Source organism: Elaeis guineensis, chromosome 1 (assembly GCF_000442705.2).
Source record: "Elaeis guineensis isolate ETL-2024a chromosome 1, EG11, whole genome shotgun sequence".
Taxonomy (NCBI): Eukaryota; Viridiplantae; Streptophyta; class Magnoliopsida; order Arecales; family Arecaceae; genus Elaeis; species Elaeis guineensis.
This window is the reverse complement of record NC_025993.2, coordinates 158,929,640-159,001,728: the sequence shown is the minus strand read 5'-3', so window position 1 is coordinate 159,001,728 and position 72,089 is coordinate 158,929,640. Positions and strand designations below refer to the sequence as shown.

The following is a 72,089-nucleotide window of genomic DNA, read 5'->3' as shown; positions in this document are numbered from 1 at the left end:
TTTAATTTTGATAAAAATAAAAATTATCATTTCAAATTAGTATCCACATTTCAAATTATCTTTTAAAAAAAATATCTGAAAAAAATTGATGTAAAAAAAATTAAAAATATCATTAAAAAAAGAATCAAAAAGAAATAGAAATTATAATTTTAAAATTATTTAAAAATTAATTTTTTTAAAAAAATATCTCAAAAAAGATCTTAAAAATACCATAAAATTAATTTTTTCAAATTAATTTTTTTAAAATATCATTAAAGAAGGAAAAAATGAAAAAAAAATTAGAAAAAAATAAAAATTATAATTTTGAATGAATTTTAAAAAATAATAATTCTAATTCTAATTCAAATAAAAAAGATAATTTTAAATTATTTTGTTCATTTAAAATTAAGTTTTTAAAAAAATATCTAAAAAACTTAAAAAATTTAAAAAATAAACAATACCATAAAAAAAAGAAGAAATGAGAAAAAAATTAAAATTAAAATTTTGAATTTTAAAAATTAAAATTTTAATTTTAATTCAAATAAAAACCATCATTTCAAATTAGTTTCTCCATTGTAAATTAATTTTTTTAAAAAAATATTCAAAAAAATAAAAAATTAAAAAAATAAAAGTGTCGTAAAAAAGTCAAAAATTTAAAAAATAGATAAAAAATAAAAATTATAATTTTGAATTTAAAAATAAATAAAATTTTTAATTTTAATTAAAATAAAAGACATCATTTCAAATTACTTTCCCCATTTTAAATTAATTTTTCTAAAAAATAATCTAAATAAATAAAAAAATCTCAAAAAAATTTCATAAAAATAAAAAAATGGTAAAAATGAGAAACAAATAAAACTTATAATTTTAAGTTATAAAAAAAATTAAAATTTGAATTTGAATTCAAAAAAATAAAAGAAAAAAATGCCATACGAAAAGTGAAAAAAAAATGTGAAAAAAATAAAAATTTTAAATTAAAATTTTAAATTTAATGAAAATAAAAAATATCATTTCAAATTACTTTTCTCATTTCAAATTATTTTTTTAAAAAAGTATCTAAAGAAAAGAAAAAAGTTGGTGTAAAAAAAATAAAAAACACCATAAAAAAAGAAAAAAGGGAAAAGAATTGAATTGAAAAAAATAAAAATTGTAATTCTAATTTAAAAATAAAAATCATAATTTAAAATTTAAAAAATTAAAAATTATAATTATAATTCAAATAAAAAATGGTAAAAAAATAAAATTTGTAATTATTACTTAAAAAAATTGTAACTTTAATTTAAATAAAAAAATATCATTTCAAATTACTATGTCCATTTTAAATTAATTTTATTTATTAAAAAATCACATAAAAATAAGTAAAGAAAAATAAAAAAATTAAAAAAACCATAAAAAAAGAAAAAAAAATTGGATGAAAATACCAAAGGGAATGGCGTTTTTGAATTCAAGCTTAAATTTCAAAAAAAAACTCCCCTTCTCTCCTTCTTCTCCCTCTTCTCCGGTATTTTCTCCTCTCCGACGGTACGACAGCGACCTCCCGACGGCGGTGAGCTCCCTCTCTCTTTCCTCTTCCTCTCTCTCTCCCTCTTCCTCTCTCTCCCTCTTTTTCCTTGACCGCTGGTGACAGAGGGCCAGTGGCGGGCCCTCCCCTTCCCTTGGCCGGCCCCCTCCTCTCCCTCTTCCTCTCTCTCTCCCTCTTCCTCTCTCTCTCTCCCTCTTTTTCCTTGGCCACCAGCGGCAAAGGGCCGGCGCGCCCCGGTGGTGGCCCCGGCGGTGGGCCCCGGCCCTCCCCTTCCCTTGGCCGGCCCCCTCCTTTCCCTCTTCCTCTCTCTCTCTCCCTCTTCCTCTCTCTCTCCCTCTTTTTCCTTGGCTGCCGGTGATAGTGGGCCGACGGCGGGCCGGCGCGCCCCGGCGGCAGGCCGACGTGCCCCGACGGCAGGCCCCGGCCCTCCCCTTCCCTTGGCTGGCCCCCTGCTCTCCCTCTTCCTCTCTCTCTCTCTCCCTCTCCCTCTCCCTCTTTTTCCTTGGCCCCCGGCAACAAATGGCCAACGGCGGGTGGCGGGCCCCGACAACCCCCCGGTGATGGTAGACCATCATCGTTTGAGATCCAAACAGAAAGGTAAACCAAAGTCAACAAGACTACGAAATAAGATGAATGATAGGCAAATAAGAAGTAAGAACCATTGTGGCATTTGTAAGGAACAGGGTCATAACCGCCGCCGCTGTCCTAAGATACTTCAACACACTTCAACTTCAAACAATGGAAGAAATTAAAGGCTCCGAAGATGTATTTTCGTTATTATTTTATGTATTTCTGTGAGATAAACTGAATTTTATATTTAAATTGTATTGTGTGACAATATTGTGTTTAAAATATATTTCTCATAAAATGAATAGCTATCATATCATATTTCTTATTTTTTAATATACTTATGATAATATCATTATTTTAGATTCATTAGCGTATTACGACTTACAATCCGTGGTATCCCGATCCTCGAGACAGCAGTATTCTTACATTGCAGAAGCACTATTGACCACAGACTATTTTAGATGGCGGCGTAAGCATTCCAATCCTATTTACTATTTAAATTTTTTTTTAAAAGTCATATACATTATCTAATTATTATATTTTATTGCAGGAGCCCAGATACCTTCGTCTACGACGATCTGATGCTGACTTCTGAAAGACAGAGGACATCCCACATAGAGTGCTGGGTTATTTACGATATCTTGGATTCTATGGAGTATATCGGATCGGTCGTATACAGATGGACGTTGGTCTTATTACTGCTTTGCTTGAGAGATGGCGACCAGAGACACACACATTTCATCTTCCATTTGATGAGGCGACCATCACTTTAGAGGATGTCAGCATCCTTACTGGACTACCAGTTGATGGCGATCCAGTTACCGAAGTTGATCCCACGCTTATCATTCCAGAGTGGCAGGCTTTGTGCTTGCGATTGCTAGGGTTTGAGCCCGACGCACACTTTTTCGATCATTCACGACTCATGATTGAGTGTTTGGATGATCGTTATCGACATTTTCATATTGCGGATGATGCACTAGAGGAGATGGTGCAGCAGTATGTTAGAGGTCAGGCGCTGCAATTGTTAGGTGGTGTCCTATTATCCGATACTTCATCGAATAAGATGAAGTTGATGTTTTTGCTATTATTAGAGGATTTAGACTTTGCTCGTAGACTCAGTTGGGGCAGTGCAGTACTAGCTTGCCTGTACAGAGCTATGTGTCGAGGTTCTTATGCTGATTAGAGCGAGATTGATGGTTATCTTGTATTATTACATGTATGTGAATTAAAAACTTTTATTTTTAATATTCAATTATATTCCAAACATTGGGTATATCATGTATAATTTTTTTGAAATTTGCAGATTTGGGTATAGAAGCGTATGCCGACTATCAGTCCATTACGATGACACTTGCTCGAGATGCCATCAGAGCAGCATGATCCTGATGTTCCATTCAGGCTGGACGGACCATTGAGATATAAGTATAAAAATATTATTTTTTTATTTGAAACTTACTGTTTTAAATTCGATAAAATTTATTTAACATGAGTAGATTGTGAAACAGATGGAACGTTGCATTCAATGTTCATCACGTATCGACGAGAGTGGCACGGGTTTATAGGTGTCAGTTGGATACATTAGTTGATACATATAGACGGATAAATTTTAAATTTTTTATAAATATCATTTTACAGTATTCATAATCTATTAAAATTTTAGCTTACTAATTTTTTTTATTTTAACTCTATCAATTTTTGTGGGAGCCATATACATATGAGATATTGGCTATATTGTCGCAGATGTGTACAGTTGGACATGACATATGGACTGCTAGGGTGCCACTTATTTTTTTTGATGTGGTAGAGTGACATCTTTCTAATAGTTTCCTGCGGCAGTTTGATCAGATTCAGGATATCCCAAAGCAGTTTGATACCAGCTAGGGACTTCATCGTATTGATCGACGAGGAAGAGCTCGTATTGACTGGCGTATCAGACATGCAGAGTACATCGATATTTGGGATACACGTCGAGATCACATTGTTCATGGTGATCCTATTTTGAGAGGTCGTTCATATACCGATGACTACATGGCTTGATTTTTTAGCATTACAGTGCGAGTCATTGGACAGCCTCGGTATGTAGTTTTCGGATACGAGGGCGAGAGTTCTGCTATGCGTCTTTTGGTAAGACTACGAAAATTAGTTTATATTATTTATGTTATATTTTTATTTTATATTTTACAATATATTGACTGTTTTATTTTTATTTTGTAGACTGATTCTATGTCGGGTCTTGTGTTGGACGCTCGTCGTGCTTTATCTACGATTGATGAAGACGAACGGATTCGGATACCGCGTGAGATAGAGAGAACAAGTTCCGGAACATTGGTGACGATTGGTGTTGATTCATATAGCTGTGCGCCTTAGTATGGAGCAGCCGATGCGCCAGATATGAGATATACGCCATCACCATATGTTCCACATATATCATCACCGCATATTCCGCAGATGTCATCACTAGATGCTGCACAGATGCCACCGCCTTTTGATCCACAGATGGCAACGTCTTCTTCTTCCTACATCCCCCAGATGACATCACTGGATACCAGTTGGCCACATGAGTATGATACTTTCTTTTCAGGCCCATCCGTGTATCCAAATGAGAGGGTTGAGCGGGTCGCTCAGTCTGTAGATGATTCGACAGCATCCGTTATTCTTGAACAGCATGACCAGCAGACCCCCTTCACTGATATAGGGGAGGAGCCATCACAGCAGGAGCAGGAGCAGTAGTTGAGGACCTTCCTGAGAAGGTCCAAGCGATCACGGGCACCACGACGTCCTTGTGTGACTTAGTCTTTTTTAAATTTATACTTAATATTTTTGAAATTTTTATTGTACTATTTTTTGTATGCTTGATATTTTTATTCTATTTAATATTATTAATTATTGATTTTATTTTATATTATTTAATTTTAAGTGATCGGATATTATGCTTTGTGGATATGGTTACACATACTTTAATATGTCTCAGAATATTAGGAGAAAAAAAGTTATGCTAAAAGAACTATAGAAATTATAATGTAAATAATAATAGTATATCAGATAATTTAATTATGAGATTAATCAGACCGCACTGGTACATCTCGATCTGGTACGGGCACAAAAAGCTACGTACGGTGTGGTATTGAAAAAAATTTTGAATTAAAATTTTTATTTTTTTAAATTCATAATTATAATTTTTATTTTTTTTCTTATTTTTTTGATATTTTTCTTTTTTATGATATTTTTTATTTTTTAACCCCCATAATTTTTTTTGGGATATTTTTTTAAAAAATTAATTTTAAATGAAAAAATAATTTGAATTTATGTTTTTTATTTAAGTTAACATTTGAATTTTTATTTTTTCCTCATTTTTTACTTCTTTGTTTGGAATATTTTTTAAAAAAATAATTTGAAATGAAAAAAAAAATTATTTTAATTAAAATTAAAAAATTTTATTTTTTTAAATTAAAAATTATAATTTTTATTTTTTTTATTTTTAAATATTTTGCTCTTTTATGGCACTTTTTTTATTTTTTATTTTTTTGACATATTTTTTATAAAAAAATAATTTGAAATGGGGAAAGTAATTTGAAATGATGATTTTTATTTGAATTAAAATTAAAATTTTTATTTTTTAAAATTTAAAATTATAATTTTTATTTGGCTCTCATTTTTTCTTTTTTATGATATTTTTTCTTTTTTTAATTTTTTAAGATTTTTTTAAGATATTTTTTTTAAAAAATAAATTTTAAATGGATAAAATTATTTAAAATTATTTTTTAATTTGAATTAAAATTAAAATTTTTATTCTTTAAAATTCATTCAAAATTATAATTTTTATTTTTTCTATTTTTTTATGATATTTTTTTAAAAAATTAATTTGAAAAGGAGATTGTAATTTGAAATGTTGATTTTTATTTGAATTAAAATTAAAATTTTTATTTTTTTAAATTTTAGAATTATAATTTCTATTTCTTAAAATTTTTAATGATATTTTTAAATTTTTTTTTACACCAATTTTTTTAAGATATTTTTTTAAAAAAATAAATTGAAATAGAGATACTAATTTTAAATGATAATTTTTATTTTTATCAAAATTAAAATTTTAATTTTTTATAAATTTATTTTTTTATTTTTTTCATTTTTTATTATTTTTTTTCTTTTTTGTGGAAAAAATGCTAAAAATATGATGTTTTTGAAAACGTCATATTTTTTTTGTGTTTTTATTTTTTATTTTTTTTTTTTGACGTGGTACGTAAAAAATAGGGGATGACATGGTCATGATAAAATATCATTCAAAATGATATTTTACTGATTTTATATTTTTTTTATAAATAAATTTAAAATAAAATTATTTAAATAAATAATATTTTTTTATATTAATTAAGAAAAGAACTCCGTGAATCATGCTTCTACTTTGAAACTTTATTATATTTCAAGTTAGCTGTTGTTTTTTTGCTAGCGGTGGCCATTACTTTTGACTTGTAGCGTTGATAACAAACCACGTAGAACGGACCGGGGATTTGGTTGCTGCTATAGAAATTTCCACGCATAAATCTGGCATCGCTTACTGTACCAAAAAAAAATCTGATCGCTTGCACGTGAGAGGCACGCGTGACGCGTTGGAGGTGCAGGCGCCCTGCAGCCATGGAGGTGGTCCAGCGTGAACGTGGGGGCCGACAGGCCAACCGCCCGGTGGGGGCCACCACGGAGTGCGGGAGGCTACGGAGTTCATGCAATAAATGCTCGAGGTGCCTCCGTATTGCATGCACGCCAAAGCCCACGGTGCATAACACGCCACGTTGCGCTTATATTTCCCCAATTCCCGATTGCGCGCATCCGCCTCCGGCATTTGCTCCGGTTCACTTGGACCTGGTGCATGCAATAATTGATTGAGGTACAGGGTGCACCGACAACACGGCACGGTTTGGGGGTCCCCATTTAATGATCCAAGGACTGGGCCTCCCGATTCCTGCCGTCCGATGAGCTGCGTGCCACCAGCCGATATAGGCTGTCGGATTGACGGGTTGACGCGCATGGACTACGGCGTGCGACAGCATCACGTGACCCACGCCCTGTACGGGTTCTGCTCCTTTGCAGACGCTGTACTCCTGGCTTTCAAATTCGTGAGCCACATCTGATTTAGGCCCGCTGGTTTTAGCGATTGAGCGTGTTGACATCAGCATTCAATTCGCAACATGAAGTAATATGGAAGAGATTTCTTTGGATTGGGTTGGTTAAGGTATGTTAGATTATAAGTTGATTTAACAGTTTCTGAAAATAAAAATAATTATGAAAAAAATAAATTTTATTATATTTTATTGATGAAAAATTATTTTAAAAAATAAAATAAAAATAAATACTATATTCGGATGTAATCTCTATAAAAATATTACTAAGAATAAATAATTCAAATATTAATACTTTTTGCCGATCCATTTTGGTCATTATAGTCTATTTATATAAACTTTGTCAATATATTAATATATTTTTAATATATTAATATATAATTAATATAAGATATGAATATAATTAATATAATATTAATGTAATATAAGTGAGGGCAATTTCTATCAAAACAAATGATAATCTCAAATTATGTTTATTAGTATGAGAAATTGTTCGACGTCGGGATACTGGAGTTGATGATAAGGTGGACCTTTTGGACGTGCGACCTGCAAAAAGATCCAAATCTGAGGTGATTTTAGTGAAGACCTTTCGACGCTCAAATTAAAATTTTGTTCCACAGAAGAAGGTTCATCATAAAATCATTTTTAACAATGATACAAGACGGCCGACCCTTAGTCGTCGGCAACTGGTTCTCATCCCTATAATATTCAGATTGACAACTCTATTCAAAATACGATACTCATTAGATAATAACTGTCACTGAACCGATAAGACAATCACTATCACTATATCCTTAAAATATCAAACGACAATCTCGCACCCAATGAATTATATCTTAATTGTGTGGGATCTCATTAACTTGTCAATCGAAGATCTAATTCTTCGTTATAAAGAAAATAAAAAGAGGATCCTCAAAAATGAAGATCTTCGTTGATGAGTCTGCTGGCCGCAGTCATTTTGAATTTTGAGTCTTTTCATAAATTTAGCCCTTACGAAATTTTTTCTAGCAACTTTCATTCGATAATCCAGTATGAAAAAATAAATGGTATCTTTCTTGTGATATTTATTTTATATTTTTTCTTGAAAAAAAAATATGGAATCTACCGTGTATTTGACTATCTCTTTCATTCTTTTTTTTTTTGTCAATCTGACGTAGAATTTATTTGCCCAAGATTACCCCTCACCGAATGGGTTTGTAAATACTCTAACCAGTAACATTAATAGCCCTAAGTTTTAATGTACATGAGAGATAGCATTGGCTTTATATATGAATACAAGATGTTTTCACCGTATCTTTTGCAACCCTTTGGCCACGCGAGAAATTATTAGATAGAATCATCCTACCATCCAGATGCAGACAAATCTATAAAAAAATCTACAAGTCAGCCATTTCTAGTCCCCAATTAAATGACATCCATGACTAACCATGGTTTAGTAGACAAAAAAAAAAAAGTCATATGTCCTGGTTCCCTCTTAAACGCAAACCATGTTTTTTTTTTTTTTGTTGTGGGGGGGGGGGGGGGGGGGGGGGTTGCTAACGATGGTTCAGTACAGGAAAAAGCCACTAAATGCTTTTTTATGTCCTACTAAATCATGGTTAGCCATGATTAATGTTTTTATTTCAACTAAATCATTGTTAATAATAATTATATTTAATGGAGAATTAGAAATGGCTGATGTAATTATTAGCACTTTTTATTTTTTATTAAATTATGATTAGCTATGATTACTATTTAATGGAGAACTAGGAATCGTCGAAGTATGATTTTTTTGTCTACTAAACTATGGTTATCCATGATTAGTATTTAAGTTTTGTTAACCATTGTCTTTAGGGCACTGATCAAGGAATATTTAATTTTTTTAAAAACCAACAAAATCACGTTGACTCATGTGATATTAAAAATAAATATTTTTTTATAAAAATAATTATACTCTTTATAAAGAATATAAATGCTTTGAATAAAAATTTTGCTGATTTTTAAGAAACATTAAATGTTCCTCAACCAGTACCGTCAGGGCGCTGGTTAGCAAAACTCCTAGTATTTAATGAGGAACTAGGAATGACTGACCTATGACTTTTTTTTCTACTAAACTATGGTTAGCCATGTATAGCATTGAATGGGGAATAATTAGCTTGTAATTAATGGGGGGACTAGGAATAGCTGATTTGTGGACTTTTTATACGCTTGCTTATTTCTGACACAGTAGAATGATTCTATCAAATAATTTCTTTATATACGAGATCTATTGTCTGATAGTCGATGAATACAAAGAAATGAGAATTTTTACTTTTTTTTTTACTATTTACCCCTCTATTTACAAGTTGCAAATGTTGGGATTTTTGAGTAACGTATTCTTGGAGATTTGGCCAACATCAATTTTTATGGATCGAAATTTTTTTTTAGACACAAACGGACAATCATACCACTCTAATATAATACAGTCTATAAAATCAAGATACAAAATATCCTACAAGATCGACGAATAAATATCACCTTGTCTCCGCATCCAATCTTCGAAGGCTTCATCATAAAAAATACAAATCAATCTGTCGTGCTGTTCGCCTCTCGATAAATATATCAGATCGACATCGTAGCAGAATAATGAAGAGCAATCCAAATATCATAAGGAGCATAATATCTCTCAATAAAAATTCTCTCTGTCTATAACTTCTGTCTATATAAATGATACCTATCCAGACAGCATATAGCTCTGCTCCTGGAATCGAAGACTCAAAAAAATAATCAATCCAGATATTCAATATATAGGTCGAGCTCCATGGATTGGACTCCCTCCTAATTAAAAAGGAAAAAAAAAAGTTTTGAGCGAATTTGCATGTCAGTCTATTTTTAAATAATCTGGCATAAACTAAATTGTCAAATCAAAAGATTGGCTATTGTAGTGTTCGCGTGAGAGTGCCTTCTGAATTTTTTTTTTTTTTTTAAAGAAAATCTTATAGAAAGCAGACTGTTTTTGATATCTATATATGTATAGAGAGAGAGAGAGAGGGGCGCACGCGCACACACCAAATTGTGAATCCAAAGATGAGCTACTGAAAAACTCGCATAACAATAATGTTATTAGAGCTCGATATAGCTTCCCAATCCTCAGTTCCCAAGTCTCAAAGGAGTAACGATACGTTCATTACAGATGCGTGTAGTTGCTTTCAGTTTCACTAATTCTAGATTGAAAAAATCAAAGTCAGCTACATGTATTCTACCAACAGAGATACAAAGACGTACGTATGCAGTTAGAGGCTAGATATCCCCTGTGGACAAGGACATTTTCTACGTTTATAACGGTCATATTTTCCCTTAAAATCACCTTATAACATTGGCATCAACCTTAGAAGCAGCTCACATGCTGTCACTCTCTGACTACAATTTTCTTGGAGACGTCATATTATTAGTGATGATTGTCAAAATCTTTAGGTTCAAATTCCATCTTGATCAAAGATATATATAGTTTGAATTCCCTTTCAACCTCTACCACCTCAAAAAATTGCCTGAAAAAGCAATCAAAAAATTGTTCCCATTCCCCTCTAAATTTCTCTGGTTTCTCTTTTCACCCGTGCAAGACCTCAAACTCAAACTGAGTTTTATTTCCACATTTTAAGCCAAAAAATAAAATGAAATTTCAAATTTCAAATGCCTCTCCAGTCTCTGTTTTAAAAAAAAATAATTTTTTTTTTAAAAAAAATCTCAAACGAAAATTTGTCTGAGCTTCACGTGCAACCAAAATCTCCTCCATGTGTAAGGCTGCCCGCCTCTTCCGCGTGGGCAACAACCGAAGCAAAATAAATAAAAATGGTCGCCTCAAGTTCTCCCTTCTTCCTCGGCTCCTCCGCTCCGCCATATAAGAAGCCCCACACCCCCGCGAGATCACCAGCCATCACCCAATCTTATCCGGGATAAAAACCCCCAACCAAACCTATCCGAGATAAAAAGATATTTCACCCAGCGAAGAAGTAGAGAGCGCGAGAGAGAAGGATAACGAGCGATGTGCCTGGTGTTCGTGTGCGACGAGGAGGTGAGAGTGCTGGGAACTCAGCAGGCGCCCGGAAACTGCCCGTACTGCGGAGGAGTGGTGATGGCGACGGACGTGGAGGCCGCTTGGAGGCTCTGCTGCCTTCCTCTCTGTCTCAAGACCAAGAGGAAGTACTCCTGCACTAGTTGTTCCCGCCGTCTCGTCACCTACCCTTAGCTTAGCTTGGATCCTTCTAAGCCACGCCCAAAATCCAAACTTTATTTGCTTCGATCTTTCCGGTGTTTTTTAAGTTTGTAGACAACTGTTGTTAATGCTATCTAGTTGTAGTAATTGTCATTATCTTCCGTTGTTTCTTTCACTGTTCTTGGTAGAGAAGAGAAGCCCAGATTATTCCTTGTGGTTTTCGGTTACCTATCCTTGGAGACAATTCTAAAAACCTCAACAAAATCCCAGCTTCCTTCATGGTTTTAGTTTGGATACTGGTATTATCTATTACCTCACTGTTTCTAGGATAATAGAACAGGGAAACACCCTTTGTCCCCGAGATTGATTGCCTGCCATCAGTTATAATCCCCCAAAATCTTATCTAATTTTCTTTGATCTAGTTATTTTAGCTCGGCTTATGTTTATCTCTGATCATTAAGGTGATCTAGTTGCCGTTTTCTTAGGATGGTAGAAGAACGAAATTCAGAGGGGTTGTTTTCTTAGTTACATATTTCTAAGTTCTTTCGCAATCTCGTCTTTCTTTTATACTTTTTTTTTTTTTTCGTTGAAATTTAGTTTGTACATACCGTGGATCTCTCTTTCAGATGAAAAGGATAAGGCTGAGAGGACATCCAAACCGTTCCCTACGTGGACAGATCATCTACCTTTACTCTAATCCTGCTGAAACTATCATCTTTTTTCGAATCTTTGTTGCTGATCTGTCATTGTTCAGGAAGAGCCAAATGTGTATTGGTGGGGAGGCCAATTTGGATGCTTTCTGATGGAAGGGACGGCGCTTGGGTGGGGATCTCTCAATATGATTCCTAGCTAAAAGGACTTCGAAAGGGGTCCTCATCCGCAGTTCTGGGTACTCAAGTTCCTTCACCAGTCTTCCTTTCTGATGCTAAACCTTTGTAGAACGGTTGGTGTTTCTTGTTCACATTTTGTTTGGTCTCAAATGGTGGTTGTACTAGATGGAATGGAATGGAATGGAATTGCCAATATTTTCTCTCTCTTTATTTGGATTTTTCTTTGGGGGTTGGTGTGGATGACTGATGACATGCGGGTTCTCGGTGCGAGTCTTTGGCATATTTAGACTAGATATTAGCAAAAGGACATGGTGGAGCAAACATAACGGATATCTTTGTCAAAGATGCTTTCAAATAATATATAGTTAGATATTATTTAATATAAATTAAGTAAATTAAGTTTTTTTTGTTAAGTAAGGAAGAAGTCAAAAAGCATGAAGGAACTTGTAGTATATAAAAGGCCGAAAATAAGGAGAGGGCGGCAGATATACGAGAAGGAGAAGCGCTATTGTTCTTGGTGACGGTGGCATTTTTCACGTCGAAGGTGTTGGTGATTCTTTTGCAGTAATTATGAAATTGTCAGCTTTTGGTGCCGGATGAATGATTGAGATCTCCTTGCGTTCCCTTCTATTGGGGGACTCATTTAGTTTTGTGTTTTTTCTAGTCACGTGTGTACGATCTCACACCAACTGCATTAATTATTGTGACCATATATACATATATATATATATATATATATATATATAGAGAGAGAGAGAGAGAGAGAGTAGATAAAAATAAAATTGATTAGATTTGGATTCAGATCAGATTAAAACCCTACATTAGCATATATATTAATGATTTAAATCGTTGGATGTAATGTACTATCTCAAAGCTACTTGTATATCAAAAATTATATGATTTAAAAATTTTTAATCTGTACATTAAATAATCAAAAATTAGACAGTCTAAATAAAATTAAATTAAATATATTTTTTGAACGTTTGATGCGCAGAGCAAGGATCTTTAAATCATATAATTTTTTATCTATAAATAGTTTTAAAGTAACAGATTATATCCAATAATTTAGATTATTGATATAGAATCTCTATTGTTCAGTTTTGTTCTAATTAGATATAAGTTCAAATCTAATCAATCTTATTCAAATCTACTCTTATATATAGAAAAAGGTAGAAGAATACTTCTTTTGAAACATACGTGGTACACGGGGATAGTGGAAAGAAACCGGCTCATGAAACAACAAGGGAAGACTTCATTCATCCCTGTGAGCCTGACTATGAAATTTAACTAAAATCTATAAAACTTTATTGTGAAAGCAATTGGAATCCTTTGACTGTTCCTAGCTTGATACAGGTTCACAATTAATGCTAATAATCGCTTCATCTAATAATTGTAATGCAAGGTAAATAACGATGGAATCTAAGAAATCATTCTCATTGTAGAACTTTATCAGCATTCTTTGACTATTCCTGGCTTGATACAAGTTCGCAATTAATGCTAATAATCTCTTCATGCAAAGTAAACAATGGAATCTAAGAAACCATTCTTATCTTAGCTTGACATATTAAAGGTAGATGTGTTCATCGATCAATGTTTCATGTTTCTTAGTCTTTCAGGTACCAAGGTGGGACGGTGTTTTTGAAAAATATAGTATTTTCTTTACCGTTTTCGATTGAAACTAATTTTCATCTAATACTAGTATGGCCATTTCTTTACTGGCTTATGAGATGACTCATATTTATAGAGAGACAAATGGTGCATTTGATTGGATAGTAATTTATGTAGTTCATCGGAATATCTTTTTGGATTGGTGCTTCAAAACTTTTTTTCGATTTAAGTATATTTTATTTTATATGGATGTATTTTCATTAGATGAGTTTAATATATATGACCTTATAGAAAAAACTACACTCTATTAGAATTATTATTTTCTTGTAGGAGACTATTATGGCACAAGAAAATCCGATAAGAAATCAGGTCCAAATTCCAGTCCACTATTCAAATTCTCTTTATCAATGGCTGTTTAAATTTGTATGGTGTCATGTAGTTGTCGTTTGATCTGCATCCATCACAGGACGGTGGTGCCATTAAATGACATCATGGTTTCCTTGAATTAATGTCCACCAGAAACTGATCTGTATGGGTCCGTCCCTACGCTCCAGGGTGTTCCAATTATTTACATAAATACCATTAAAAAATTAATTAATTTTTTTATTAACTAATTTATTTTTATTTTTATTTTTTTAGAATGGATAGATTATTTTTTCATAAATAATAAGAAAATCTTATCTATTAAAAAAATAACTAAATCATTTTTTCATAATTTTTTTAATTTATTCCTAATATATCTTTAATTTTGTAATAATAATGATGATAATAATAATATAGTATAATATAACATAATATAACAATATAATATATCATAATTATAATATAATATATTATATTATTGTATATAATAATATTATATAATATATTATTATAATATAATTCACTATATTAAATTTTAATATAGTATATTGTATTATAATATCATAATAAATTATTATAATATATTATCATAATATATTATCATAATACAATACTATAATAGTATATTAAAATAATATATTAACATAATATAATGTATTATATTATATTATAACAATATAATAATATAATATAATATTTTATATTATTATATATAATAATATTTATATAATGCTACAATTATATAATAATATAATTTTTTATATATTATAATATAATATAAATTATAATATTTTTTATATATTATATATAATAATATTATATAATCTATATATATATATATTAAAACAGAGATATCAGCTTCTGTTTATCAAGTATGTTTTTTTTTTTAATCCATCATGCCTCGTGTGTCCAAGTTTTTTTTTTTTTTTGGCTTGGACAAGCCAAAGAGCCATGGAGACGGACTGGAATAGTCCATGCCACCCTACTGCTCGAAAATCTTAAAAGGCCCGTCGCGCCCACCGTCATCGTCGATGACCACTCTATCACCGTCGATGACCACTCCACCTATGAGGAGCTCGAGCAGCACCTCCACTACCAAATCAAGGATCTCCAGTCGAAACATCTGATCGTCTGAGAAGAAAAGGAGGCAAGCCTTCTTCTCATGGAAAGCAAAAGTGAGAGAAGTCGGAAGAGAAGGGAAAGAAAAAGAAGGTGAAACTAGAGGAGGGGAGGTAGCGGACGACAGACGGCATGTTTGTCCGTAGCTTCCTTGTTTGTCCGAATAGTGCTCCACCGATAATGTCCGAATAAGTCTTTAGGAATATTTCTTCCGACGACACCTTAATAGCTTCCCCATTCTCTGTTCGCATGAACAAGGCTTTCTCCTGCTCACCCGAACAATCCACTGATGACGGAGATGTGGGAAAGGAGAGAGATAGAGAGAGAGCACATGAGATGTGGCTGAAGTCAAATCGGGAAGCTGATGGAGGTATCACGGTCGGTGGCTAGCAGAGATTGAGACTCGGATAGTACTTTCCATCACCGGTGGTGGCGGCTCTCAGAGATGGGCGGTGGCTGTTGGTAGAGAAGGCGGCGATGGTGGTTGCTGCAGAGGCGGAGGAGGGGTGATAAGGGGTTGGAGGGGATAGCTAGTGGAGGTGGAGGTGTTAAGGATGAGAACGGGGGTGAAAGATGAGGAGGGGGAAGGATAGGTGCCGTCGAATGTTGGGTTGGTCGCATCTACCATCCGATCGACGAGAGTGACCATGGCGGCTTTAATCACCATGCCTATCAAGAAGGAGGACTAAGTTCGCTTAGGCGGACAGTGGACAACCGTGGCAACCTCGATCGCCATGCCTACCAAGGAGGAGAAGGATAGATGCACCGGCTAGAGCCATCCAACTATGGGAGGGACCGCTACGACATCCGTGATGATGGAGGAGAGCTTGACCTCTTTGACGTCAGTAGTCGAAATGCGGATGCCAGCGTCGTCAAGAGCGTGCTCCACGGCAGAGGTGGGGTGGGTGTTGGCAATGATGTCACGGAGGAGACGGATCTTTGGATCTTCTGCCTCTAGTGGGGGTCGGTGGCGACGGCCCCAGCAACTGCAGGGGGGAGCAGGCGTTGGGGCATTTGCTGGGATTGGAGAGAGAGCCGTCATCGTCGATGGGTTGCATCACATTAGGGTTAGAAGTGAGTATATATTATATTATATATTATATTATTATAATATATTATGATATATTATAATATTATATTATATTATATTATTATATATAATAGTATTTATGTAATAAAAGATATTATGAAAAATATAGATAGATTTTAATAATTTATCTAAAAAATTAGTAATAGAAAAGAACATAAATAACAGATTTCTGAATCATTTTTTAATATATAAAAAATATAAATAAATTATTTTTTTATATAAATATTATTTAAAAAGTATTTATTTAAAAAAATATAAATTTTTCGTTTTATCCTCAAAGGACAGGCCCATCAGGTTAAATCCTCGTCAGGTTCATCCAAGGCTAAAGTTTTCGTTCCGGATGAGGGCCCGCTTCATCAGTCATGTCTAAAATAAGACCAAAAAAACAAAAAACAAAAAGGTCCTTTCGACTGTCATCTATTTCAGCTTTTCTTGGGTGAGGTCTTACTCGGCCCGGTCCAACCCAGCATTCTTAAATCAAGATATATCTTCTTCTTTTTTTTTTTTTCCTGGCCCCAGGCCTGACAATTGACACAAGGAGTCCAAACCCAGATGAGGTTGCTTTCTGGCCACGGCAGACACAACTTTCGACAATCCACCATTTCTCGACTCGAAATTTTGACAACTTCAGTCATTTTGTCAGCTTTTCTTTGTCCCTACCAGTTGAAGACTCTGATCAAGTTCCGCTGAGATGCGCTTATACTACACAGTATTGGCGGCATCTTCACTCTATGTATCTAAGAATTCCTTTGTTTAACAATTTGCCAGCTGTGCTTGACTACAAGTTGCAAGTTTTGATAGATAAATGGCAGAGGGTTCTCGCAGTCTATTTGTCGTGACTCTTGTGGACAACTAGAAATGAAAGACTCTTTAATCATACATCATATTTACCGCATCATCCGATTCGTATGACTATAGTCTTAACAACAGAATTGTTTCCTCATGCTTTATAGTTCTTCTCTCATTCTACTTTTATTCAGTTTTCATTTCACACTCTGTTCAAGTAGTGAGTTAACTATCAGCAGCAAGCTTTGCTACCAATAGTATCAAAACTTATGTGGTGATTTTCCCATCCCTTAGGAGTGTTGAAATTGAACTTTGATGCTTCTATATATAAAAGGAAGGCTGCAATTGGATTTGTTATTAGAGACTCTAATGCATACTACTTAAGAGCAGGTGGTCGGCAAATTTTGTTAACCTCTGTTCCATATACAGAATTAAGAGCAGCTTGGTGGATGATGAAAATTGCTGTTAATGAATTGAAAGCAACTCAATTACGGCTTGAAGGAGACTCTGCAATGGTGGTATCATGGATGGCAAATCTTTCATCTCTAAATTCATCCAAAATTCCATTTCTACAAGATATTTATGAATGAAAAAAATAGATTAACTCACTTTCAAAGATTTCATGTTTGTCGGGAAGCTAATCAGCTGGCTGATTATTTGGCAGCAAAAGCTTTGCAGCATGATATTGATTGGTCTGATACTAATATTTTTGATTCCCAATTCTCTTATCTATTGCAGGCTGATGGAAGACACACTTGCTATTCGAGGGAAGAGTAATATACTTAGAAGCACAAGCTTGGACCAATATAAATTAATGGCACAAAGTTTGTTTAGATTGTATATGATCTTGCTTTTCATTGGTATTTTTCACTTCAAGCAGTTACTGTATGTGTGGATGATTTATCCTTGTCAACAAGTATTCCATTCCAGGTTCCGTCTTCAATATCAAAGTCTCATCACTATTCTAGAGTGGTGTTCGAGATTATGCAGTCGATTACTCCCAAATTATTTGCTGGTCTACAGAGTTTTATGCTATAAATATAATCTGCAAGTTCTTTATGAGCAGCTATTCAGGTTCTGCTGTTACTTTACACCTGCATTCAACTTGGAAGACTACGGTATTTCCTGTGGACTATCAATGTTTTCTAAGCTACAAGCTGATGCATCATTACTTTTCTCTTTTGTGCTCTATGACTGCTGTACTCATGTTACTACATGTGTTCTTTTTGTCTGTAAATCTTATAGGCTCTTGCTCCTGTTTGTGTTTGTGTTTGTGTTTGAATGCAGGAGATTTTGGTTTTTTGATATTCATTTGTGTAACTAGCTACACTTACTTGTACCTTTCTCAGCTTCCTTAATATACAGCCACTAGCTCCACTATTTTGCCAAAAAGAACAAAAAAGAAAAGAACGATTTCCGAATCCACCATTGGATCACCCATCGCACATATGGTTAGGTGCTCCAACCTCCATCATTCATCCATGCACAGATTTGAATGCAACCAGTGGCTGGATTCGCTCCAAGAAAGGTGAGAAAGAGACAACCTATTCTGTTGGACTAGATTCTCATCACTTAGCCGGCCATATTTCTTCCTACCTCGTGGGAGACAGGTTGCAATACATTCCACTCCATAGAATCTATCCGGAGAACCGGCTAAAAAATTCAAGCCCAAACTCCACTCCTTCCAGACTTTAGGTGCGGGTCCACCCAGCCCACTTGCATGGCGAATCTAGAATTCGACATAGAAATCATTTGTCGCTGACAAGATGAACAAGCATCAGATGTGGCTTCCACGGATATAAATGACAATATATTTCTTGGTGCGACAAACTCAGAAGTAGCAGGCCTGCAAGCCACCATTTTGGTTCCAATAAAACAAATAAATGGAGACAAATTTGCGTGGCAATCGAGAAGATTGGAATTATCAAGCTCGGATTGATTACCAATTTACCACGACAAACCTTGTGAGAGAACCTGAATTACCAAGATGCTACTTACTACCGACCCTGGACTGGTGGTACCCAACAAGCCATGGTTCCCGAGGAACCCATTTGCCGCCGTGCATATCTAGTAAAATGAAATTTCTTTGAAGTAACATTTAGCCTGGTAGCATGGGTTGAGTCTAGATTGACTATATGCAAGTGTAAGTTCTTGTCCTTTATTGGAAGACTTGCACTAATCAGTTCAGTGCTTTCCTCCCTGCCACTGTACCGCATATCTTTCTTCAAGTTGTCAGGTTAGATGTGCAACAGAATCAACAAAAGGCCTTTTTCTTATGGATAGATTCTTCAAGCTCCGGAAGGATCTTATACAAGATAAATTGATAAATAGTTTGCATGCAAAAGAATAAAGGAGGGCTACGGGGGAAAAGACGTCACTCGACAAATCCTCTCTCTCCTTGTTAGATGGGATTGGAGATTACTCTCTTCTGACATGGGATTATGAAAGTAGCAGATTCAATTTTGTCATTATAAGAAAGTTAAATTTTCTATGAGCTGAAAATCAATGAGAAAGCATACCATCCTCTAGAGAGATGTAGTCCGTGCACTCCCACATTCTAGACAGAGTTTAATTCAGAATCAACAATGATCAAGATACCTTATTTTGGAAAGATAGTTAGATTTGTTGTGGCCCTTTAAATCTTCCCTAACTCATATTTAAAGAGTTGAAAGAAAAATGACGGTAGCAAAATTCTTTAATCAAAAGATAATAAATCAGGTGCCTTCTATGCCTCTTCATCGGCCTTGTCATAGCTCACCCGGTTGTGAAGTCTTCCTTCTCTAATCATTTTGAAATAAGAGGAGGATCATATCAATTGGAAGTCAGGCAGCATTGTCAAATTTTCCACCACTTCTCTATACTAATTCCCTAATTCTAGGGGCATCAAATATAGGTCTGCATCTTTCCTCTGGAGCCTTATATATCTCTTAGGGCCTATTTGAGTGACTGAGCGCAAAATGCTATAAAAATTGTGGATTTAGGCTAATAAAACCATCTAAACGAGGCCTAGCCCGGCTTATCTTTATACATACCTAGAGAACCATTGCAGTGGATTGACCCGAATCTCATAAGAAGAAATAAAGGACCTCAACAAATCCTTTTTTTTTTTTTTGTCCCTATAAGATTCAGGCCAACACATTGCAATGATTCTCTAAATATTTATAAAAAGAACCTATATCTGCCTTATTTAAATGATTGTATTAATACCTGATATTATTTCATAAGCTTCTAGATGGAGAATGATTTCTTCAAAACATTCAAACCATCTTAAACAATATTGACCAACAAATAATTACATCCTTTCTGCACCTCCTGCATAAACATATTCAGAAACAATCTGAACAACTGAAAGTTACACGCTCACTGCTTGACCTGAGCCATCAGGGCTTCATTAATCATGTTGTGCCATAACTTTATATTTCAAAAACACTGAAAACCCGGTATCGATTTCCAATCTTTGATACACAAACTGAAATCAAAACAAAGGGAATCAAAACAACAAAACTATGAAAATCTATGACAGCGAACCTCCTTTACGATGAGTACCTTGCATACATATGGGTTTTGTCAACAAAGTTGCTATATCCGAACAGTCCATAATGAAATCTATGGCACACGCACTACACATCAACCATCTAAAATCCCCAAGTCAATAGCCATCCAATGGTGCTTAACCTTGAGGATGAATCATCGAGCAATCCATGTTCCTATCATGGTTAAGGAGCCTACGGAGAATTTCAGTAGCAGGATTGTCTACATAGATCATATCCGAGTTCCTGCTTGTGTCTGCCAGGAGAATTATTTACATGACAGACTAGCTGGGATCTATCAACGTATATTCAGATGCCAGACAACCGGGTCCTGCAAAGAAATGTATTTTGTACAATTTATATGGGACCGGGACAACCTTATCAGTCTTTTCAACTCTTCACTGTAAATGCCCATACCATCTCAACAGCTCCACATCAATGTGATATTCGATCGGTGCAACAAAATCCTTGGTAATAACCATGTGACATTTGTCCACAACCATCACCACATGGAACTTGGTATAACCGATGCATGCAACAAAATCCTAAGCTGAAACATACAAACTCACAAAACATTCCAGCAAATTGTGAGAACTTCCGTTAAATGCCTGGGCACGTATAAATTACACAAAACCCGAAAAACAACCGTCCAGTTCATCTGCCTACTCTAATTCTTATTAACTATCCTTAAGCACATTTTTTGAAATAAGCACAAGATAGTGAAAAATTACTGGTATTTATCCAGGACGCAGTCCCACTAAAATTGCACTACATAAGCTTTGCTTTAATACTAACTGTTTCTATTATCCAACCTCCATGGCATTCTTTCATAACTCTAACTTCGCAATAAAGACAATGCACTATCTCATCTTAGAGAATATGGCATCAACATATAGATTATCCAATTGGGTAGAAGCATAAACATGCTATCAATAACCAAACAGCATGAAGCCAATCAAAAGTACAGCACAAATAACAACTCAGAGCATTATAAATCACATGGATCCAAACCACCAAGAAATGGAGATAAAACTCCAAAGATTATATGCATACAGAAGAGTGTTACAGGAGATATCATGGAAAGGAAGTAAGGCAAACATAATCTTAATGAAGGTTCAAATAGAAAATTGTGATTAATGACTTCAATCACAAGGTCATGAATTAGCATGACACAAGATGTACGAAAACTATATTTACCGAAGTAAACATCACCACCGAAATTCCAAGCAATTATATTCATAATAGACATAACTGCAGCTGTAATTGGAAACCTCTCGTGAAAAATAAGAATAAGGAAATCATTAAGTAATTAAAACATGTCTAACACTCGCATCTCAAAACACCAAAATTTCAGAGCTTTCATGCTTGTCCAAATCCTAATAAAAGACAAATCTTAAGATCCAATGATTTCTTCCTCCCATAAGATATCTGAAACAACCTCATATATCTAATTCATCCTTCTGATAAGCTCGTTGATGTAATTCTCACGATTTCCAGCATCCCCTCCTTCCACATAGTGCTTCCTCTTCTTCTTCAGGCCACCTAGTGGTGCCTTAAGCTTGAATGGCCACAGGAAGTTGTTTGCCTCCTTAAAGTGTGGTCCAACAGTCATGATCTCATGAACAAGGTCTTCAATGCAGATAATGCCGTACTTCCCCAAGCCCTGACAACCAAACAATAACATCGTATAAATAAAACCACTAATAAAACAAAAAACCAACACCTACAAATATCCTAATAAAAAACCTGCTCAATGATAGAATTGTCTGAGAGGGGAACCCTCTGCTTGTTCAACTTCCCGTATCCTCTCTTGTAAATTAGCTCCTTAACACTCTTCAAATTAGGGTACCTGAAAAAAGATTAATTCCCAATAACAGAACACAATGTCCACGCAAATAACAATCTTAATTAAAGTTAAGCAAAAAAAAAAGATAAGACTTAATACCCATATGTCACGTAAGGCTCAACTCTACGCAACATGTTTATGGTCGCCTTGTTAACTTTCAGAAACACTCCATTAAATATCTGCAGCAAAATTGACATAACTAAACTCAAAGAATTATGAAAACATAAAATAGGATTGAAATGATCATCTTTGGCGAGATAATGAACCAATCAGGATCAAACAGCATTACCTGTCTGAGACGAAGGAGCTGCAAAATCTTTCGCGTTTTTGGGTGCATGGCATTGATACTACACGAGATTAAGAAAAATAAACAAAAACCCATGACTGGTTATTCCTAAACATATACTTAAAAAAAAAAAAAAAAACGGTACACGGCAAGATAACAATTTATTGATTAATAATAAAATGCATTACATTTGGTAAAAACCCAAAAAATCAATAATTACTAACAAAGACAGGTAAATCATCTATAGTTCATAGCCAGTTATAATTTTTTATATAAAGTCAAATATATGGATAGAGGGTTAAATAAGAAGAAAGAGCTTACCCTCGAATTCGGATGATGAAGAGAAGCTTGGCCTCGGGGCTAACATAGAAACCTCCCTTCATCCTCGCCTCTCTCTTCAAACGGATAAGTTCCTTCTCCTGCCCAGCCAGACCAGTTTCTATATTAGATAAAGATCAAATTTTCAAGAAAAATGCATAAAGACGATGGTCAGAAGTAGCGAGTCCCAATCATCACACCTGCTCCTCATACTCCTTGGCATATTGCTGCGCTCTGCTACAGATGAGTTTCCGGTTCGCACGGTCCTTCTTCTTCTTGGCGTCGAGCTGTTTCTTCTTCGCAAGCGCCCACTCCTCCTCCCTCTTCCTCTTCTTCAGCACCGATTCGGGGACGACCACCTTCGCTTCTTCGGTCGCCATCTCTCTCCCTCTCTCTGCGAAACCAGATAACAAAACCTGATCAGCGAACCCCAAACTGCAATCAAAACCCTAAATACCAACAAAAAAAAAAATAGCAGCAAATCTCTGCTCTCCGTCGCTCCCAAAACGCCAGATTCGGATCTATTGAACCGATCAACGTCGTGGGAGAGATCGGATAGCGAATTATTCTCCTCTGGGCGCTTACCCTTTGGAGGTCTTGGATCTGGAAATGGCCGTTCAGCGAGGAGAGAAAGGCAGTCGGCTCGCCGTTAGGTTTTTAAGGGTTTTGTACTCGGCGTTAGGGCGTGGATTAGCGAGAGGACTCTAGCATCCGACGGTTGCTGTTTTGAGAAAAGCTCCTAGAAAAATCTGGGCGGTCCGTTGCATGCGCGAATATAATGATCCGCGGAACAGTGTAAGGAAGTGCTTCTGTTGCGAAGTGCAGGCCCTCGCTACCTGATCCAAGGGTTGCTTGTGTGCAGATCATCGGAGGAGGAGCACGCTATGGGTTTGGTTTAGGGGGATTTTACCCCTTTTTTTTTTTTTGCTTGGCATCATTGGATTATTTTGTTAGAAAGATTTACAGCTTATTAGTTTAGACCTAGGAAAAAAGTTCGGTTTAAAAATTTTTGGATGCTTGCATCAAACTAGCGAATGCACTCTAGTCGTATGCTCAAACAAGAACCAAACGCCACCACTTTTTTAATACTTAATACACGTATTTTGATTTTGATAATGCATAAAAAATGTGTTCAGTGCTGGACATATACGTTGAGCTAGCAATACAATGTAAGAAAAGGCCACGTCTGTTCCAAAATATCCACGATTTCTCAAAATTTCATCACTCTTACAATAAAAAATATCAATAGTCTATATAAAATGGTACATGAGTTGATCATGTGAAACTCTAATTGTGTGCTTTTACAATGGTTAGGCAGAACCAATCATTGTAAAAACAACAAGTACATACTCTGGTTATGCAACTAGTGATGAATCATTTGTTATCTTAATGACAGATAGATGAACTTAGGTAGCCAAATCATCAATGTGTCCCTTCAAGCTAGAAATTTGATCATATGAGAGAGGTAGACCTTGAGTCATGAACAATAATAAGCATGAGTTTGTGTGATGTTTAACAAATGATCGGCGGAGCAAGGATCTAGATTCGCACGCCTATGATGCATAGCTTAAGGCACCAACTTCTGTAAGTCAATGGATCTCACCGCATAGCTCATGTGCTAGATTTATATGAGTGCGATGGCAATGAATCCATGAAGGAAAAGAATAATATATATTTGGCATTGAAGTATCTATTGAACGCTTGTAGTTAATAGATGACTTATATTATATGCAGCATGCACCTTGCACAATCAACTTTGAACTATTCAACTTAGAATCCATGGATTGGTATGATACTTTGAATGCGAAACATTTGGATTATCAGGATTCCAGTTTGCAAGATTGACGCTAATTGATGGTGAAAAATCTATATTTTTAATCTTGTTTACTTTTTTGATCAAAATGATAGATGATCCATCCAGAATATAATTATCCTAGTCTATTTTCTTGAAGATACGCCATCTAGAATCCAAATCTTTGGTTGCTAAGTAAATAGGTGGTATCAAAACTAGCATCGGCTCATATTTTTGTTTTTGATTTTGAAAATATATATTTTTTATAACAAGCTTGCTATTATATAATGTTCGGCTTAATGTATTTTGCCTCTATTTTTTGAAAGAAAGGAAGAGAGGAAACTCTATTGCAACTTAATCTCGCTGATTGTTGCAACGTCCTTACGACCACTGTTCTCATCCACCACTTCACCGCCAATATAACCCTATATACTTAAAGATCTTCCATGTCTCTCTAGTAGTTCGACTATAATTATCTTGAACTCATATTTCACAGAGAAAAAAGGGAGGAATACGAGAATCAATTAAAGAAATGATGGAGATTAGGATTAGGCCTTTTTATTTTTAATGATTAGAACTGGATTTGGAGTTTCCACCAGAAAAATAAAGTTAAAGAGATGGGTCCATTTATAGATCTTTAGCTTTCTAATAACAATATACAACGGCGATTATTGTTGCTGCATGTATCGGACTTAGTTTCAATAAATATATAGGCCACGCTAAGAAATATGGTCTCGTATGATGAAAGTATGCCCAAGAATCAGACTGAGACTCTTGATAGGCAGCACATGCTTAACTGAAATAAAAATATTTTATCAGTTTGTCTAATAATAAGTTGTCTATAGAATTTGTTTATCATGGTCATACAAGGAAAAAGTAATATTTAAGTTGTTCATTCTACAATATATCAATAAATCATATTAATAAACCATATAACACCATGTTTAGCTACTCCCATTTTCTTTGTGTGTGATTCTATGTGCACATTTTAAAAACTTTTTTTGAAAAAATGCATATGTTTCACACCTTCTATATAGTTTGCCTTGTCATAGAGTATTTAAATCAAAATTAAAGATGGTCATAATTTACTATATAAGTATAGATTTCATAAATCATGTTTCAACGGAGGCAGACCTCTAACCTCAAGGAACTGAGGTGAACCTCGACCTCCTACTTAGGATGCCATTATTATGGACAAGGGCTCGACCAGATATATGAGGTATTGTCCGCTCTGGTCCATAGATCTCATGATTTTTTCTTTCAAAAGGTATCTCACGTGGGAAGGATGATCCACTCCTCATAAGCACGAGTCTCCCTTGACTTATAATTGATGTGGGACTATTAGTATTCTCCACATTATTAGAACCACAACATGAATGAAATAATGAGAGAGAGAGCTAGATAATATATTGATGTGGGACTATTAGTATTCTCCACATTATTAGAACCACAACATGAATGAAATAATGAGAGAGAGAGAGCTAGATAATATTGATGGCATTTAAATTCCATCAATTTGAACATGAGCAAAATGTAAAGACTATAGCTATTAGAAAATTAGTCAATGTCCTATAAAAAACTAATATTTCTTTAGCCTCCAACGAATATTTATACAATTGTCCATTTAAATTGATTAGTTTGGTCAAGAAAGCATGAACTAAACAAAAAAAGATTGTAATAAAATGACAACAATATTGCTATGATAAGAGCAAGATGCTAATCCAAAACATGCAATTGAAACTAAGTTGAAATTAGATTATGACAACATCGCTGGCACATACACTACATGTATAAAAAAAATGGATAATTCCACCAATAACTGGGATCAAGGCCATCCATGCATGATATCACATGCATCCCATGTGCCAAAATTTGGCATTGACAAATGATTGGCATATATTTTGCTATCTCTATTAAAATCTCACACTTAGAGTAGAAAAAATTTACATTGATTATAGAACTATAAGCAACTTTTATCTTGACTTCCTCATGTATATAAAAATTTCTCACTAGGGTAGCATTTAGCAAGCCAAATAGAATCTAAGATCACTGATAATCTAAATCATATGGTAATCTGATCATTAGTGATCCGATGATTGGGTAGGATAGGATCACTGATCATCACTGCATTGGGTAGGATACGATTCGATGATTAAAGATCTCTGAGTATCCGCGAGTAACCTGTTTGGTATTCCATGAAAATCTAAAATTATTGATTATATAATATCAAAACTATTGATAGTATATTTCATAATAATATATTTATTAATTATATATAATATATCATAAATAAAAAAAATATTAATATAATTATTAATATATTAATAATTAATAGATTCTATAAAAATATATTAATTATCAGTCTTATAAATTATTAATCCTATAAAAATATATTAGTTATTATTATAGAATTAATATGTTAATTTATGCCTATAACATATTATTTATTAATTTGAATATTTATTTGATTAAAAAATAAAAAAAATAGAAGTAATATATTAAATAATTTTATTATATAAATATAAAATATAATAAGATATTTTTACTCTAATTTAAAATTATCATTGAATCATAATATGATAATAATATGATTAATAATATATTATAACATAATATATATCATAAATATAACATATAATATCAAATATAATATAATATCAGATATACAATATTGTATAATATATTAGCAATATATTGATATATCATTTTTTTTTGCTAGATTGGAGAATATTTTTGTCCTTATATTTTAACTTAAGATCACTGTCTTGGAATAATCTTAGATTCTTGACCTCGTAGACGGATATCCTATCATTGAGTTGGAAAATGATTTGAGATTATTACCAGATAGAATCACTATGATATAATCAAATACGGTGATTTCATCATCTTTATCCATATCATTTTTGATCTTAGATGGATCATCACATACCAAATGCCCCTAGATGTCTATCAAACACCCATGAGTGATATCCAATTGCGATCTCATACAACTAATTATAGAAATATTAAAAAGACTCCTAACTTCTACAATCAACCTTGAAATCTACAAAAATATGTCTTTTATTCTTTCTCTAGCACCTTTTAAAAGTTTAAATATATTCGTAATCGAAGAAAATAATAATATAGATGGATTTTTCACATTCGAAATGAGTAGGTGTCTATTACTCTTAAGTCCAAAATTAATAATGAGGTATCCAAATTTTCATTAAAAAATAATAAGATATCCAAATTAAAGGAACATCCTATCGATCATGATTTATACTATTAAAAATACTTAAAAATAATAAAAAAAAATACATGTTTACTAATGTCTATACTATGAATCAAGTAGATATAAAAATGATTAAAATGATATGAGACCATATTTTATATATAATGTATAAGTTAGAAAACATCAAAAAAATATATTTATGATTTAAATTTGTAAAGATCCAACCCAAGTTTAAGCTAGTAGGTGGATGAGCTATGAGTATCCTAGCACTGCTAAAATCCTTAACCTATCTAATATGGGACGACTATTCCTTGATACCTCTTCTTATGTGTGGAGTCAAAGATGCAATCTAGTCTATCTAGATGGTTGGAAACCCAAGCAAGGGGCAATATGTGGATTAGCATGTGGAAGCATGGAGATACGAGCCAGTAGGTAAGAAAGAACGTGGGCTCAGATACCATGTTAAGAGCTAATCGAAAAGCTTAAGTTAGCAGGTGAATAGGTTCATAAGTATGTAAGCAACATTAGAGTTATTAAATTATCTGGATCATGATCAGTAGTGGGATCTCCAATTTAGATATCTGATCATTAATTTGGTATCCTCTTGTCTCTAGATAAGCATAATCCAGCCTATAATACTATATTTTTAATTAAAAGAGGAGTCCCAATAATCCATATTTTCTCTCATTTGAAAATAGGAGTTAAGATGGATAGATCTAAAGTTAAACATACACTTAGAGCAAGGAGTGTAAAAAAATTATTTTTTCTATTTTAAATGCAGGGTGTGCAAAAAATCAACACCGCAAAACTAACCCGAATTGGTCCCTTTAGTTTGATAGATTTTTTTATTTAAAAAAAATATTTGGTGTCGGTTCGAGAAAATCTTAAATAAAAAAAAATTTAATTCAGATATAATATAAATTTAAAAAAAAAAATAAAAAAATAATTCAAATCAATCCAATCTAACTCAACCCGGTTTATATGTGTGCGTATATTCAAACTTACCCCAATAACTTTAATAGGTTATTAATGTTGTATTTCAATTATCTTAACAAAAAAAAATACTTACCAGACATTTTATTATTTTTTTCTGGGCTTAAACATCTTTATACATTGTTTATTACCGGACATATCAGAAAGAATGATTACCAATTCAAAAGTAAAGCAACAATTGCATTACTACAAAAGTTGAGAAAATATTTGTTCTGTGTCGTTCTATATTTAACATTTTATTTGTTTATAATTTTATATCAATGCAGTGCCCAAAAAAAACAGCATTTTTTTAAAAAAAAATTGACTAAGCGAAGGTTATTGTAATCAGTAGCGATCGCTCCCTGCGCGAGTGTGCATAGTTGCAAAAATCCTAGAAGGAAACAACTCTGTCCGGTCTCCAATGCTCCCTTGGCCAGGTCTCAATTTCGCCAAGAAATGTTAACTATACTAATTTTTCACTATGTTAATTTCACTGAATTAGCGTCTTATGCAAGGCTGCAGATCAAATTAGAGTTAAGATTATCGTAAAAAACTAGAATATAAGCCATTGCGCGGGACGTAAGCTGCAGCATCTTCGTAACGACTCTCTATAAAAAGCCCGGTGCTCGATTCCCCGTCTCCTCCCTTTCTCTCTTCTCTTCCTCCTTCGTTCCCATTTCACATTATCTTATCCTCGGTTCAAGAAATCTCCCAACCCGAAATCTCTGGTTGGTTTTCCTTATCAAGATCACATGCCTTCTTCTTTTTCTTCTTCTTGTTTGACGTTGTTCCGTTATGCTTCTCTCTCTTTTATTCTTTTCTAGGGTTATTCTATTCTCGCTATACTAATTTTTCACGATATCAATTTCACTGAATTAACGTCTTATTTAATGTTGCATATCAACTTCGAATTTCGATTTTCCCATTCCACATTATCGTATCCTCGATGCAAGAAGTTTCCCAACCCTTAGTCTGCGGTTGGTTTTCTTTATCAGGATCGTGATACCCTTTTTCTCTTTCTTCTTCTTATCGTTATTCCTGCAGATGGATTATGGCCGTTTAGGTTAAGCTTCTTTATCTCTTCCTTCTTCGTTTGTAGGGTTTTTCTTGCTTCTTTTCTTCGTTTTTTTGGTGTTGGTTTTTACATGAAGAGGTTGTGATGATTCCTGAACGAGGGTTTGCTGCATTGTGAAGCAGAAGACGGCTATGTCCAATGGCGAAGCGGAATCTTGGATGCTTTGCTGCTCCGTTTGCTGCCTTCTTCAGTTACCCGCAGGAAGTCTTGATGCTAAGAACGTAGTGCTTGGTGAATTCAACCCTCATTTTCGTCTTCCCTTTCTTCTCTTTTCTAAGTTATAGTCTTTTTCAAGAGTTTGTTTTTAAGGTTTCTTTAATTTCTTTTGCTGGTATGTATTTCATCTGATGAGTTGTTCTTGTGGTTCCTCAAGAATTCATTGGATATGGAGGTCAATGGAGGATATGAAGTAGGGAACTAGGGATTTCATCGGCAGTGGTTCGGGTTTTGAGAACCCAAATTCTCAAGTTATAATATGTTGGTCACTGCAAATTAGGGATTTCTTGGTTACGATTAGATTTGTAAAGGTTTTGAAGAATCTATCCCCTTCCAAGGACAATTTCTCAAATTTCTTGATTCATCAATTTTTTAACTCCTTTTTTAGTTATTTCTCTTGGGAAATGAAGGCGCTGATCTTTCATGGATTCCCTTTTCCTCCATTACTCTGTACTCTTTTCGTTCTTTTTACTCGGAGCAATAATATTAATATGACTCGATAACTTGGAAAATCTCCCATCCTATCCTCCAGACCAAATTCTTTGTTGTACGGACCTGTCACTTTTTTAATGTGGCTTTCATCCGGGCTGACCCGGGTTCATGATAACTTAAAGTTCTATCTTGTTTTCATTAAATTTTTTAGCCTCCTTATTGCAGGAGTTGAAGGAGGCAGCAGATATTTTTCTGATGCCGGTATTGAAGAAGCCCCTCCTCTTCAACTTCCCCTTAATGATGTTCTTAGTGTCATCAATAGTCAGTAGAATCCCTCAGTGATTTATGCGGCTGCTTTATCTGTTTTTATTTTTCTCAATCTTCCAATAAAGGTCTGCATACTTAATGCTCTCTGCTTATGTGCTTTTATGCTTCAGACAGATCACACTCCCTGCTGCTATCAAGTGCTACTGCATTAATTTCTATACAGCCTGTTCAGATTTGGGTATGTACTCCACACATGATACCATCAATGAAATACATCTTTCCTTTTAAACATATTGCTTGTCCGCAGTAATTGTTCATTTGAGTAACTGGCTGTGCCATATTCTTCTTGCAATTGCGAGCAAAAATGTGAACTTCGTTTACTCTTTTAAATTTGCAAATTCATGCTTATCCTATATTTCATAATATTACTGGCTGATTAGTTGGGGAAGTTGAAATAGAATGCGGAAAAATTGTATTCTTTGCAATTTGAAGGTCTGTTGTTCTGCAGATTATTGCTGTGGCCTATTGTATCTTTGCAATTTGGTAAATGGGACCAAATCTGACTTTCCTTCTACTGAACTTTTTATGCCATTCCTCTCCATACCTTTCTGTTGTTTTCTTTGTTTGCTAAATATCATAATCATTCTTTTATCAACAATTTATGAAGTTGTATATGTCACATCCTTTGTATTGCTTTTCTTTCTTTTGTATTAAAGACCACTAATGATTCACCCAGGTGGGGTGAGGTGTAATTTGTGATATTTAATCAAGTTCTATTATCATTTTCCACTCAGATTGCTGAGGATGATAATTAGATTTTGAGGAGGTGATTTGCCTATAGGAGCACAATTTGCATTTGATATTCCCCACGAAAACCAAAGCTCAAGGATTGTAACTTAGGGAACCTAGATTTGTTTATCCATTAGAACTTATGCCTAGAGGAAGTCATAAAAGATGACAGCGTCCCTGATCTCACAATTCTACCTTGTCATGATAACCTTACCTAAAAATCTTCAACTTCTGAAAGATGTCATCTCTCATTTAGGAACTGCAATCATACATGATAAAGCTGAAGGGCAAACATGTGTTGAGTTATGATTCTTAAAAGTTAAACTGTATTTAGATATGCCATTAGGAAAGTTTTCAAAATCAATTGTCACACCAAAAATCATGTCTAATAGTCTGGTTACTTCATGATGAACAAATGTAATGGGTAATCGGTTACTAATGGAATTTATTAATTGAAAGCTTGGAAGGCATTTTCTAAGAAAAAAATGTGCTGCAGATTTTAGCAAGAACATAACTGTTGGGGCATGGAAGTGACAGAACTTCTAAATTATGATAATACATGTCAAATATATATTTTTTAAGATTTAGTGGTCCAATGCATGAAAAACTTTTGGTTGACGAAAACCTCCAAGCAAGTAGGTAGGTGTACATGGTCGAATAGTTTTTTCACAATTTTTTTTAAAGAATGCATTTGGACCTTTAGGAAATCAAAACATGAAAATTGCTGATAAATAATGTTAATGAAGACTAATTTTGTAAAAACACCTCTTTGGAGTAACTTAAATGTTGAACATAGGCTAGAGATTGTCTTGGTGAATAGAGGGGCTCTTAGATTTAGATTGAAGGGTAACAATGACCAGAAAGAGTTTAGAGAAGGGATTTAGGCACAAATTTGTTGTGGACTTGGCTTTGTTTGGGAACCAACAAACTTATCTGGGGCAAAAGCTAATTAGACTACTATTTTCTTGGGCTATTGTTAAGGCTAGAAAAATTATTTAAGAAGCTTTTAAGGAGTTTGTTCTGCAATATTGAGTGTTTTAGATCATACTGGCAAAGAAAATTCTTTGCAGGTTTATTTCTTGCTTTGGTGATATATCCTCAGAATTGTATTGCATTAAGCAAAGTGCTTTACTTGACTTTGTATGGGTGCCTTGTTCTGCAGAAGGTAATGGTGGTGCTACTTTAATGGGCACAATGGGGCTTAGGGTAGCTGCTATGGTTCTGGATGTCTTTTTGGTCGGGTAAGTGACAACTTACTCATGTATATTATTAAAGCATTCTATATTTTTAGGGACAAAATATTTTTTATTATTAAAACTGGCAGATTTAACAAAAGCCCTGTTGGGTCTGTGCAATTTATAAGGGAATTGAGAAGTGCAGAGTGTGCAATGAATGGAGCCATTAAGATCTTGACAATTGCCGTATTATTCAACTTCAGATATCCGTATATTTTCTTTGCTTAAATAGAATAAGGTCTTTCAACCCCAAAAGAAAACATAACTTGGTGACTATTGTGGTACCAGAACTGCTTATGTTGGATGTCACCTTTGCCTCAATATAAGCAAAGTTTTACATCTTGGTAGGATGGGGGGCATCTCGGCCATCTCGTCCTGTTTATGTAAGAAAACAGGACCATGAGGGGGTCGAGACTCCGAAAACCATTCACATAGAGAGAGAAGAAGAAAGAGGAAAGAAATGAAGGAAAAATGAAGAAAAGAAAAAAGTGAAAAGAAAGAAAAAGAAGAAACATGAAAGAAAAAAAGGAAGGAAGAAGAAAAAGAAAGAAAGGGAAGGAAAGAAGGAAGAAAGGAAAGAGACAAAAGAAGAAAAAGGAAAGAAAAAGAAAGCAAGGGACAAGAAAAAGAAAGAAAAAGGAAAGGAAAGAAAGGAAGATAGGAGAAAAAGAAAGAAAAAAAGGAAAGAAAAAAAAATGAAAGAAAGAAAGGAAAGACGAGGGGGGAGAAAAATAGAGGATATCTACCGGGACTACTGCCTAAGTGGGACAGGACAATTGGATGTCCCGTTCCATGGAGAAATCCCAAGATTTAAACCTTGGATATAAGTACGCATGCTTTCTTTAGATTATGTTTCTCTCTTGCAATATGGATAATTTAGTTCCCTGTTATCCTTCCAAGTTCTTGCCTTTGATTATTTCAGTCTCACATACTTAATGGAAAAGATCATGGTGGACAGGGCTCTAGTACATATCTTTCCTAAACTTAAATACGGATGTTTGCTGGCATATATGCTTGGATGGTTTTGAAATGATTGTCTTACAGCCTTACAGCTGCTTAGGCTTTCAGCATGTAAAACTATGGGGTCAGCTACAAGTATTTGCAGGCGTAAAACTGGCCCCTGAATTATGTATAACCCACGTGTAGTTTCATGGCCTTTACTATTTGCTTTTTAATTATTTCAAAGTTTAATCACAAGTAGATGTAAAAAATGGGAGTGTGATAGTTTTGGCTTTTAATATGCCAGGTCCATTTGAAGACGTAGAAGTTCCCATTTTCTTTGAAAAAGTATTTGAAATTAATTTGTTTTCTAAATCTTCAATTGTTCTGCGTTCATGTTTTACATGTCCACCATGGAGGCATACATTGGTGGGAGGAAGATTGATCCTCTAGAAAATGTTGAATTGACATCTTCTTCGACTGCATCTTTTTTAGTTGAAGGAATTGCTCAGAATACAACTGTTGGTATATTTGAGCCAGAGGTAAACTTGTCTGTTCTGCTTGAACTTCTCTAACTACAACTTGGTTTTTGACAACTATGACTATTGCCAAGATGGACTTGTTTAGTTATTTTGGAAATAGATCAATAATTCAATATAATATTGTACTGTGCATGATATCTTTTGCATTTTTTGGATTTTTATACATAACTGAAATTATTAAACTTTAGAGTGGCTGAACTATTGAGGATACTAGATCACCTACTGAAAAGGCCATCCTTTCTGGGGCAGTTAAGGTATACAATAATGCTGTTTACCTTCTTTCATGACACCAATTTCTTTTCTCATGAGTTGCTAAGCATGTTGATGATCTTCCATAGCTGGGATGAAGTTTGATGATGCAAGGTTGATATCTTCAAATCTTCAAGTCTTCCCCTTCGATTCTGAGAAAAAGCATGGTGGTGCTGCAGTAGATGTGGTAAGAACATTTCATAATTATTTAAAAAACCATATTGGTCCTATATTTGCTGATGATGAGAACTGATTTGGGGCTATTGATAATTTTTCCCCTCTCTTTGGTGAATTTTATACATCTGCAGATGGAACCATGGACATGTGGTTCACTAATGATTTGATAATAGTTTTGCATAATCCGGTGCTACTTGAATTATCAGACCATGCAGCAATTTCTTCACTATTCAGAAAACAATATTTGCAAAGTATATGCCCCTTTCAGATTCATTCTTTGGTACTTTTTGTCCTGTATTCTACCTCAATAATTACTTATCTCTGTGACCCACTTTCTGTGAACCTTGATAATGCTGGTTTCAAATGCTAACGGTGTCAAAATAGCTTCCTATCTAGATTTCCTGGGTTTCTTAGATCTATGCTGTGTTAATTATGTTACCTGATGCTTGCATATTTGCTACATGTGGCATCTTTCCTGTGCGGTCATGCACTGATATCTTGTTTTCTCATGCTTATTTATGCAGTATTTTTCTTCACACTGATGCATGGTTGTCATGATCTTGATTATTCATTTTGGTCTTTGTCTGTTTGTAATTGCAGGGAGATTCTGAAATTCACTTGCATTGGAGAGGTGCTGCTGAAATTGTTCCTGCTGCATCCAGAGCTGGCCTGAAGCAGCTGGTTTGGCTCAGCCAATGACTTCAGACAAGGTAAAGCTCTTTAAGTCTTTCGTTTGTCCATCCTTACTAGTTAAGCAGTTTCTGAACCATTTTGCCCCTGCAAGTTAATGAATTTAAGAAATTCATTGAAGATATGACAGCAGTTAGCCTTTGTTGTGTTGCTTCTGGTTACAAATTATATGAATGGGAAAAGTTCCAAATGAGGGATGGGGAAACAACTGGCAGTTGCCAGAGGATGATCTGATTCTACTTGGTATCATGGGAGATACAGAAGGTACATGGTGGGAAATGTATCTAACAGTGATCGAGTTGGTCATTGAAGTTATGTTTAGTCAGTATATATATATATATAGACATATACATATTCTTAGCCAATGCCTGAGAAAGACTTTTACCTTCCATTTTTAGTTCTTTACTCATTTATGGGGGGAGATTAGATACTCAATATTTCTTCCACTATGGAAAGGAGAAGGAATGGGTAACTTTATGTCAGAAAAAGTGAATGATATCAGAGTGTTTGCTGTAGGCCAAGTACAGTACTTCTTAATAAATTTGTTATGTACATGGATTGCAAATGTCGACCTGCTTGGTGAATCTTTAAAGTTGTTCTCTTGTCTGACATGCAAATAACTCAGTCACTCTTCTCTCTCTCTCTCTTTTTTTTTTTTTTTTTTTTGAGCCCATTTATACTATTTTTCCATCACAAACTACTCAATTAATAAGGACCCTTCTCACATCGTCCTGATCCAAATATTATGTGGATTGGAAACCAATAGCATTCAGTTAAAGCAATTGTGTCTGTTTTCTTTGGTGATTTAGGGTAAGTTAATAGGTGAATTGAGTCCAACTAATATCCATCAAGATAATTTCTCATGTTATAAACTTTCTGACTTCATTTCTGGATCCTAACCAGTTGTCTTCTTAGGGTGATAACGTGTTCCACACTTCCACCTCATTTATTTTACTCTATTTATTATTGATGGTGACTTTTTTTGGGTACTGAATTTGTTGGCTTTCAGGATCCTTTTTGGCCTGGGGTCAGAGATGCTGTAGAGATGCGCTTATGCAGGTTTCAAGGTGCTTTTCTGATAACTTGGTAATGGCATAACAGACAGCCAATTTTAGTGTCATTATGAGTTACCCAGGGAATCTTTGACCTCATTTGACTTTGATCTCAAAGTCAAGTACGAAACTGGCTTAGCATAGATGGTTGATTGTTTAACTTATTGGTCAATCAGTCATTGAATGTTTGTTGGCATGTTATTGCTATAACCAAAACTTGTCTTTCATTAGCAAGGTTCATATTGGAGTGAGCATTAAGAGGCCCTCTTCGATAAGCTATGCTATTATTATCTATTTTAGAAAATTTTCAACCATGAAGAAGAGATGTGTTTTCCATACATGTTTTGCATAAATATTATAAATTTGATTTAACATTTTGAATAACTAGGTGTTCTTGGTCTGTCAAGATAATCTTCAGAAAGCTGAAGCTACAGTTCTGGTGTTCAGGATACTTACACATGCCAATGCCTCAGAGCCAACTGTTACCGAGTGAAAAGTATTTTGAGCCAAGACTGATTCAGGATGAGGGAGAATTGCTGAGAAGCACTAACCTTCTTTTATATATTTAAGCAAAGTCTGTTGTTGAGTTGAGATTTTGTCCAAATATCATTAAAGTAAATAATGGAGCATTAATTTTTTTTTACATGCTACCCACAAGGCACATGCAGTGCATGTTGGAGGGAAGAGAAAAGAGAGAGTCCAATCTACTTAGGAGTCGAATCAAAGAATCCAATCTACATGGGAGTCAATTAGAGAAAAATGAAATCCAATTTGTTCATGAATTTTACGAAAGGGATCCGATTTGATTGGAAAATGAGGAGATGGAGAGTGTGTAGTTAAGATGGGCAAAAAAGTAAGTGTGATCATTTATAATTTTAAGATAAATAGGAGGGCATTGTCAGTATAAAAAGCAACATGTGGAATCAAGAAGGAAAATTCCTTGATTACAAAAATCTCATTTTTATCAATAGTATGGATTTTTAAATAATTATTATTGAAATGATGATTGGTATGATATACAAAGAAATCTAGAATCAGTTGTCAACATATCACCTGAAACTTTTGAACTGGAGTACTACAAGACATAACAAAATACTATATGTTATGCATGTTTCAATTTCAAAAAATTATTGGTCAGAATATGTGCATATGTTTTCTTTTCATGTCTCTATTTTAGATCTATTTACTTATTTTTTAGATGAATTTTAGAAATTTTTATTCGTTAGGGAAAACTGGAGCCTGTCATTCCGTCCACTTTTATTTCCTGCTCTAGATAAGTTTATATTTTTATTTGTCTTGTGAAGCATTTAGGCTTTCTGCCTCCAAATTTCCTAAATGTTGCATCTTATTTTACTGTTGCTGATTTATGTTATTCTCAAAATTTCTTTTGTCACTCTCAACATAGAATATCTATGCCCGGTGAACCTGGCAATCCTGATACTTAAATTCCAATCTGATAAAATTTGCAACTAAATAAAAGTGTATATAATTTGAAACTAAATGGTGATTGTCTCAGCCATCTCTTCTATGTGTGTGTGTGTGTGTGTGTCACGCATTTACTGTATTTGGGTTTTGCCAGCCTGGTTTGCTACATCCAAGCAGCTGTGCTTGCTCTGTAATCCTGCTTGTTGTGCCTCCGAGCCTTACACTGGGTACATTTTCAAAGTTTGTTATACTTGTCAACCATATCATCAATATGACCTAGAAAATTTGAACCATATTAATTTGTAAGTAATCTTGCTTCTGCTTCTGACCATGCACTCTTATAGTTTGGCATGCTTCTGACCGCGCACTCCCATCATCAATGTGACCAAGAAAACTTGAAATCAATTAATTTTTTAATCAAGCTCTATATTCGAAATCATATATGTAAATGTAAAATTCAGAAGATTAGTTAATATAACAAGCTCTAATAAGCCTTAGAACCTTTGTGCGCATGCCCTTCACTACATCAGGCACTTATTGTTTCCAAATTTGTTTTAAATCTTGTCAATCCAATTTCATGCATCAAATTGCAGGCTATGCTAGGTGCTTCCATATATGTTCCTCTTAAAAGACGGGAAACAATCTCTTTCTTGTTGTGCATCTTTGACATTACTGGATAGCAGCAATTGTTACACATCTGGAAATTATTGAACAGTTGATTGGAAGGTCTTCCCCTAATAAAAAGCTGCTTCTTGTCCAAGCTCTGAAGAGAAGAGGTCATGTAGTTGCTGTTGCAAGAGACAGCACTAATGATGCTCCTGCTTTGCATGAGGTTTGCAATTATCTTCTCTCATTGCTGGTCTTGGAATGGGAATTGAGGGAACAGGAGTAGCTAAAGAAAGTTCCAACATCATTCTTAGTAGACGACAATTTTGCATCAGTTTTGAACTATATGTGCTAAAATTATGGCATGATATCTTTGTTTTAGCTGATAGATAGAAGAGACATTAGTTGTTTCTTCATATTCTAGTTTATTTGTTTAGGTCATCTGTTGGGTCGTTCTGTGTATGCAAATTTTCAGAAACTTATCCAACTCCAGCTCATTGTCAATGATGCAGCGCTTGTAATTAATATTGTTGTGGCTGTTGCACCCTGTAAAGTTCCTCTGAATGCTGTTCAAGTTAGATAGGAAAATCTTTGCCTACTCTATTGGTTTAGGATCAGATTGACCCAGGTCAAACCCGCGATGCGATAGGCTAGCATGACACGCTTAGTGAAACAACATGCCTGCTGCTTATTTGCCAAGAACTTGAATTTGAAATTGCTAATTTGTTTGTTAAAAGGAGAGTGGCAGTGTCACGCCCTCGATTCGAAATCGTGAGTCGAGGATCATAACAACCACCGCATATTTATGAAGAACTCTCTCCACAAACATATAAGGCATTTCAAAAATAATGTCAATGTATCACAGCATAATTCATAATCAATTTAGTTCAAAATTTAACTAACCAAAATTAATTTTAATCTCTAGCAAAATTTCAGTAATATTCGAAGATCTTACATCAATTATACCTCAAATAATAATCCTATAAAAATATCATAATAAATCTATGTGTCGACTCTTGCTTCTAACTCACTTTCAATATAGTATCCAAGTCCGTAACTAAGAATCTGAAATCTGAAAAAAATAAAAGAGAGAGGTGATGAACTTGATAGCCTAGTAAGTAATGAATATTTCAACTAGATATTTCAGATATTATCATAAATATGATGTTTGAAAATAAATATCATGAATAACATAACAACATATTCCATGCTAATTCAATGCAAATCAAATCCTTCAAATATTTATATATAAACATAATCATAAATTCAATTTGAATCAAAACACAACTCAATAGCCTTTAACTATGGCCAATATATAAATCTCATTGACAGGGTCCACTGAATACCAGCACACAACCACACAACCCCCACTGGTAGGTTCTACTAATTACGAGTGTACAAATCTCATTGGCAAGATCTATTGAGTATCAACATATAATCTCTATTGGCGGAGCCCATCGATTACCAACGTATAATCCCTATTTTTGGGGCCCACTGAAATATAGTTAGGTTGAGAGAATAAATCCGATCCATTTCAAAGCACTTTTGTAATGTATCATAATTTTCGCTAAACATATGCATAATCAATAAACCATAGTATTTCAGAACTATAAATTTTTCAAACCACTTGCTGTTCAAAATATAATTTTATAAATCATGCATAATTCAAAGAATAATTATTTACTTTCAAATTAAATTATGAAATATCTTGAGAAGACGATTCATTACTTATCTACTGCAGAATATTGAACGAATAGATCGATTAATCTTGAAGAGATTCTGCAGAACTTATTATTCAAAATTATATTTTTACATTAATTCTAATTCATAACTAAATCATAATAAAATCCCAAATCAAAACTACACTTAAGATCGGATCGGATCGGAGATTGGGTATATTTTTCGAATTAGATTTCTCGGGTAAAGTCAAACTAATCATGGAAGAGATCTCTAATTTCACAAATCCAAGAAACAAAAAAAATATTGAAGAGAGAGAAACAATCTAGAGAGAGAAAGTGGAGAGAGAAAGAGAGGAGAGAGATGAGAGAGAGAGAAGAGAGAAAAAAAATCTTTTTTTCTTTTCCTTTCTTTTCTCTTTTTTTTTCTTTTTTTTCTCTTTTTTTTTTCCTCATGAAAGAGAGGACCCGCGTCCTCTTCATCTCTTCTTTCACGAAACAGGTGAGGTTCCCTTCCCTTTGTTCTCGAGGCTAGGAAAGCCTCTTCCCTACCAACAAAGCCCATGGCCGGAAGAGCAAGCTTCGGCGGCGACTATGACAGAGTTCGGTGACCGACGGTGGCTCATGGCAATGAGAAAATCAAGAAGAAACACGAAAAAAATAGGGAATTTGATAACAAAAATTTCATAAAATTTCTAGTAGCAATCTTGCCTAAATTTTAAGCTTAGGACCTATAGAAAACCAAGGGGAAGATGCTCAGAAGGATTTACCTAGTCTTCAATAGAAATTGCTCTGATTTTTAATGGCCAAAACAAGATTAATCTGAAGGTATATCAAGAAAAAAATAGAAGAAACAAATGCCGAATCTTTGGTGATTTTCTAGTGAGGAAGAACCAAGGGATTGGGCCTTTAAATAGGGTTTTATGGGAAGGAATTTGAGTTTAATTTCAACAGGATTTCCAAGTGGGATTAGGACATTCGATGAAAGAAGAACTCCTTCGGGAGTTCCTTTCACACCTAGCATCCCTGCACGTGCTGGCCTAATTTTTTTCTAAATTTTTCTTTTAATGCTTTAAGATTTATGCGGCTTCTAGATTAATGGGTTTGGGATATTACATTCTCTCTCCTATAAAGAAATTTCGTCCTCGAAATTTTTCTTGCTCAAGTCCTCAAAATTTCTTACTTGGGATTCATAGTTTAAATTTCATCCTTGAACTTTTCGATATTCTAATTCTCGATATAATTTTATTATTAAATTATTTCATAAAGAAAAAGTCAATACCTCGACAGTTGATCTGAATCAGAACCACTCATTTCTTATAATCAAAATTAACATTTAATTCCAGGTAAAGATCTCAAGTTCTTTGTCAAAACACATCTATACTTGCCTTAATCAATCTATCACAAGATCATAAACAAACTTTACTATCTCTCAATAGATGATTATTCGAGTATAAAATCTAAAATTGATAAACAATCTTACATTCTTTTTAACAGATAGAGAAGCATAAATTTCAATATTCCAAATCCAAGGTCAATAATCAAATAGTCTACTCATCCTAGACTTAAGATGCTAAACATTTTTTTAACATAATATAGAGGAAACATACTTGTGAAAATCACAGTGACATCCAAAATAGTTCCAAACTAAAAACATTATCCTTTCCATATCAATGAATTTTTCTTATTAAGGAATATCAAATCATGTCTTCTATCATAAACTTTTAACTCAAAGAATCAATAGTGTTGACTATGTCGAAATAATTCAGATAATCCAGATCATCATACTTCCACTATGCACTCTGATTCATATCTATCAATGCACTTGTATCAAATCTAGGATTTCTAAGTTGTCACAATCAATATTAGTTATCATTCCAATGTCCCTAGTGTCAACCCACCTACACATGTATGATTCTATGTCATAATTCATCTGCTTATGCTCTAATACCATATTAATTGTTACGTCTTCAACATGAAATCGTAAGTCGAGGGTCATGGCAACCGCTGCATATTTATGAAGAACTCTCTCCACAAGCATACAAAGCATTCAAAAAATGATATCAATGTCTCCACAAGCATACAAAGCATTCAAAAAATGATATCAATGCATCGTAGCGGAATTTATAATAAATTTAGTCCAAAATTTAACTAACCAAAATCAACTTTAATCTCACAAAATTTCAGTAATATTCAAAGATCTTACATCAATTATACCTCAAATAATAATCTTGTAAAAATATCATAATAAATCTGTGTCAACTCTCGCTTCTAACACACTCCCAAAGTAGTACCCAAGTCCGCAATTAAGAATCTGAAATCTGAAAAAAATAAAAGAGAGGTGATGAGTGATGCATGTCGTAGTGCACCGAAATAAATCCTACTCACAAAATCTGATGCGTGTTATAGTGCACCGAAATTAACCCTACTCATTACTATGTGATAGGGAGAGTCAGGATCGTATCCGCAGAGATCTAAGTTCGATTGTTTCAAAAATGAAAAAAAATAGATTAAGAGAAACTAATAAAGAGACAAGGAAATTACAATAAAAAGATTTTTTATTAATCTAATAAACCATACATAAAAGAACAGATAAAAGTGTGATACAAGATAAGTCCAAGTTGAATCTTTTAGCTACGCCTGATGGTAGGTGTGCTTTCTTGAATCCTTCATCTTTCTTTGTGCAGACAACGACAGAATGGTTGGAAGACTTGGTCTAGAAATTTCAAGAAAAAAAGTAGATGAAAATATAGAGATAATGGAGAAGAAGGATAGCGGCACTAGGATTAGGACCTCTCTTAGATTTGATGGAAGGAATGCTAGAGTTAGAACCTCCCTTGGTCTTTTGGGGATGTAGAGAAAAGATCTATGGTGGAGTATGGTGGCAGCAAGGAAGAAAAGGGGTTGCTAGAGTTAGGATCTCCCCTAGACTTCTTAGGCGTGGAGAAGAAAGGGGAAAGAAGAGGGATGGCAGCTAGATAGACTTCTTGGACATGAGGCTTCCCGGGCAAGAGGGGGGTGGCATAGGCTTATATGGAGGAGAGGGAGAGAAGGCGCCATGAATAAGGACCATTGGATCTAGGGTTTGGTTTCTTAGCCTTTGGATCATATTCCTTATTTGCTTCATTGATTTTCTTCCTATTTTGCATCCATGAGTTGGCGCCTTGAATTAATCTCCTTTGAATCTTCATTAGTTGCTTCTCATCCATTGATCTTGAAGTCGTATTCATACTTGGATCCATGTGAAAGGTTATCTTCTAATCTGGACCCTTCAATCTTGAGAGCCTGCATCTGATCCCTTCATGAGTAAGTCGCATTCACACTCGAATTTGATTAGCCCTTGAGCTGGTTGCCTGGTTCACTCGAATCTGAGCCAATTTAAATTCAATTTGAGTTGTATGAGCTCAAACTCCTGATTACTTGTAAAATAGATTAGAGAGCATCAAATTTCAATAAAATAATATCAAGTATTATAATATTTAGTGCTTCTGATGACTTAATTTAAGTGTTTATCAATGAGCTTGATAGCCCAATAAGTAATGAATATCTCAATTAGATTTTTCATATATTATCATAGATATGATGTTTGAAAATAAATATCATGAATAACATAACAACATATTCCATGCTAATTCAATGCAAGTCAAATTCTTCAAATATTCATTATAAACATCATCATAAATCCGATTCGAATCAAAGCATACAGCTCAATAGCCTTTAACTATGACCAATATATAAATCTCATTGGTAGGATCCATTGAATATCAGCGTACAACCTCCACTGGTAGAGTCTACTACTTACCAGTGCACAACCCCTACTACCAAGATCTACTGAGTACCAACATATAATCTCCATTGAGAGGCCCACCGATTATCAATGTATAATCTCCATTGGCAGGGTCCATTGAAACATAGTTAGGTTGAGAGTACAAATTCGATCCATTTCAAAGTCTTTTGTAGCATAACATATTATAATTTTCACTGAATACATGCATAATAATAAATCATAGTATTTTAGAAATATCAATTTTTCAAATTATTTACTGCTCAAAATATAATTTCATAAATCATGTATAATTTAAAGACTAATTATTTACTTTCAAAATAAATTATGAAATATCTTGAGAAAACGATTCATTACTTACCTCTTGCAGAATACTAAACAAATAGATTGATTAACTTTGAGAAGATTCTTTAGAACCTATTATTCAAAATTATATTTTTATATTTATTCTAATTCATAACTAAATCATAATAAAATTTTCAATCAAAATCCCACTTAAGATCAGATCGGAAATTGCGTGTATTTTTTGAATTAGATTTCTAGGATAAAATCAAACTAATCATGGAAGATGGATATCTAATTTCACAAATCCAAGAAAAAAGAGAAAATATTGAAGAGAGAGAAACAATCTAGAGAGCGAAAGTAGAGAGAGAAAGTGGAGAGAAAAATTAGGAAGGGAAAGAGAGAGAGAGAGGGAAGAGAGAGAAATTTTTTCTTTTCTTTTCTTTTTCTTTTTTTACCTTTTTTCCTTTTTTTTCTTTTTCTTTTTTTCGTTTTTTCTTTTTTCTTCTTGCAGAAGAGAGGACCCGTGTCCTCTTCTTCTCTTCTTCTTTCATGGAATAGGCGAGGTTCCTTTCCCTTTGTTCTTGAGGATAGGAAAGCCTCTTCCCCATTGGCAAAGCCCATGGCCGGAAGAGCAAGCTCCGGAGGCAACCATGATGGAGTCCGGTGACTGGTGGCGGCTCACGGCGATGGGAAAATCGAGAAGAAACATGAAAAAAAATAGGGGATTTGATAACAAAAATTTCACAGAATTTTTGGTAGCAATCTTGCCTAAATTTTGAACTTAGGACCTATAGAAAACTAAGGGGAAGATGTTTAGAAGGATTTACCTGGTCTTCAATGGAAATTGCTTTGATTTTCGACGGCCAAAACAAGATTAATCTGAAGGTATATCAAGAAGAAAATAGAGGAAATGGGTGCCGAATCTTTGGTGATTTTCCAGTGAGGAAGAAGCAAGGGATTGGGCCTTTAAATAGAGTTTTATGGGAAGGAATTTGAGTTTAATTTCCATAGGATTTCTGAGTGGGATTAGGACATTCGACGGAAGAAGAACTTCAGGAGTTCCTTTCACGCCCAGCACCCTAGCACGGGCTCCACATGTGCTGGCCTTAATTTTTTTTTAAAATTTTTCTTTTAATGCTTTAAGATCTATGCAGTTTCTAGATTGATGGGTTTGGGGTATTACAGAAAGTTGTCTTATATTTGATTGTCAAACAAAATTCACTATGGTGAATATATACATGGTGCACTATGTCAAGAACTTGCGCTAATTCTCTTTCATATCCTTGTTTGACCATTTTGTACGGCTTCATCTTGTGTAAGTAGTTTCTTTTGGTCAATCTCACCATGAACATAGTTGGAGCACTTATTGCATGTGACCAAACCAACAACAAATCACCTCATGGACATACCTGCTGGTTGAAGGTTAGCAATGCTTTTAAACATGGTGCTTCATGTCAAGAACTTGCATTCTTCTCTTTCATATCCTTGTTGTCCTTATGGTCTTGGTCATGATGCTTCCTAGAAAGCCTTCTTCCGGTGAAGTGGAAGAAAATGTGAGTCTTGTTCAATTAGCCTACTGACCTAGGATTCCAAGAGAGAGACTCAGAAAGGGGAAGACATTGATGCTCTTTTTGACCTTACTCTTGGTTTCTTTGTCAATTAGATGCTGAAAGGGCTGATGGTCAAATTCTTTAACAATAAGACAAGCTCGGATGGTCTACCATTTTGCAGGCAACTAGTTGTAGCCGTTTGTTGATAATCTAAGACTCATAGAGTGCCTGAGTAATCGATGGATCTGTTCCTCCATTTTCTTTTTCTTTTGTTTATTTGTTTGCTAGTTTTTGTTTTCTGCTGATTGAGTTCTCGAGTTCTCAGAATTTTAGATGACATGGTGGTGGATGAAAGATTGGGGGATAGATCTCATGGAAATAAAGTAGCTAGGTTATGGGAATGCAGATGCTTACTCCATCATAATGAGGTTGATAAAACCTTATAAATTGTTTGTCTGATGGTAGAGATTATGGCATGCAGCGATTTTGAATATGAAGTATTAAAAAATGAACTCCCATCTTGACACAGACATCTTAGTTGGTAAATCTCTTGATTTGATGGACTGGATTTGAAAAGGCAACAAATCAGGCTGATTGCATCGACCCTATCGATTTTGATCCTATCGCGCTAGAATGGATGTAACTCTCTCATCTGATTTCAGAATCGTTTATAAGATCTTAATTCAGAAAGCTCTTTCTATGCTCTACGAGCTTGACCGCTTCATCGTCACAGCCAGTTTCGGAGCCAGATTCTATCATTTGACAGGTCAACGGGAGCCGGAGGATACTGGATGAATTGAAAGTCTTGATTTGTTTCTATTTTGTTTCGGATTGTTGAGGTGTTTAGTTAGGATTTTTTCATCTATAAATACATACTTTTTGGCCAACATTATAGTCAGTCTATTTTCTTGGTTATTAAATCAAAACTTCAAAAGAAAATTTCTTCTTACTTTTGCTGTTTTCGTATTTCGTGCGTCTTCTTTTTCTCTTTTCCATCAAAGCATGGCCTAAAATGCGTCAATTGGTATCAGAGCCCAACTGATCCTTAGTGGAGTTCTTTTCTGCAGTCGAGATAGCTGGTGGAGCTGGTGGCCACAAGTGAAACCAAACTACAACCCAGACGGCGGCGGCGGCTCCTAAAGAAATCACGCAGTGAGAGTGGATCTGATGGTAGAGTGTGAAGATTTGAGGAGATAGGTGACGGAACTGATTGTATGTCTTGTGTAGTTGGAAAATTAAGATGCAAAATTTGAGGTGAAACCAGAAGACCGCAGATCTGATGAAGAAGCTTCAGATTTCGAGAATCCCTTCCACAGAGGTACTCCCATCCATTGGCATGAAGGTCGAGATGATTTGTTCGAGCGATTAGCCTACTAGGATGATACCATTAGGGTAGATCTATCTGAATATTCAGATAGTCTACAAATAGAAATGTTTTTCGATTGGCTGGATCAGATCGAGCGTATCTTCAAGTATAAGGAGATATCCGACGATAAGAAGGTGAAGCTTGTCATCCTGAAGTTGATGGATCGGGCTTCTGCCTAGTGGCAAAGCTGAAGAAGATCAAGGACCACAGAGGCGAGTAGAAGATCCAAGACTGGAAAAAGATAAAGAAGACGTTGAGGGAATAATTCTTATCCTTCAACTATATGCAGTCCCTGTATCAGCACCTACAAAATCTCCATCATGAGACTAGATCCATAGACGAATACATGGAAGAGTTCTACCAATTGATCACTAGAAATGACCTGATGGAGAGCGAGGAATAGATGGTTGCGAGATATCTTAGTGGACTAGGACGGTCGATTCGAGATGTCTTGAGGCTCTACTCCTTGTGGATGGTTAAAGAAGCTTGCCACCATGCTGTAGTTGCTGAGTAGCAGAGATGGAGGCTTGTGCCCAGGTCTGATCCTCTCCTGTGGAACAACCAAGCATTGGAGAATCAGAGGGATGTGCGGTGCAATACAGCTTCTACCCCTCCTGTTTGTAGCATTATTGATGTGAGGCCCTCTAAGCCAGTCTCGACTGGGTCTTCTCCTTTGCATTGCTACAGTTATAGCGAGATCAGGCGTATGTGGAGCGAGTGTAAGAAGCCTGATGGTTGGTCTGAGAAGCAGTTACTGATCGAAGGAGATGAACTATCCAACAAGGATCAAGAGCCTACATATGACGAGGAGGTGAAGAGGAGGATGATTCTCTATTGTTCGGAGATAGAGGAGAGGCTTTAGTTGTTTGAAAGAGCTTGCTTGCTCCCAAAAAGGAGGAGAAAGAAGACTGGAGGCGGATCAATATCTTCCATACCTACTGCACTATTAAAAAAAATATCTGTAAAGTCATCATCGATGGAGATAGCTGGGAGAATGTCATCTCTTAAGAGGCCATCACCAAGCTGAACTTAATCACTGAAAAGCATCCTCCACCTTATAAACTGTCATTGTTCCGGATAGGGAGTGAGATGGTTGTTGATAGTCGCTATCTTATATTATTTTCTATCAGACAGAAGTACTTAGATGAAGTTTGGTGCGACATCGTTGCCATAGATGTGTGCCATCTGCTTTTGAGGAGGCCTTGGCAGTATAATTGCAGCATCACTTATGATGGTCGCCGGAACGCATATTCATTCTGAAAGGACTGTTAGAAGATTACTCTGGCACCGATGGAGGACCTACCCAAACCCAAGCCAGAGACCAGCATCAACCTTCGGGCAAAGAACTTGGTTCCGTACAAAAGGTGATTTGTCAGAGAACGAGGAGACTTCTAACTCGAGAATGAGTTCTTTTTAGCTTGGAAAGTATGACACAGACGTCTTAGCTGGTAAATCCCTTGATTTGATGGATCGAATCTGAAAATCAAGTTGATTGCGCTTGACCCTATCGATTTCGATCCTGTTGTGCTAGAACGGCCGTAACTCTCTCATCTAGTGTCAGAATCGTTTATAAGATCCCAATTCGAAAAGCTCTTTCCATACTCTACGAGTCTGACCGTTTCGTCGTCACAGCGAGTTTTGAGGCTAGATTCTATTATTTGACAGGTCAATGGGAGCTGGAGGATTTTAGATGAATTGGAAGTCTTGATTTCTTTTCTATTTTGTTTTGGATTGTTTAGGCGTTTAGTTAGGATTTTTTTATCTATAAATACGGCTCTTTTGGTCAACATTGTAATCAGTCTATTTTCTTGGTTATTGAATTAAAATTCTGGAAGAGAGTTTCTTCCTACTTTTACTGTTCTCTTGTTTCATGCATCTTCCTTCTCTCTTTTCTATCAAAACATGGCCTAGGCTACATCACATCTGAAATGATGACTCTGATTATTATTGTTGTAACTTTGAATTAGAGAATTTTTTTAGGTTCTTTCTTGACTCATCTCTCCACTTTTCTCATTGTATCATCAGATATGAAGTTTGTATTAAGTTGATCTTTTTTATAAGAATTTTAATATTATTATGTTGACCTCTTCAATTGTCCTTTTCTTGTTGAGGATTGCTGGCGCACCCCATTCACTGCACTCTCGAAAGCAAAATGAGCAGAAAATAGGTATAGGAAGAAGAGTGGATTTCAACCTTGAAGATGTCTAACAATTGCAAGGGGATCTTCCAGTGGGTACACTTACATATCCATATTACTAAGCTCTCATGTAAGATATAACCAGTGTCTTTAAGATGGCTACAGGAATTTGGGATGATAAGATTGCTAGAAGCACTAGCCATGGGCTAGGACTACTCTTTTTCTTTCTTTTTCCTTCTTTTCTTTGTTTCTAATCACCTGTGTTTGTTTGTAATAATGTTTCATTAGTTTAGCTTGATCCTTAATGATCCTTAATTGAACCCATTTCTCATCTCCCTTGCATGTCCTAATGAAGGAAAGCCTAGGCAACTTTGAACTATCTACAGTTCAGTAGGCAACCGATTTGCAGCCTTTATTAGATGGAGAGAGATAGCCATGGAGGCGACGAAAGGGGGGGATTTTTAGGTCTGATTAAGAGATCCCGCTGAGCCTTGGACCTTGGATCCATGGTTGGTTTTCTTTCTCAAGCTTAGGGTGATGCTTTTGCAAGAACATAGTTGGTTTGAGGGGTTCCCCTCTCCCTAGCCCATGCTTCTCTCCCTTTTATCAGATGAAACTTCTCTTCATACTTCTGCTTGTCTGGTGGCAGTGGTGCTAATGTGGTGCTTCTCTCTCTTTTCTTCTTTTCTTTCTTCTTGCTTGCTTTTGTTCACCATCCTTTCATAAACAGGAACATGGCATTGTTTTTGATTTATATGAAGAGGGGGTGATGATTCGTTGGACGAGGGTTACCTTCATTCTTAAGAGGAAATTAACTATTTGAACGTCAAAGCAGTCATGGATGATTTGCTGATCTGCGGGAAACAGTTTGCAGCTATTTTATTTTAGTTACAGAGAATTAGAGACTGAATGATGCTAACAATGCTGAATGAATTTGTGAATCTGAGCCTCTTCTCTTTCTTCTCCCCTTCTACACATTCCTAATTTGTCGATTTTAAAGATTTTGTTTTCTAAAACACATTTAATTCATTCATTTTCATGCTTCTGATAATTTGTTCACATTGGCTCCTCAAGAATTTATAGCATGTGGACATGTAAGAAAAGCAGCTAGGATTCTGGAGATCCAATTTATCATAATCCATTCTGCTTTGCAAATGTTTTGGAATGGTTTGCTTGGTATCAGGGTTTATAACATTTTACTGGTTTTGTCCTTATTCCTGTCCAAGGAAATTTTGTCTTGGGTTTTCTTATTTTGTTCCCTTAACACATCTTTTTTACTTGCATTTATTGATTTATTTATTTATTTTTGGGGGAGTGGGGGTGTGTGGTGGCATAAACAAAGGACAACTTGGAAAAATCTCAAATGTTATCCTGGAAGCGTCCAATGGAAATTCTGTGCCACGAGGAGGTAACAATGAGGTCCAACAAACAGATTTTTTAGCAGTGTCATTGTTCTAAGTGGCTAGTGGGGTATTGGAGATTTTTCAAGGGTTACTTGGTTATCCTCTCAAGCTTTGTTTATCCAGGTATTTTGGAAGTTTAACCAGAATTTTCTTTGGAGTAAATGAAAGGGTGCTCCTCTTTGACTCTCCATTGTTGATTTCCAATTCTATCCAATACCAACTTGTCATTTAGTTTTTTGGGATGCTATATTTTGTTTCTAGTAATCTTCTTCCTGAACTCGAGGAAGTGAGGTTTTGCTCAATTTTATGCTTTTATGCTATAGACACCTGAACCATATCCTTGTCTACCAAGTTGAGGTGCATCATGGCTGCTGCACAAATTTCTATACCTGTTCAGAGTTGATGAGAAAATTTTCCACCAAGGCCATCCCTGAGATATTCCTTTTCTTGTTGAACATATTAACTTTCTCATCTCAGGTATTATTCATTCAAATAAATATTTGTTATGTATTCTTCATGGTTATTTTGCACAAGAAATAGATATTCTTATTCTTTTAAAATTAAGAACTATTTACTGGAGAAAAAAAGAGCGGACAGTGCTCAGTTTAGTTTTGTTGTCTGGTTTTCTGATAGCAACCATTGCAGTCCAGTATAGACCCTACAAAATGCCTGGTAAATGGGCAAAATGAGTCTCCCTTCTTACTCTTGCAACTCAAAAGACCAGCCTTTGTATTTTTCTTTTTCGACATTGCACTTTATTTTTATCTTAACCTGTTGCGAATTTGTATACATGAAGGGTATTTCTTCCAGAAACTTTTGGAATCATCTTTCTGTTGGTAAGCATGGTGGTGGAGTAAAGGGATGCCCGTCTCCTGAGATGATGATTCTCCTATAAAGGCTTTTCTTGGTGGTGGAGGTGGTATGTATCTTGTTTTTTTTTTTTTTTTTTTTTGATTCGTTCCTACTGGAAAGACAAGGATGATCTGTTCTGTAGGAATAAGGCTTGTTGTTTATTTATGGTTTCTGATTCTTGATCAATGGCTATCATTTCTTTTGGATCAATGAGGCAATAGTATGGTTTTGCGAGGGTGATCTGCATGGTTGCACCGTTTCCTTGTAATATAAATATTGCACACTTAGCTATTATATCTATTCCGAAAATTTTGCAATCTTTCCCCTCGAAACTTGAGCAAATATGGTCTTGTTTTACTTTTATTCAGTTGACCAGTTGATATACCGCGTTCATTTTCTCTGAATATATTTTAAAAGACAGGAAAACTTGGTGAATGAGGATCTATTAAGCAGGCCCCAAATAATCTATAAAAGGCTTGATTGCTTATGGTTAAAAAGATTGGGGTTTTCATCATGAATATGTATCACCCTAGAGATGTGCCAGGTATGTCATCTCAGAACCAAGTTTGCTTGCTCTTAGGATTAATTTTCATTCTGACAATCATGTTAATTATATGTTTTAAGTTACTTTACACGGTGATTGACTATTCGAAGGATCGACCGGTCATCATTTCACCAAACAAGAGATAATGCAGTGCTTTTGTTTGTTTAAATTTGACCAACCCGTTGTAATATAGTTGGATGTGGTCCGACTCCTTTATTCACGAGCTGAACATGTAGTCTCCGAAAAGCAGGGTAGACCTGCTCATGGACGAGGCATCTATACAGTCCCAAGGGTGGGAACTACCTACCTGCTTTAGCTTAAATCTTACATCCAAGTACATTAAAAGCCAGTAGAAGGCTGATAATGATACTTGAGCTAGTCTGTTGATCTGTGGACTCAGCCACCTGGCGCAGGGTGAAATTTTTATCTTGTGGCATTACTAACCTGTGCAGAGTTGTGGACATCGGGAACAATGGTGAAATGATCTTTATTGCCGATAGCATGCAGGACCATATTGGTGCCAAGCCAGACAAGTAGAGAGGTGTCGACCAAAGCGTGAGCCTCTTAAAAAGTCCTCAAAACAATCAGGGTTATATGAGTTAGAATGTGGCACGCTGCAATGCTCTTGCAGAGAGCAGTAGAGACATCTCACGCAGAACGTTAGGCTTCACGGATGCTCTTCCTATGTCAGGGATAATATAATATTTTATAAGAACATCAAAGTAAAGGGGGGGGAATTCTCAAAAGTCAGTTAATCCTTATGTGAAGACCATCTGCCTTGGGTGCAACTTTTGTTTTGCTCGACATGAAATAGACCACTCGAAGCTGCCCATTGGCAGATTTGGATCAAGGTTTATCAATTTTGATAGAGCTCAAGCTCAAAAATTTCAACTCAATCTTTAGAAGGCCTAGAGTTGAATTTAACTCTAATGTGAATCTGACCTTGACCTGACTGAATTTGATCTGCTCAACCAAATCCAACTTAGTATACGATAAATAAATATAATATTTATGAATCCAATTTATATTTATGGTTTATGTGAGTTATTTGTGTATTGTATAAATCTATAAAAGAAAATATCGGAGTGCAAGAGGTTCCCACCACTGTTGGTTTGGGGAGGATTAGATGTATCGTGTATGCAGTCTTATCTCTATGTGCAAAGTTATGTCTTTGAACCCATGACATTTAAGTCTAGATAGAGCAATCTTATTGTTGCACCAAGGATTGCTTTTATAGTCTTGTTGAATTGTATGATTGTACTGTCAGTATTGATTTTTTTTTTTTTTGGAGGGGGGGGTGGTGGCAGGGGCGGCGAAGAAATACTGTCAGTATTGATAAAATATGGCCCAGCCATTTCTGATCTATCTGACCTAACCTAATACAAATCTCGTCTAAAATGTTGTTCTGTTGGAGTTGGTTATTGAACCCTTAGATTTAGTTGGGTTAGGATTTGCGCTCAGCCCAATCCAATGTTACTTTTTGGTTGCTTTTTGTAGGCAAAAGTTTGTGGATGGTTTGGCATTGTTTTAAATGGTGGGGTTGCGAGTTTGTTGCTTTGGCACTGTTCTATAACGCTTAAATTCTAAAGAATCTTCCAGCCTTTTGGAATATGTAATCGATTTTATTCATTTGATATCCGAGAATGTACCAAGAAACATATATGGACAGGAATTGGAGGGAATGCGCAGTATTTCTGACAGTCAAAAGTTTTTCCCCCTTACAACAAATTGTGGGTTGCACAATTATCTTTTTACGGTAGCATATACACGGAAGCAATTTTCACCCTTATTGGATGTCATTTGTAAGGATAGAATGATCATAGAGTAGAAGAGGCCCATTAAAGAATCCTAGTGCGATACTATAGAAGTCAGGTGTTACACGAACATGAGTGTAACTGTGTAAGCCGTCAACATTTCCTTGTATTACGCCAAAATACTTTAAAAATAATAACAATGAAAGAAACCCAAAAGAATCCTGCTACTTCATTTCTTACTCTTATTTTAAAGTAACCTCAGGTTTTCAATTGAAGCCTCGCCTTGCATGCTTACCTTTTGCCTGATCAGAACGTCCAACGAAAGTTTTGAATCAAATGTTCAAGGATAACCAGGTTTTATTTTGGAAAGATATCAGTTTGGATTTCCATTTGATTGTCTCATGGCATGTTGGGTGTTGCTTCTACCATATAAAAGAGGAGCAGCCAAAAACTAAGCATTGTTGTGATTTTTTTCTTGTTGTATCACTTTTGCACAAGGTTACCAAACACATTTTTTTCAACAAAAGTCCTTTTTTGGGTTTTAAGAGCCACGAAAATGTTTTTTTATGTAATAATAAACATGCCCTTATGGGTTCGGTTGGGCAGCAAAAGAATGGAAAGGACATATGAGAGAAGGGTTTCGATGAGGATTGTTGAGGAATATGATAATGATAGTAATAGTGATGGACGCCTAACATCATTAGGCTGTTTGATAACAGATGCGCGGGTGGACTCAGCCCTGCACATTAGAGGATCTTGATGGTAGGCTGAAAGCCCAATTGGTACCAGAAACATCCGCCCAATTGGTGCCAGAAGCATTCTGCTGTACATCTTGGGGGACGCTCTATCATTTTCAGGTGTTTTGGGCCATGTTCGTCGAGAAACAACGTGCAGCGGATTGAGTTGTATGCCATGTAACCAACCATTCAGGTGACTTCATTTGGGAGAACTCCTTTATTGTACCTTCTCAATTTTGAGAGATTGATGCTTCTAGTTGTATTCGTATTAGATAGGTAGTTTTTTTTTTTTTTTTTATAAGATATTGGCTTTTTTACAAAAAAATAATATTAATTTTAAAAATATTTATGAAAATAATATTTTATATAAATTATTTACGAAAATACTATCCATCAGAAAGTCATCTTATCATAGGACGATTTTATCTACCACGTGATCAAGCAGAAAGTTAGGATGGGAAGGAGAGGTATGCTAGCTCAATAGTCGTGCTATGGTAGGACGACTTATAAAGTCGTCTTATGATAGAATGATTCTTTTCTTTCTTTTTCGAACTCTTTCTTTTCTCCTTCACTGATTCTTGATCTCCACTATCTTCTTTCTCTCCGTTGCTTATATAGTCTTTTTATCATAGAGTAATTTATAGAGTCATCTTATGATAGGACGATTTATGCCATCTATTCTCTAGTTAGCGGTAAAAATGATGAGTCAGTATGAAAAATTATTTTATCATGGAATAATTTTATTTCGAATAAAAATTTTAATAAATAATTTAAAAAATTTATTTTGATAAATTTTTTTAAATTAATATTAAATCGATAAAAAATCATAAGATAGTAGGTGGGTAGGCTTTGACGCAGCTGCTATACCAAAGAACCGAAGGAAAAGGTAAATCTTGCGGAAGACTACTTGTCCTATGCTGCGGTCAGCCACAGCGAGGCGACAAGAATAAAGTTCCATGGGGAGAATAAAGTTTCAGACGTAAGATTTGGCTTGAACAAAAAAAAGTACAGAAGAAAGATAACGGGCACAAATTCCACGGTCTTTTGAAAATTTCACTAAATTCGCAAGTGCTCTTTTATTAGTTTGTGCAAGGCTATTGATGCCGTGATTGAGTAAATGCTAATAAAATAGTCAAAGCACGTATCACCCTCCCATTACGCGATTCCATTTTAGTCTATAAAAACGGTACCGTCCAAGCTTCGGAGGACCCAATTCTTTGGAAAACGAATCTAGGTCGAACATCGGAAGGGCCAAAAACTAAATTATTGCGTGCACTGGTGCACACCACTGACTCTGAGGTGTTTTTGGTGAGACGAGCACGGATCGATGGAATATACGTCGATGCATTACGGTAATTGATGGTGTGTCACAGCATTGTCTCACATGTAATAATCTTTTAAGAGCCAAGGGCACCCGACTGTCGTGGATTGCCAACACACACACACACAAAAAAAAAAAAAGAGAACGCCCACACGGCGATTTCCCGCATGAGCCGACGATTTCAATTTTTTTTTTTTTAATTTCGGGCGAAAGGAGTGGGCGGTGGGGAGTGGTGCAGACAGCCGACGGTCGGGTACCAGGCACGGAGCAGCAACAGATGTAATCAAATAGTGACAGATGTATTTTAAATTTTTTAATAATTTATTATTATTATTATTTAATATTTATTATTATTATTTTATTTATTTATTTTTTTCTCCTTCGCTTGCACGTCACACCATCTCTATCCCTACCCTGACTGCTCCATGCACGCACGACCAGAAGTGCACGGACGGTGAAGCGGGCCAAAGAGACGTGCAGCTGAAGGAGGGCAGAGAGGGTTGCGAAGGGTAGGAGTGCACGGTCAGGGGTGGCATGGGCAATGTGGAGGGTCGGGGGTGCACAATCGAGGAAGGGAGGAGAGTGGAGGGCAGAAGCATGTCGGTCGGGAGGGTAGGAGGAAGGGAAGAAAAAAACGAAAAGAAAAAAATATTAATTTTAAAATAAACTTATTTAATACTAAAAAAAATAATTTTAAAAAATAATTTTAATGTATTTAATAATAATAAAATTATATTAATTTTTAAATTAAATTTTTAAATAATAAGAAAATATTATTATTTTCTTAAAAATAAATAAAAATTAATTATTTTGTTAATTAAATATTATTATTTGATTAATAATTAATTATTATTATTTGATTAATTTTTTTGTAATGAAATATTTAAATAATATTATTTAAATTTATTTTTATTTAAATATTTCATTACAAAAGAATATTTAATCAAATAATAATAATTAATTATTAATCAAATAATAATATTTAATGAACAAAATAATTAATTTTTATTCCTTCATTTTTAAGAAAATAATAATATTTTCTTATTATTTTAAAATTTATTTTTAAAATTAATATTATTTTATTATTATTAAAAAGATTAAATTATTTTTTAAAATAAAAATTTTCTTAGTATTTTTAAAATTTATTTTAAAATTAATATTTTTCATTTTTAAAATTAATATTTTTTTTTCCTTCGTTTCTCCCTTCTCTTCCTCCCACCCCCTGGCTGACCTGCCTCTACCCTTCGTCCTCCTCTGACCACACACCCCCACCCTCCGCAACCCTTTCTGCCCTCCCCTGGTCGCGCACTCCCTTGACCCCCCGACCCCTCGTGTCGTCCCCGATGGCGCACCCCCCGACCCTCCAACCCTCCGCGTCGTCTCTGATCGTACACCCCTATCCCCCCAACCTCCTCCATCCTCTTTCAGTCGTGCACCCTCTGGCCCCCTGACCCCCCGCGATGCTCATGCCATCCCCGACTACACAACCCCAGCTCCTGCAACCTCCGATATCCTCCTCTTCCTCACCCGTGCCATCCTCCATCAGTTCATGCTACACCTCCGTCCTCAAAAAAAAAGAAGAAATCGTCGGTGCAGCCGACGATTTTACTCCAACTACACCAATGCTGAGGTGGCCATAAAATTATCGATTGGACGGGTGATTTAGAGATAGATGATAATTTTAAAAATAAATTAGAGAGGTGTCCGAGAAGATAGTTTTAGAAATAAAAAATAAAAAAATATTAAAAAAAATCCCTTACATAATGCCATCCCATGATGAATATATATTATGTATGTTATAATAGAACAATTGCCATGAGAGTCAATTATGATGACATGACAACCAGTAAAACACAAACACACACGCACAACGGGATAAACGATGTTTTGCGAGCTACCATGGAACAAGCAACGTGACAATCAATTATAGCCCATCAAACCAGCACGCACACCTGCCACGGTAATACATGATGTGTGTGTGTCTATATATATATATATATATATATATATATATATATATATATATATATATGTATGTATGTATGTATGTATGTATGTATGTATGTATGTATAGAATAATAGGTATGACAATCAATGATAAAAATATCAAAATATAATTTTTTAGCTTTTAGGCATTTTAATAGGGTAATTATAATCCATAGGGTGAATCCTCGATCTGGATGTTGTTGATTTTGAATCCAAGAGGTGTTGATATCCTTTTTTTTTTTTTTCAAAAAATATACTATTTATCTCCAATCAAATATAATATTTCAAATTAAATATTATAATATAAAATATCAACATATAATATATTTTAAGCATATAATAATTGTTAGATAATATAATTTGCTATGATGTCATAATATTACAATATATAATAGAATATATAATATTATTTTTAATATTGATATTTTATTTACAAATATTATTATTATTATATAAAATATATTATAACAGGCCAAGGATAGTTTTGTGATTTTCAAAAAACAACAATCTACTTTAATTTTCATTTTATTTTAAAAATTTTGACGGTCAAATACAATCTAGCACAAATATCTTACATATGTATACTATCTGGCCTAGCTCGCTTGTTTCCGGTTTATTGTTACGCCCCTATCAAACATTACTATCGAGAATAATGCATGTTCAATAGTAATAGGCCACCACTTTTTAATAGACGCACTATCAAATTTTAGTTGATTTTTTAAAACTCTTACGTAATTTTGATTTTGCAAAGCAGTACATGCATAATTAGTAGATTCTGCACATAAATAATAACATTTATTCACACTACCTTTGGGAGGGAATAGAGGAGCTCCAAATATGCTTAACACAATTGCGAGTGCAGCTGCCAAAGATGCGGAACTGGTAAACAGACTTCACCGTAAAGATTATATAAGAAGTCCACTTTCACGAAGAGCCTATTATTTTTTGTAGATAAATATTTTAAAAAAATTGATCAATTTTTTATTGACTAACTTAACTATATTTTTATACTTTTCAAGATATATAAGTTATTTTTAAGCAATTAGAAGTGTAGTTTTCAAAAATACGAAACTGGTAAACAGACTTCACCATAAAAATTATATAACAAGTCCGCTTCTATTAAGGGTTTTTTTTTTATGAATAAATATTTTAAAAAAAATGATCAACTTTTTATTGACTAACTTATCAATATTCTCACATTTTGAAAGATGGATAAGTTACTTTCTCATAGATAGCACTTATCCATGAAATAGAAGAAAATTTTATTCATTTAGGGGTTGGTTAAATCATTTTCCCATCAACTGAGAAAATAACCTCTTTAATTCATTCTTAATATACTTTTAACCTGATAATAATAATATAATATAATATATTATTATAATATAATATAATATCATACAATAATAATATAATATATTGTTAATATTATATTATATTATATTACTATAAGATATTAATATGATATAGTATATTATAATAATATCATACAATAATAATATAATATATTTTTAATAATATATTATATTATATTACTATAAGATATTAATATGATATAATATAATATATTATTATATATTAATATATTATATTATTATATATAATAATATTTATATAATAAAAAATATTATGAAAAATATGGATAGATCTTAGCAACTTATCTAGAAAACTAGTAATACAAAAGAACATAGATAATAGATTCTCAAACTATTTTTCAGTGCATATGAGTAAATAATTTTTTTGTCTAAATATTATCTAAAAAATATTTATCCCAAAAAATATAGATTCTTGGGTAAATTTTTTATCCTAAAAAAAATAGGTCTTAAAGTAGAAATCTTGGTTGTCAAAGTTGATTTGCCAGAGGAGGCCATCAAGGGTTGGGAGGGATGGTTCCTCGGAAAGAGATAAAAGCCGGTAAAAGATAGAAGTGGAATAAAAATCATATAAGGCAAGCACTAAAGAAAAAATATAGGGTAAACTTTCTATTTTACCATATTTCTTAATTTTCTTCTAGTGCTTATCTAATAATAATAATAATAATAATAATAATAATAATAATAATCTAAAATCAAAGTCTCCTACGAACAAAGTCATTAGTCCCATGATTAAAAAATCCTAAAAAAAATGTGAATGGTATTATATATTTTTTTTTTCAAAATATATCTTTTATTGATACATACTAGATGATACATACTAAGTAAATTAGTCATCCAATAAACTAATATATATCTCTACATAAATCAACATATAATTTTTAAAATATGATATCTATCAGTACATGATACATTGTTAGGTGATATACATTTAGCAAATTAGTTATTTAGTATCCAATACATATCTTCAAGTAAATTAACAGACAGTTTTTAAAACTCATATTCATCAGTACGTACTACATGATCTTGTAATACATCATCATTAACTTTTTAGTACATATTATAAGCTTCTCTAATACGTACTTATCAATGATATACACACATCTCCTGATAAATCGATACATAATTTATATATCATATTTTTTATTAGTACCTACTATATGACCAACATACTGAGTAAATTAGTCATTCAACAAGCCAATATATATTTTTAGATAAATTAATATATTATTTCTAGAACATGATGTTTATCAATATAAGTATATAATTTTTTAGCTTTATCTAATATAAAAAATTATAGATTTTGTGAACTCTTGTGTGCAAAGATTCGGTACCAAAAGAGAGATTTGGAGGAGAAAGGGACACGGAAAGGAAAAGGAGATTTCATGGAGGGGAAAGATTGCTTGATGAGAAAATTGATGATAGGAGAGATTTGATGAGGAAGGAAAAGGATGCCATGCATGATTTTTTTTTGTTCTTTTTTTTTATAATGGAATATGTTGCGGCCAATCTCCTATTGCGTTTGTCGTCGGTGAAGAGCACCTATAAAATGAAGTCCTCACAGACCGAAATTATGTCCGACGGAGATCTTTCGATACTTAAGTTAGAGAGGAGGTTGGTGAACAGCCGATAAAAAGAATTTGAAATGGCAGAGTCTTCATCCAGAATTGCCTTACCCGTGCCGTTCATTTATCCTCCTTTTATAGATGATTCTGACGTAATCGTCGAGCACGTGGTCTCGCTTTTTATGACGCTAATTTATTGGGCCATAATCATAGAGTTAATGGGCTGTTTATTCTCACTAATGATCGTGACACGTAGTCGATAACTGTTCATAACAGTTAGGGTGTGTTGGGAAGATAGGCCGACTATATATCGGTAATAGTGATAAGTCGGTAGTCTTGGAGATCCGAATGAGCATCGATCGATAACTCTGACTCTGATATGTCGATAGTCTTCGGTCAGAGATTAACTGAGTTCTATTATTGGCTGATAATAGCCAACTGTCGGTTGGTGAGCCGATTGTGAGTCGGCATAATGTGTTCATTCTGCAATCATCTTCTTAGCATTGGCGGCAGCCACTTTGTCCATCCAGAACCGACGGAACTCCGCAATCTTCCGATAGCTGACTTCTAGGTCATGCATATCGTGCATCCATTGAAAACAGAAGATAAGTCAGATCAAATCAAAAAAAAATATTGAAGAACTTACCTCAAGTATCGTCGAGTAAAAGGAAGAAAATATCTCGGCTATAGTCTGAATCTTCCTGTTCTCCCGATTAACCGGGAGAATAGCAGCTTAGATGAGTCACTTGGCCAAGGCCAGATTGGCCAAGGCCGACTCATCCTCAAAAACTTTGATGTCAAAAAGAATCGAGTGACGTGCCGACGATCCATCATCTGTCGAAATCGTCGGTGCCTTCCCCCGATTTTCTGTCGGCAACCCCGCATTTGAGAATGTGAGAAGGTCAGAGCTCGACTGCGCCCGAGAGGGTTCTGCTGGAGGAACGACTAACGCATCTGTAGATTGTTCAGGCTCGACTGCGACTTCCACCACGGTCCGAACTTCTGCTAGTAGAGCTACCGATGGTATTGCTGCAACCCCATCTTCTCCTGCTGCCCCATCTTCAACGGACGGCACCTCAGGGAGCATTGTCGGGGCCGACAATGCCAAAACTGGCTCAGGAACCAACGCCAATGGTACATCGGATTCCTTCACCAGCACAGATGAAGCAACTGCCCAACTTCTTCGACGGTCGGAAGGGTCCAGCTTCGCATGCTGCTTACTTTTTGACTGCATGCTGACGAATATCTGCAGCCAATACTTGTATCCTCGGCTGCATAGCTGCAATCAAAACAAAAAAGTCAGTACAATTCAAAAACAAATAAGATAAAAATGAAAATGATTGACTATGCTATACCTAAGGAGGTGACCGAACTAAGTCTGACATTGTAAAGAGCTTATTCAGCCATCAGCTCTCTCTGCGGTGGAACTGTCATATCCTTCAGTCGATGAAAATCCTCCCGATCATCGACCTCCATCTGACTATTCTCATTGGAGCCGATCCTCGGATCACCCCAACACGAAGGAAAGCCCCAGGCAGAAGGAGAAGAAACAAAAAAGAATTGATTCTTCCATCCATGAATGGATGATGGAAGATTGGTAATGAAAGAAAGATTTTTTTTCGGGTTGAAGAACCATCAACCCTTGGCCTTCAGATGCGGATAAAGAACAAAGAAAGTTTGAAAGAGAGAAGGGCAGGCTCAGTCGGTATGAGCCGATACAACAAAGCAGAGCTAATTATCAGCCGGACAGAATTTGGTGCCAGCTGAGCAGGGCAAAGGTCGTAGTAATCGAGAAGATTTCGAATAAACTCTGGAATCAAGAATCGAAGATCGGTCCGAAGGTCTTCAACATAGAAGGCAATCTGATTCGGAGGAGGAGAGTTCACCCGACCATAGGAGTCAGGAGTGAAGAGCTGATACTGCTCCGGGATACGATATTGCTCCCGGAGCCGTTCAACATTAGGTCTGGATAGGGAAGAAGTCTCTACTTCCAGACCCGAAGGAGAGTTGGTCAGATTTTTCGACTGATTATCCCGAGAAGAAGCCTTAGCCATGAAGATGGAAAAGTAGAGAAAACCCTAAAACAAAAACTCAAAGGGGAGACGGACTCAAAGAAAAGGATGAGAAAACTAGACCTGAAAGCCAAAAAAAGAGGCGGAGAAGAGACCCTGGAGCTCTCTGGTATTGGGACGATCTTCCGACAGAATCTTTCGCAGCAGAGGATGGTGATAAAATGCAAAGTAAAAGTTTGCTGAAAGCGACCCTATATATATAGGATCCTTCAACGGTCTAGATTAAATCGATCAAATTTGAATCTCATCAGTAAAGCAAAAATTCAGTGCAGGGGCAAAATGATAATTTTAAAACTTTTTCAAAATTATTATTTTACAGCAGAATTATTAATTAATCTCATTAATTAATACTAATTAATCCTACACTAGGATCTAAATATGATACAATAGCATGCATTTAAATTTGAAATTCAAATTTGAAACAGTAAACTTTTTACTGTACTATGTTCAGAACACATCACCTTTTGTGGGTAGTCGATCACCATAATTTGATCACCGTCGGGGGGCTCTGATCATCACGTCGCAGCCACACTAGTGTCTAGCCTCTGCGGATCGTCCACACGAAGCTCCCGTCTGATCGGTTCCTCACGAATGCTAGTTCGTGATTTCATCCTTTTGATGACTGATATTGATCGAACTCCTTCGATCGATGTGTGCCGACTCCTCGAACACTCCGGATCGTTTGCATGATTGGTTGAGAGGCTAATGGATCTCTCTCTAAAATTTGATGGACTCACGACACTCGTGGCACACCAATCTCACTTCCCGAACCCTAGGTAGAAACCCTAGGATACACACCAAAAACCCTGCGCCCACTTCTCTCTCCTTTTTCTCTCCTCTCGGTAAATTTTGAACACTTCAAAATTTTTTCAGAACCTCCCCATGCCCCTTATCTCTTCTTTCTTTCATTGCCCATGCCCCGTCCCTTTCTCATTTTATAAAATATCGCAAGAGATGTTGAAAGCGTGTGAGTGGATAAGAAGAGGTGGTTGCTCACTTGAATTCAAATCAAATTTGAATTCAAGTGTCAACCAATCTTATCCTCATCTATTTGTGCGAGAAAGAAGAGATGGCGTGGCCATTTTTTTTTGTGCGTGGAGACTTTCATGAGAAACTATTTCTCATGTGGAATATAGGGCGCACAAAAGAGGATAAGCTGGCGCATGGTTATTTGGTTATCCATTCAAATTCAAAACCCCTTTGAATTTGGATGGGTAACAAACCAAGTTAATCCAAATAATTGATGCACAGAAATATGGGTGTGAGAGAGCTTTGTGTGGGAGAAAATTCACGAGAAAATTTCTTCTCGTGAATTCAAATGGACGCAAGGAAGTTGGGTGGCGCAGGAAATTTAAAACAAGGTGGTTTGATTCAAATTGAGCCAACCTAATTAAAATAGGTTAAGCACAATTAGACCAGATTAAACCCAACACAATTAGGCTTAATTAGGCTCAATAAATCCTAATCAAATCAGAAATTAACTAAGCCTAACCCCTGATCAAATCAGGGACTAAACCACCTTAGCGATTAGATCAACACTTAACCTAATCGGGTCAATCCAAACTGAATCCAATTCAATTGGACTTGATCTAAAAATAATTACTCAATTAAATTGAGTTAATTAATGATCAAATCACTAATTAAACCTCTCATAAATATTGAGTCCAAATCCGATGGGCAATTAGGCATCAGAGACCATCGATATGAAACCCTGATCAAAGAGTTCAAATTTCAAATTTAAAATTTGAAATTCAAAATTTTTGACCTCGGTACCCAAAATGTGTGGAACTCATGATCAGAGAATTCTAATTCTCAATCATAGAGTCCCAGACACATAAGACTCATAATCAGCCATCAGATCAGAAAGGAACCTCTAATATGTGTAACCCCGCAGGTTCGAACCTAAGTCGGTAGTACAGGAACCAATTCCTGTACTAATCGAAGTGACCATCTAGCAATGGTACCCAACGATCGGATAGGTCGAATAGTCGCAATCGTAATATTCAGAACCTACGTGAATATGGTTACCATATAATTCATCTCTTTTGACCCCTGTGTTTAGGACGACTCAGGGTTAAACTGTCAACCCTGATGAGATCATCCGAATCGTGCTCAACTCAATTAGTCCTGTGACTCCTCATTAGGACTACCCTGACCAAAATTTTGTTAAATTAAAACACGACTGTACACAGCTCCTAAACTGGAGTGGTCAATCCCATCTTGACACACGCACCGACAAGTCAAGTACTTGACTACACCCAGCAGCCTTCCGTCACTGAATTAAAAATTCAGGTAGTCCAGTGCCTAAGTGCAGTGAGTTGCTTGCAAGTCACCGTGGCGGTCTCAGGTCGGAGGGACATTTATATCCATATCCCATCGGAGCAAATCTTGACAGCAGAAATAGCTTCGGAGTCGGTCACGTTCAGTGCAAATGTACCATTACATCTCACCTGTATGCCATACCAGTGTCTCCACACTCCTTGGTTATGAGGACAACCAACCCATATGGCACACAACGACCTATGCTCGATAAACGTTGTCATCCTTGGTAACAACGTATCATTTGGTCGCGAACAGGTTTAAGGACTAAGCGACAAATCCTCCTTTGTCGAGTCTAAATAGTCCTAAGGACTTCACCACAACACAGGAGTTCATTAGAAGATGAAACATTTATGATGAAAAAATATCAAAATAATTTTTATTTATTTATAATTCATGTACTAATACAAAAGGAGCACAACCGTCAACAGGCTGACGATTGACTTTGGGACACTATTCCCAACAATCAGATGATGACATGTGGTAATATTCGGATCGATCATTGGTCAGATAATTCGACGCACCTGCTCCTGATCATACCACCTCACCATTATCCGTGTGAACAGCTCCAACCCAATGATGTTCGGACACGTGGCCAAGATCTACTAGTCAGAATCATATTGTCCGATGTCGAATTATCTTTCTGAAATGATGTCCAGTGCTGAATTGTCCTGTCAAAATGACAGTCCAATAATGATTTCATAGCTATCAAAATAGCTGAAGATCTCTCAAATTCCAAAAAATTCATAAAGGACAGCGATTAAGTCAAGACTCAAGGCAATACATGATGACTCCCTTCGTCCAACGTGATAGACCACATGATGGTATACACGTCGGACCATCTTGAACTTAAGAGTGGGGGGCAACTGTTGGGACAATACAACCGACCTCCGACTCCGACTCTACATCGATCGAATGAACACATTATGCCGACTCACAATCGACTGATCGACCGACAGTTGGCTATTATCAACCAACAACAGAACTCAATTAATCTCTGACCGAAGATCATCGACATATCAAAGTCAGAGTTATCGATCGATGCTTATTCGGATCTCTAAAACTACCGACTTGTCACTATTACCGACATATAGTCGACCTATCTTTCCAACACACCCTAACTATTATGAACAGTTATCGACTACGTGTCACGATCATTAGTGAGAATAAATAATTCATTAACTCCATAATTATGGTCTAATAATTTAGCACCATAAAAAAATGGGACCACGTGCTCGACGATTACATCAAAATCATCTATAAAAGGAAGGTAAATGAACAGCACGGATAAAATAATTCTGGATGAAAATTCTGCCATTTCAAATTCTCTTTATCAACTGTTTACCAATCTCCTCTCTAATTTAAGCATCGGAGGATCTCCGTCGGATATAATTTCGGCCTGTGAAGACTTCATTTTGTAAGTGCTCTTCACCGACGATAGGTGTAACAGAGAATTGACCGCAACAAATTGGCACGTCAGGTAGAGGGAAGACTATAGTCAACGATGTCAAGAACCAGAGCTCAACACTCAACTCGATCGGTGAGGCAGTCTTTCCACTGAGAAGATGTTCCTCCTCCACCTCCAGTGGCAGAACTCAGTTCTTCGCATCCTGTGATCACCACAGACGCACAGATTACTGCACTCATGCAGCAAATGAAGATTTTGACGGAGACAGTTCAAAACCTCCAGCAGCCGCAAACCCAACAGCAGCAGCAATCGCCAATGGAGCAGCCGATGGCTCAGTCAGTGCTATCCAGGCACAGCCACCATCCTCCATGGCGCTCACCCTCCACATCTCCAGAGCGACGATCATTTTGACACTCCCATCAAGACAGGCAACCGCATTCTAGGCACTCCCATCGTGCCACTCATCATTCACGGTGTTCTCCCTCTCCTTCCCATCTATACAGCATCAGGAAGGAAAAATGACCGCGAACGCTTTCTACTTGTCCTTCAAGCTCTTCAGGGGGTTGTACCCCTAAAATTTTCTAGCAACAGCAACTTAATGACTACGAACGTAAGTTCAAAGAAATTAATCGTCAGTTTATCTAACTTTAGGTGAAAGATCAGAAGTCTTTTAATGACTATGACTTCTACACTATCCAGTCTCTCTCTCAGTGCATCTTGGATGAACCAATTTTCTCTCGATTCAAGATGCCGCAGATGGAGTCGTACGACGGCTCCACTGATCTGATCCACCATCTGGAGAGTTATAAGACTCTTATGATGATTCAGAGGGCAACCGACGCTCTCTTATGCATTAACTTTTCGATAATTCTTCGAAAGGCTACTCGAGCCTAGTATTCTGGGCTTCAGTCGGAGAGCATCAACTCTTTCGAGCAGCTTGAGCATTCTTTCGTGGCCCACTTTAGCACTAATCGAAGGCCGCCACCGACATCATACAGTTTTTTCTCAATCAAGCAAGGTGAGATAGAGACTTTGAGGAATTTCGTGGTCCGATTTAACACGGCCATACTTGAGGTCAGGGACCTCAATGAAGATATGGTCATATCGGCCATGAAAAGGAGTCTGAGGGGATTGAGATTCACCTACTCTCTAAACAAGACTCTCTTTCAGACCTATACTGAACTTCTGGAGTACGCGTACAAGTACATTCACGTGGATAAAGTTGCTTCTAACCGATGCTAAATAGATGAAAAAGATCAGAAGAAGAAACAAAAGAAAAGTGAAGCTCCGGCCAAATCAAGTAGGTCAATTGTTAACAAGCAGCTTCACCTCGACGACGGAGTCTGAAGCCGAACAATTATGGCAAGTATGACTCCTACACTTCTTTCTCTGCTCTTCGTGCGCAGATCCTGATGAAATCGAAGGAGATGAGTACTTACGATACCCCCCACCAATGAAAATACCATCGAGAAGCCGAGATAGAAAAAAGTACTGTCAGTTTCATCACGATCACGATCATGATAACGAACAGCGCATCTAGCTTAGAAACGAGATAGAGGTCCTGATTCGATGAGACTATCTTGAGAAATTCTAACGTGATCATCTGATTCAACCTCTCACCGACCAACAACCTCAGTCGCAAGCCGAGGAGACACTCAACAATCGATCAATGATGAGATTAATCAACATGATCTTCGGACGATCGAAGAACTGGGAGACAACTTCTAAAGAAAAGTCGGTAAAAAAATGATGACTCGATAATGTAATAATTTTTTTGGAAGAAGATATTGAGAGAATTCAAACTTCTCATAATGATGTTGTTGTTATCTTGACAATGATAGCCAATTACGATGTAAGAAAAATTTTAGTGGATAATGGAAGCTCAACAGATATTTTATTTTACTCGATTTTTTCTCGAATGCGACTACCGATTGATCGACTCAAAAAAATCTCGACGTCATTAGTCGGCTTCACTGGAGATGCGGTTAGTGTGGAAGGAGAAATCACTCTTCCATTAACTACAAAAATTGAACCATAATAGAGTACTGTTCTCGTGATATTTACGGTGGTCCGAATTCCTTCAGTTTATAATACCATACTCAGACGATCCGATCTTTATGCTTTGAGAGCAGTAGTCTCGACATATCATCTGTTGATCCAATTTCCAACAAGAAATGGAGTCAGAGAGATGTGTGGAGACCAACAACTCGTCCAATGTTGCTTCCTAGTTTTCACATAAAATAATCAACCTAAAGACTCTTTGTCCGTTGATAAATTGAACCAAAGAGAGAATAAAAAAATGGGTGAACCAGCCGAACAACTGGTCTCCATTCCATTAAAAGAAGAAGATCTTGAGAAAACGGTCCAAATTGGATTGCAACTGTCTGATCCGAAACGACAGCAACTAATAAATCTGCTCAGAGCAAACACTGACATTTTTACTTGATCGGCTACTGATATGCCAGACATTCCTCCGGAAGTAATAACTCATCAGCTAAACATCGATCCAAAGATTAAGCCGGTAAGATAAAAGAAAAGGCCTTTTGCTCCTGCAAGATAGAAGGTCATCGACGAAGAAGTCGACAATCTCATCGTAGCTAACTTCATCAGAGAAGCTACTTAACCCAATTGGCTCATCAATGTAGTGATGGTGAGAAAAGTCAATAAAAAATAGAGAATCTGCATCGATTACACAAATCTAAATGAAGCTTGTCCGAAGGACAGTTTCTCTTTATCAAAAATTGATCAACTAGTTGATGCAACTTCAGAACACCAACTCTTAAGCTTCATGGACGTTTTTGCAGACTACAATCAGATTCGGATGACATCCGAAGATGAGAAGCACACTGCCTTCGTAACCGACAAAGGCATCTACTGTTATAAAGTAATGCCTTTCAATTTAAAAAATATCGGTGCAACTTACTAACGGCTAGTTAACAAAATCTTCAGGATAATTCTGGATGAAGATTTTGCCATTTCAAATTCTCTTTATCGACTATTCACCAACCTCCTCTCTGACTTAAGCATCGGAGGGTCTCAATCGGACACAATTTCAATCTATGAGGACTTCATCTTACAGATGCTTTTCACCGATGACGAACGTAACAGGAGATTGACCGCAATAGAATAATAGTCTCTTATTTTAGAAGTGCTATTTTTTTATATTAGGATTATGAATGATTTATGTAGGCTTACTTTTTCATGGGATCATGTTGCCATTAGGACCGTCCCATCAGTTTTGGTTGTGCTCCAAAAAGTTTGGTAGAAAAGAAAAGGAAAGCCATTGGGCTTTAAGGCTTTATCTTGGCCAAAATCAAAAATGACTTTTTTAAGGTAAAGCTGGGTTGAGTGTTTGTTGGTTCAAAGACATTTTGGGCATGAGAAAGTCTTTGTATACTACGTGCGATGTAATAAAATTGACATAGAGAGCATCACCTAATTACATTGGACCACATATTGTACTTAATGATAGGATAGACATTAAATACTATTCAATTTTTTCATCAAATTTTTCATGATAAAAATATCCTTTCTTTCTATAGAACAAAGAATAAATAGTATTATTATTTTTATGACTTTCTGTGAATATATATAATATTTTAAATAATGTATATGGCTTTCGGTATCTTTGTGACATCATGAATAATATATATGACTTTCTGATGTCTTATATAATTTTCTATGAATATATATGATATTCTGAACAAGATATATGACTTCTTGTAAATATATATAACATCTTGAATAATATATATGGCTTCCTAATATCTTATATGATTTTTTGTGAATATATGTGACATTCTGAATAATATATATCACTTTCTGTGAATATATATGACATCTTGAACAATATATATGGCTTCTTAATAACTTATATAATTTTTTTATAAATATATATAATATTTTAAATAATATATATAGCTTTCTGATGCTTTATATAACTAATAACTAATAAAAAATTATATAAGATATCAAAAAGTCATATATATTATTTAGGATATTATATATATTGACAGAAAGTTATATATATTATTCAGGATATCATATATATTGACAAAAAGTTATATAAAGAATTAAAAAGCCATAAATATTATTCAGGATGTCATATATATATTCATAGAAAGTCATATATATTATTTAGGATGTCATATATATTCACAGAAAGTTATATAAGATATTAGGAAGTCATATATATTATTCAAAATATCATATATATTCACAGAAAGTTATATATATTATTCATGATGTCATATATATTCACAGAAAGTTATACAAGGCATCAAAAAGTCATATATATTGTTCAGAACGTCATAAAGATATAGGAAGTTATATGTATTGTTTAGGATATCATATATATTTATAGAAAATCATAGAAAAAATAATACTATTTATTCTTTATTCTTTAGAGAAAAAGGATATTTCGTTACAAAAAATCTGATGAAAAAAAATTCAGTAGTATTTAATATCTGTCCCATTATTAATTATGCTACATGATTACATATAATTGGATGGTATACTTTACGTTAATTTTACTACACCGCACGCAGTGCACAAAAAATTACTCTTTTGAGCATAGAGTCTTGGTTGCCCAAGAATGAATAGAAAATTATGAAAGTAACTGGACGGTATTGTGATCACCAGCCTTCAACCATGAAGCAAATAAGCGATGCTGCCAAAGGAGCCTTCTTGTTGAGCCAGCCTGTCAGGGTATTCCTTGGGCAATATGCATTTTGAGAATGCCACCATGTTAAGGTTATGCCGTCTGTCGAGCATGTCAAACCGGTGTAGATAGAGTGTATGATTCTTTTGGTCGACCAAGATATGCTCAACATTTGTATGACTCTATTTCCTGGACCGTTGTTCAATGGGGAAGTGAACCCACTGGAAGTGTATGATGGCATGAAGGTCCTGATATCTTAGCCAAGGTGATTCAAAGGGGAAACCAAGTCTCAAGCAGTGGCACATGGTTCAAGGTTGGCCTAGTGACGGCTCAAATATGAAAGAAGGGTGTTGATGCATATATTGTTCTCTCTCAAGGTATCGCGTACATATAGAGAAGCTGATAGTGCAGGGGATTAGATGATGGCTTATGCGACCAACCACACTGATACATACATACATATGTGTGTGTAGAATTGATACAGTATTTTTGCCTGACATTT

At 35.3% G+C, this 72,089-nt stretch overlaps 3 protein-coding genes across 4 annotated transcripts; 2 read left to right on the top strand and 1 right to left on the bottom strand.

Annotated features, from left to right (window-relative positions):
* Positions 1–11,016: 11,016 nt before the first annotated feature.
* Positions 11,017–12,396, top strand: LOC109505440 (uncharacterized). Its single transcript, XM_019848114.3, has one exon. The coding sequence runs from the start codon at positions 11,183–11,185 to the stop codon at positions 11,384–11,386; it is 204 nt and encodes a 67-aa protein (XP_019703673.1). The 5' UTR covers positions 11,017–11,182; the 3' UTR covers positions 11,387–12,396.
* A 9,560-nt stretch (positions 12,397–21,956) lies between these two features.
* Positions 21,957–23,845, bottom strand: LOC105039311 (large ribosomal subunit protein uL30y). 2 transcript variants are annotated; one of them, XM_010915421.4, is made up of 7 exons: positions 23,715–23,845; positions 23,330–23,523; positions 23,133–23,230; positions 22,815–22,872; positions 22,625–22,704; positions 22,426–22,528; positions 21,957–22,342 (listed from the first exon to the last, which is right to left on the bottom strand). In XM_010915421.4, the coding sequence occupies exons 2-7, from the start codon at positions 23,507–23,509 to the stop codon at positions 22,127–22,129; spliced, it is 735 nt and encodes a 244-aa protein (XP_010913723.1). In that variant the 5' UTR covers positions 23,510–23,523; positions 23,715–23,845; the 3' UTR covers positions 21,957–22,126. The 2 variants fall into 2 exon arrangements, with proteins under 2 accessions (XP_010913723.1, XP_019702949.1); XM_019847390.3 differs by having other exon boundaries at positions 23,330–23,545; positions 23,715–23,806.
* Positions 23,846–29,743: 5,898 nt separating this feature from the next.
* On the top strand, positions 29,744–53,156 carry LOC105039310 (uncharacterized). The gene is made up of 12 exons (XM_073245665.1): positions 29,744–29,832; positions 30,299–30,410; positions 31,053–31,148; positions 31,265–31,332; positions 34,477–34,599; positions 34,788–34,853; positions 34,938–35,035; positions 35,626–35,735; positions 36,725–36,782; positions 38,786–51,918; positions 52,273–52,395; positions 52,848–53,156. Exons 2-6 carry the CDS (start codon positions 30,311–30,313, stop codon positions 34,794–34,796), a joined length of 396 nt encoding a protein of 131 aa, XP_073101766.1. The 5' UTR covers positions 29,744–29,832; positions 30,299–30,310; the 3' UTR covers positions 34,797–34,853; positions 34,938–35,035; positions 35,626–35,735; positions 36,725–36,782; positions 38,786–51,918; positions 52,273–52,395; positions 52,848–53,156.
* The last annotated feature ends 18,933 nt before the right edge of the window (positions 53,157–72,089 follow it).

Excerpts from the sequence above, each read along its gene's own strand:
- LOC109505440 (XM_019848114.3), top strand. The coding sequence starts at position 11,183 with ATGTGCCTGGTGTTCGTGTGCGACGAGGAGGTGAGAGTGCTGGGAACT.
- LOC105039310 (XM_073245665.1), top strand. The coding sequence starts at position 30,311 with ATGTCCAATGGCGAAGCGGAATCTTGGATGCTTTGCTGCTCCGTTTGC. Across the intron at positions 31,149-31,264 it reads TGTTCTTAGTGTCATCAATA|ACAGATCACACTCCCTGCTG; the intron begins GTCAGTAGAATC and ends TTTATGCTTCAG. Across the intron at positions 31,333-34,476 it reads TACAGCCTGTTCAGATTTGG|GCATACATTGGTGGGAGGAA; the intron begins GTATGTACTCCA and ends TCCACCATGGAG.
- LOC105039311 (XM_010915421.4), bottom strand. The coding sequence starts at position 23,509 with ATGGCGACCGAAGAAGCGAAGGTGGTCGTCCCCGAATCGGTGCTGAAG. Across the intron at positions 23,231-23,329 it reads CCAAGGAGTATGAGGAGCAG|GAGAAGGAACTTATCCGTTT; the intron begins GTGTGATGATTG and ends CTGGCTGGGCAG. Across the intron at positions 22,529-22,624 it reads GAGCCTTACGTGACATATGG|GTACCCTAATTTGAAGAGTG; the intron begins GTATTAAGTCTT and ends ATCTTTTTTCAG.